Source organism: Coptis chinensis, chromosome 1 (genome assembly GCF_015680905.1).
Source record: "Coptis chinensis isolate HL-2020 chromosome 1, ASM1568090v1, whole genome shotgun sequence".
Taxonomy (NCBI): Eukaryota; Viridiplantae; Streptophyta; class Magnoliopsida; order Ranunculales; family Ranunculaceae; genus Coptis; species Coptis chinensis.
The window spans coordinates 42,694,971-42,767,059 of NC_141456.1; the positions used below are offsets into that span (position 1 = coordinate 42,694,971).

Below are 72,089 nucleotides of genomic sequence, written 5' to 3' on the forward strand. Positions count from 1 at the left end.
AGGGATTTGATGTTTGACCGCTTCTCGGGGAGTACAACAACAGCTCGAACTTGCGTGTACCGGCATTAAGCTTCGGGCGTAACGTAACCAATTAGCCGTCACTCGATGGTTGGCGCCTGGCGTCATTGGAACTTCAAAGGCGTCGGCGTGAACAAGACTTTCTTGCACCTGCTGTGGATCCTACGGAGAGGGAAGCACACTTTCTGTATGGTCCACTTCACGGGCCATATTCTTCGACCCGCGTCAAATAGATCAGCTCCTCTTCTTTGTACTTGTTACTCGGGCTTATGCTTAACTTAGGGTTCGATCTGCTACTCCTTTCATTGAAACAAAGGTCTTTCGAGAATTTTGGAATTTTTGAGACTTGTGTTTTAGACCATTAGGACCCGGTAGCTAGAGATGACATTGAGCATGATAATTACCTCCTCCTCCGCCTTCACCACGCGACTGTTTTTAATGAAGATACCATCGCGCCCGAATCAATACTCCTATGGATGCCTTGAGGAACATGAATTCTAGTATCGCGGGGATGTTTCTTCGCCCGGGGAAGAGATGATTACTTCCCGGAATGAATTCCAACAAGAAATGAAAATCGCCAAGGCCAATTCGAGAGAATGATGATGGCTAATCGGCCGGCAATTCAAGATCGGTTACTTTTCTGATATAGGCCACATTCCTGCCCGATCGGCTTCGGCTGAAGTTAAATTAAATGGCGAAGGCGTAGAAACCGGGTTCATCTTCTGCTAACCCGGAGGATTCCCAGTAGATGTTTATTTTCTTTGGTTTAAAAATGACTATGTCATTTATTTCCCTAATGCATTGCATTTTTATTTTTTAGTGCTAAATTATTATATATCGGTTGATTTCTCATAATTTTGTATCTCCAGACGGTTTAAATGAGAAATTATTTATGTTATCGCGAATATAGTACTTTCAAAAATATGAGTTTGCTCCTTGATTCATTGGGCCTACTCTCAAAGCCCAACGGTCGAACTCATGGTGATCAAGCGGTCACATGCCAACGGTCGAGAAACCAAGTTATAAATACAACTCTCCTTTCCTCTTTCACTCATTCCCTTCTCTCAATCTTCACAACTTCTTCTTCACAAATTTTCAATTTCTTGACAATAATGAATAAACTAGAAGCGATGGGAAAAGGACCTTTTGAATGGGGGCTATCACATTAATCGTGATAGCGGTGTTTATCATTATTCTCTTGTCACTCATGCATAACTTGATCGAGAACATCTAGATCTATGTAACCCTCCCTTTTTCTGTTTTTTCATTTTGTATATTAGTATGGTGTGTTAAATAATTCTCACACATTTATGCGGGTTCGTTATTAAATGGAAAGTTCAAAGTATTAATTAGTTGTGTATATTAGTTGTCTTTTCCTCTCTAATAAATATATATATATATATATATATATATATATATATATATATATATATATATAAAAAAAAAAATAAAAAAAAAAAAATAAATTAAAATTAAAAAATATTAAAATATATATATAAAATAAAAATTAAAAAAATAAAAAATAATAATAATAAGGAAATAAATAAACAAACCATAACAAAGAAAGGCCATCCAGAACTCACGAAATAATTAATGGATACACATAGTGTGTTGAGAAAAATCGAGCATGCTACAAGGTACACATAACACTTGTCACACATGCATTTCGATTATTCTATCCATATTCTATTCTTGAGTTATGATCATCATTTCTGAAATTACGTGTAAGTCTAACTACCACAATGAAACTTTCCTCCATTATTTTCTAAACATTAAACCATCTCATTAATTGTATTTGGATATCGACATGACAAAGACTTCTTGTGGATCCCCATGATCTTTGTTCATAATCACATGGGTCATTAAATACACTTGGACTCAGTTGGTATAGCCTCATAGATTGCCTATAAATCTCTTCTTTTTAAGCCATTCTTATTCATACAATTTTCACTATCCTTCCCTCAAAGAATGGCTCAACCAAGAAAAATACCGGCGAGAAAGACTACCTAAAACTTTTTTCGAAGAAGGCGGTTTTCTCCTTATTTTGACAATCGAAATCATCGTCGAGGATGGGCGCCTCTTCTATATCATTCATTGACTAGTTATTCCCGAAATTGGTTTTGATGTTCTACCAATTTAAGCGGTTATGAAGATGGAAAATTCTACTTCAATGCCTATGGACAACGATTGGAATTGAATAAGAAAATGATCTCCTACATACTTCAAATCCCAATAAAAACCGGGGAGTCCCTTGTTCAAGAGTCATCATTCGATTCATAAAAAACTTTCTTGCGAGCTACCATTATCTCATGGCGACGTCGAACATACACATCACATGGTTCTTCAACGGCTCTTTGAAACATAATCAGCGTGTTGTGCTCCACTTTGGTTGGGACATAATGTGGTAGGTACATCACACCAAACTGAAGTCCACAAGCCTCAACTTCACCTACTTTGGATTTTGCAAACTCAAAGAGATGATTTTTGTCGATCCAACACCTCTGGAGCGTAATCACCAAAGAAAACAAGAAGGTCGACAGTTCTACCCCACTTTGGTTATGCAGATTATGATGATCGTTGGGGTTATCCAATAATATCTCGAGAGACACCCCCTTCAAAGAGCATATATAAAGGTACTTCAAACAGATTACTCCGTTGGTTTTGGACCCACGATACTCGATAGATGAAGCGAGAACACCTCAAGCTCAAATTAACAATTTATTTGATGAAAATGCCATCTTTGAATATTATTAATCCCATGGAAGGCATTAAACTTCTTCATCGGGGGTTTGAGGGAACTACACGCTTCGTCGAGAATATCATCATCCACAACTCTTCAGGATTTCCAAGATCGTCAAGCAACGCATGATGTTGAACGGGAAGAGATCTTGGAAAATCATTCTCAATTCTTGCAAAATCATGCTCTCCTAATGGAAAATCAAACTGTACTCTCTGCCCGGTAAAGGGACATTCGGATCACATTTCGGCCAACAAATAGATGACCTAAAGATGCGGTGCAAAATATGCATCTCCTAGATCAATATCGAGAATCCATGATATTACTAAGTCAATAAGTATATAATCATATATGTTATTACGTTTTCCGTCGTACTATGTATTTTATCTTATCTTTTTGTTTTATTTTGTATGAAATGCTTAGTAGGATTGTCATCATTTCCATTGTGACTAATATAATTTTAACATGTGTCTTCTGGGGAGGGTCTATTTTCTTACATACTCATTTTTCCATTCAGCCGCCCGATATCGTTACCCATTTTTTTACTTCATCCACCATGGCATCTTCATCAAACATTGCATCTTCATCATCCATGGTACCTCCCAAACTCATTCCTGAGCAATCCTTTCAATCTATGATGGATTCCAATGCCTATGGCCATCTCTTCCATGATTACATCACAAACATTGGGTGGTCTTCCCTAATTCTTCAACTTGACCAAACTTATTCTCCTAGTTTGGCTGCATACTTTTATGCTAATATGGATGACACACCAGCATTCAACCATGCGCATGGTTTCTACTTAGACGGATTCACAATCCGAGTTGGTGACACACCTCATATCTTTTCTGAACAACAACTTGCTCTAACTTTGGACCTTCCATATCACGAACCTGCTGCATCTTGGCATTACATCTATCATAATTCTTACCGTTCTTTTCAGTGGCAAGCATTTCGCGACTCTTATGGTGATGGTCTTGAGATCAAACGAGAAGGAGATGGCCATGTACCATGGCGCAACATCACCATTCCATTAGCAAGCATGACCATGAACATGGGGACTGCAATGTTATTTGTACTCCTGAACATTATGGGAGATTGGCATTTCTCTACTGCCAATGAGGCTGCTTGCGTCGTATTCAGTGCACTAGCTCAGGGTCATGCTTTATTTAACATTTTAGGTTGTGTTGTCTCCAGCCTGAAACGAGCTCGCACTTTTCGGGATAAGTATATACTTTTACCGATCACCGCTTGCGAATCATGAAGACACATTTCCCACGGTTTGCGGCTACTTTTCATGGTAGGTCAAGGTGGATTCCATGTGCCCGACAAAACGAATCATTAAGCTCATTAAGGTTTAAATCAATGGAAGCGTCCCTTTCGATACGAGGCATGTTCGATGTTACCCAAAGGGCGAAAAGATGAAGACCAATTTGAGGGAATCGGGAGACAAAGAATGGGCAGAAATTTGGCGGACTATTATCTATTGGCGTGATGCTAAGGAAATGCATTTCCTTAAAGAGGGCCTTGAGGACCTTCACGTCTGCTGGATGGTAAACTTGAGTTTGCCATTGTACATATATCTAGCTAAACCTTTTGTTTGGTGTGCTATTGTTTTCATGTTTAAGATCTTTGTGGTTTATTATATCGTGTGCTATGTTTAGTGTGCTATTGAACATTTTCTTGTTCTTTCTGAATAATATATTATGATCTCCAACCTCTCGTTCCGGCAATCTAGCCCTAATTTTGCTCCGCGGTTCTCGGTACTTTATCTCTTTAATTATTGATCCTTGAGGGACTAAGCATCATTACGTTTGGGGGTGCTTTAAACCTATAGCAAAAATTAGGCATCTTGTAGCCTATATATAGTTTTTATTTTCATATTAATAATTGTACTTAGTGACAAAGTCTTGTTTCCTTTTCAATGATGAAAATTGTCTAGAAATCTCACATTAGTATCCAAATTAGGATTTGTTTTTAAGAAATTTTAGATAATCATTATGCAATAGTTTATACATCTTTTCATGAATATTCATCTATTGAAAGTATCATTGATTGTACATAGCGATAAGTTTACGGAACCAACGGTTAGTTACTTAAACTATAAATCTTGTGAGAATCTAACCAAAAGCCTTGATATGAGTGATTTGTGTGTGATGACACGGAGGAGTAGTTTTTCGATTAGAGGAAATTATGCATCTACTTACTTGATCACCACTTTCCCCCTAGGTGAGAATTTAGGCCTTCTTTGGATCGACATAACTAAAAATTCTTACATTTACAAATATTACCGCTAGTCACTCCACTTGAACCTTTCATCAAACCTTTCATTTTCACCACAAAAATTCCTTACCCATCTATTAAACCAAATAAAAGAACCTACCTAAGTGATGATGAGTATGAGAAATAGGATGAAATGTGGAAAGAATAAAGAGAAAGACTTGTCCCAAATATAAGTCAATTACTTGCTTCAAAAAAGGAAAATAGAATCATGTTCTTAAGCCTTAAAAAAAAAAAAAAAAAAAAATCCGGAGGCTTAATTAAGAACAAGGTTGGAAAAACTCAGTTAGAAGAAGGAAAGGAAAAAGGATCTCTCTAGTATAAATATATGAAGACCCTATTCTCTCATACTACGTAAATTTTGATTATCCATTTCCATTTTCTTGTACACTATCACCTAAGCCCCATACCTAATAAAGACCTCTAGCTCGATTAGGAGTAGGGTGGTGTGATAATAAGTAGTAGGCGTGATTGATCGACATCGGCTCCTCCTCGACTGTCATTGAGATGTAAGGAAACGTGTGCCCACTTGCAATCGGAGTTAACAAAACCCTCGAGTGGGAAAATTTTGAGTGAATATGTGTTTCAACACATACACTGTGAGAACCCATTTAGGTATGCTCTCCAAGGATCGAAAACAACCACTGCTAGTATATTTCAATGAAAAGTTCACTGCATGAATAATCATATGTAGATGTTTTAATTATTGAATACATATTAACTTGAGTTTCAAAGAAATAAATCCTCGTTCCTGCTAAGGAGATGTATGGATATCCGAGATTAATTTAGGAAACAAGTTTCTATCATGAGTGGTTGTAGTATAAATGAAGTTTGTGAGTATCTTTTTGGAAAACTCTCACGAGGCTATAACTTCGTCCACTAGGGAATTCCTTGTGGTTTAAAGCCTTGTTGCATATGGTCAATGCAATCGCATCTCTGCTAAACGAGGATTAGTTTAGGACTACACATTTTTGCCACTTATCTATTTTAGTGTCTCTTCTTTTGCTTGAGGACAAGCAAAGTGTTGTTTGGGGGTAGTGTGATAAGCACCCAAAAGTGTATTATGAAACCCCATTGAGGACATATAAATTTGGTTCATTATGTGTTTAATAATCATGAAATAAATATGTTTTCATACTTTTGCGGGTATTTTTGCGAAAACATGGAAATATTGGTTAAACTCAATAAAAGCACGAGGAGCGAGCGTATATATGAATTCTCCCAAATCCACGTAGAAGCATCAAACTTCCAAAGCTCCTACCTCTCGAACCCGGGGACTCGAATCGACAAAGAGAGCTGCTTTCGGACAATCAGGCGATGAACTCTACGATAGGCGGGAAGTTGTAAAACTGCCCAAAATACGGACTGCCATTGATCGCACATGGACCCACTATCTTGGGGGCCACAATATTGGATGAGTCATCAATCATGGAGCATGTCAAGACAAAGATAACAAATTATTGGTGCAAAGTTGACACCTTGCATGTAATAAATTAGATTAGGTGTTAATAGTGAAAAAAAGGCAAGGTGTCACTTTGTTTTAATGTGGTAGATAAAAATGAATCAATGTGGTTTGATAATTCACGTGGGAGGAAATGAGATTTCTCTCAAATGGAGAAGAAATTAGACAAATGTGGGGACACTCCAATTACTCCCTTGACTTATTTTCTTCACATGACATTATTTTAGTTCCTTAGTGAAAATGAGAAGTTAGTTTTTGTTTTTGAAAAAAAAAAGCTTGTAATAGTTTTAATGGAGGAACACTTGTTCTTCTAAGAAATAATAGAAGTGAGTTTGGTTGTGGATTTTCTTCTTTCTCTTTCTCTTTCTCTTTTGTGTTTTTATTAGTTCATAAGTCCTTGTCCCAAGGATCATGAGCTAACTTCCCTTTGGGGAGTTAGTCTAACTTCATGTGAGGTAAACCAATTGTTGGGTTGGTAGGTTTAGGAAGAACAACTAACTCTACATCCTACCCCAAAATGGTAGTTGGTGTAGAGTTTAGTTAGAAATCAAGCAATGAGCTTAGAGATAAGTCATTGTTTGGTTTCACTTGCTAGCATGTATGAGCTCTTTAGTGAGCCATGCATGCTAGGGATCAAATCTATTTTTCCATTAGGGACTTGTCTATGAGTTTAGGAAGAATCAAAACCTATTTCAAATCAACACTAATGGTAGTTCACATGAGGAGGATTAACTCTCCAATTTCTCTTTCAAATTTCCATTTCGGTATTAAGTGCATGTTTTCATTATTAATGTTTTTATTAATGTTTGTGTAGGAAGGAAAAATCTAGCATTAATAATTACTCCTTACTCTTTAGTTCCCTTATTTGTAAATTCCAATTTGTAGTTGTTCTAAGCTTTAGTTTAGTTCGAATCTTTATTCCAACTCTACGAAACGAAGATCGTGAGTAAGGAACCTTGATTGCTTTTGCACCAATTTAGAGAGTTCAAAACTCTAAGTAGTGTCCAAGCATATATCAATAACGTACAAACATATCAAGTACAATACTTGCATACGACCTACAAAATAACTACTTACCAGCCCACTTTGCAGAGTAGGTACTCAACTCACACCCAGGGGGGTGTAATTATCTACAACCAACAAAGGCCTACGCCCCCAGTCCTCCTTACTCACCCCCATAATTAAATATGACTTCCCCCTTACGACCTGCAAACTAAAATTCAGTGCTACCGATCTCTTCACAGAGAAATGCTCCAACACTAAGCGGATATTATAACCCCGCTCATTCAACAAATCCAACACATGGAAAACCATTCAACTATTTCCTATGAACTGACATGGGCCTTTGTCACAATAGTTCAAAACCTCAACAATAAATGGAAATTCGTTCTACTCCTAGCTCTTTAGAATTCACGTTAACTAAGATTATCAGTTCTATCAAGGTCGATGAGAGTAATGATGGAAATTATACTAATCAAGATGTGATAATTCAAAATACGGAAATACTAAATAGACAATATGATAATGAATTAGGAGAATTTAATTGCACCTTGATTCGACTTAATAAACTAACAAAAAAATATCGTAATCCGAATTGAAATGCTTCCGCATAACAATTGGGTGTTTCTAATCCCTAATTGTTCATGGTAATCTCTACCAACTAACAACTAGCATGTGAAGTAATCAAACTCATTCTCATGGTGAACTAATTACTTTTTAGAATAGAATAGATTTTTACAACCAATTTCCACACTAACAACAATCAAGTTTCATCAAGGCTTCTTCAGACCCCTCTAATGGAGGTTTTAGCCTTAAATCATTATACTATCATTTCTAAAACAAGAACAATCACAATAAGTCATTATTGAATAACTGATTAACTTTCTTAATCTAATTTAACAATAGTCTAAGATTCAAAATGGATTACAACTGATATTTAAACTAATCTAAAACTAAAATTATGAATACTAATTATTAATTTAAAACAACTAAATCTATGAATGCAAGATTAAATTCGAAATTAAAGATTGAAATATAAACTAAGTATTTTATTCTAAGATTCAAAACTTGTTCTAACAACTAATTAGATTAATCTATATAAACTAATTTAATAAATTAAAACTAAGTATTTTGGTCATTCACTAATTCAAACTAACTAGAAAAAAATCTAATTGACTAAGTAAAAAAAAACTAAGTTTAAAAACTATTTTCTAATCTAAATCTAGGTACTCTTAATAGCTAAGTCTTTGTTTCTTAAATGGAGACCAGATCCACAAAATCGTGTATGGGCTGAGGAGCCTATTTTGGGCCGAAAAATCGAGCCCAAAACCTCAGTACTTCAATCCATAAAGAGCTTTTTAGCTGGATTTGACTTCAATAGTCTTTTCGTCCACTTTTGCTCCTCTGATTGGGTCAAGGCTGGGACCATTGGAAATATCTTTCCAAGTTGGTCGTTTTGACATAAGGTAGGCCCAATTCCGAGGTCTGAGTCCAAAGATGCGGCCTCCGGAAGTTCTGCTAACTTTTGTGTGTTGTTTCTGCCCACGTTGACTTTGACTTTTTAGCTTTGACCGGGCTTTAAAAAGGCTTTTTCTATTTGAATCTTGGTCTTTTACCATAGAACTTCTTAGAAACCAAACCTTGCTCCTTTATCTCTCAAAAGGGGCGCATTTTTGCATATATTCGACTCCAATGCCTGAAATGTATAAGAACATGATAACAGTACTGACTCTTACTTATTAATCACATAATTGTTCAAAAGCGATATTGTTAAAAGGTTAAAACTACAGTTTTGGGCCCTTATCAAACCACCCCCAAACAGCATTTTGCTTGTCCTCAAGCAAATATGAGAAACTAGAATAAGTGACCAAAAATGGAGTTCTAACTAATCTCATTTCGCCGAGTGCGATTGCATTGACCATATGCAACAAGCCCTTAAACTACTAGGAATTCCCTAGTGGACGAGTTATAGCCTCGTGAGGGTTTTCTAGTGAAGATACTCACAAACTTCATCTATACTACAACGACTAAGAAATAAAACTAGTGTTTCCTTATTTATGTCTCAATTATCTATACATCTCACTAGCAATGAATTCAGAATAATCAAGTCGAAACCTAAGCTAATATATGCATAATAATCAATCATCTACAAATAAACATATATACAATGAGTAATACTATTAAATGCACTAATAGGTCCGTTTCTGAAACTTTGGAACAGCGTCCTTAAGTAGGTCCTCACATAAATGTCAAGACAAAAACACTCTGATTTTTCCACTCAAGTTTCGCTACTCCAGTTTGCAGTGGGCACACTTTACCTTACAATCTTAATGACGCACAAAAAAGCCGAAGTCGATCAAACACATCTGCCACTTACTATCACACTAACATATTCCTAATTGAGCTAGAGGTCTTTATTAGGTATTGCGGAGATTAGGTGATGGTTTAAGAATGAAGAAAATGGATATTCAAAAAGAACCATTCTGAGATAATAAATCTTCATATTCTGTAACTAGAGAAAACCTTGTTCTTTTGCTTCTACACTTTTGTTTCCATCCTTAACCTTTTTATTTTGGCTTTTTGACTCCTTTTATTCTATTTTTGGGTTTTTATTTTGTTTATATTTCTATTTTTCTTTTCTTTTCTTTTTCTTTTCGGAAGCAACTAACTAATTTTTGTTTACACAGGTCTTTCCCTTTTCTTTTCTTCACTCATCCTATTCTTAGACTCGTTCTAAAATGGGTAGGTTGATTTTTTATTTTGTTTTGTTTTTGTAAAAGGGTAAAGGAATTGCGGTTTATGAAAGACTAAAGAAAGGCTCAGAGGAGCGACTAGCGGAAAATAATTCATAGGTTTGAATTTTTTGCTATATCGATCCAAAGAGGGCCTAAATTCTCACTTAGGATATGGTATAGTGATCAAACAAGTGGACATGTGATTTCTCTATCCGGAATTTACTTCTCCCTTGTGTCATTTCTCAAATATTTCACTTATATAAGGCTTTAGGCTATATTCTCACAGGATTTGTAGAATAAGTACTCTAGCTTAGATTTCAGAAACTTACTGCCAAACAATCATAGATACTCATGTAATATATTTATAGAAAGATGCAAAGATTATCACCTACATATTAACCTAAGTTTCTAAAAACTATTCTAATGCAAAAGCTAATGTGAAACTTCTAGATTATTAAGAGCATAGAGAAAGAAAACAATACCAATATTCCTAAGTGTATAACATAACTTTTTATTTTTTATTTTTTATTTATTTTTGAATTTTTGAACTTTTTACTATAAAACAAATGCATATTGTACATATCTATATCCTAACAGGTGCCTTAATTTATGCTTGTTTCTATGCCACCCCAAAACAAAAATATGCTTTGTCCTCAAAGTAAAGAATTAAGGATGATAGGAGTTACCATTGAAACGTGTGAAAATTTAGAGCATCTGCAAAACAAAGTTAAAACATACTAATATAGAAAAATAAAAACAGACGCAACTCTTTATGAGTTCCACCCGTTATAGGGTTAACAAGAATCAAATTGCTTAGGACATAAGCAGACACTAACTAAAATAAAAACTTACCTTATCTCCATCATTTAAGCGTCATCCTCCTCCTCTTCTATAAAGAAATGAGGTTCCTTCGCATCCAGCCACACCATGATGATTTGCCAGGCTTTACGCCATTTATCATCTACAATCGCTAACCTGTTAAGCGCCACTTGGTCAGATGGGGTGTAAGGTGCAACCTGATGAGGTTGCATCCTCCACCCTTGCCAAGTCATTGTACGGAAAGATTGAATAATACAATTGGTGGGTCTTACAATGTCGACCCTAACCCAATCTGTGAAACGGGTATAAAAAACAGGGAAGAAACATAGCATAATACGACAAACTAAAATAGGCATAAGAAGGTACTTATGCCGTCATACTATGGGATCGCGCTAAACTAGAAACTAAGGTTCGGGGGGAAGGTCATAGAGCATACGTCCCATGGCTAAAGCAAGGAAGATGCTACAAGTGGCGTCATTCACAAAAGAAAAACATCATTCCCCTCATATGTTTAACATGATCCAAAACATAACAGTGCCCACGTTCATGGACAGGCTACCAAGGGCGACGTTATATTCCCCTTGGTCCTCAATATGGAAAATTCTTGCCCCATAAGCCTCATGAAAAAACTCATAGGTTTAGATATACATATTATCTACCTAATAGCCCCATGGGTCTTGTATTTCAGCGGGCATAGCAAGTCCAAGAACAAAGGCTAGCAAGAACCTAATAATTTCCATTGGTTCATCCTCAATGGTGATGGAGAACACTTGTTCTCCATCTGGTCTATCAAAGAACTTACAATTATCATAAAAATAAGATGTAAGTGCCGGAGAATAATGTTTATCAGGTCTTACTATTAGCAGTTCCCAGCCTACGTGTATGATCACCTCGTGAAACCAAGCACCATAGGTGTTGCTTCCCAACAAGTCTTCGAAAGATTGCTCAGGTATGACTATAGGAGATGTCATCACAATAACTACTCTCTAGAAGAGCTGCAAACGACACTAGAAAACTCTTAAAAAATCAGAAAATTATAGTGTTTGTGAAGGTTAGGGCGTGGAGTGCGCTCCGAAATGGCCTTTGAAGGGAACGGGTCGCGCTCCTTTCTAAATCGAGTTCTGCGCCGCTAGGTGCTTCGAAATGGTCTTGGTAGGTAGTGGCGTCTTGGGCCCCGTGTGTGTGAAGAGCATGATGAAGTGAAAAATAAAAGGAAAAATGTAGAGGTTCAGGATGAGAGATGAAAGTAAGATGTGTGGGTTTTGTGTATAGAATGAATCAAGTATATATAGGGTTTTAGTTTCTAAAACGAATCGACAAGTTGCTAAAAAATTTTAAGGCAATTGCCGAAAACAAAATATTTCCAAAACCTAAAACGAAAACAACCCATATTCCTTATTCCAAAACAAACCTAATATCTTTTAGATTGAATTTAGAATAGCAACTTCCTAACTCATTGAAATTTCATCCTACCACAATATCTAATCATAGCCACACCAATAATAGCAACATTCTCGACCAACTCATTGCAAAATTACTTCTAAAATGGTGGATCAGATAAAAGCAATGCTAACAATAAGAATACCACCCCTAAACAGTTCGGGAAGGTGGGATTTACGCAAAAATCATCGCATGCTTAGACAAAACCCAATTTAAATTTAAATAGAAATTCAAATAACAATTAACTACAGAATTCAAATTTAACTACTGAATTTAACAACTTAACATCCAATCTACTAAAAAAACAATAAAAACAACATAAAAACAACAAATTTATGGAACAGAGTTTAGGATGGAAAGACCAACACCACACCCCCCAAACAAATTTTATAGAACGGAGTTTAGAAAATTTGTTTTAAATGGGGTCTTTTAAAGTCAGATTCCCAAGACTTTATCTCTAACATATGTATATAATGAACATATAATGAACATGCAGTTTACCATATATCAACAACCAAAATAGTTGTGGATTTTTCCATAAATAAATAACATGGAATGCACCCCCAAACAGAATCAAGCACCAAGATTTTCTATGACGCAACTTAGTGACATGAAAGCAAAGTCTGATAGACCTAGAACGTAACCGAGCATGCACCTTCTTCTTCATCTTAGAATGAAAGGGTGTCCAAGTGAATGATCTTGAGAAAATGGATGTTTGTGGAAGATATGTTGGATACGGATAAATTTTAGAAGGAAAGAATGGAAAAACTGAGAATGTGGGTTTAGTACAAAACTCATTCATGGTGTAAGTAGGAACTGTCTCAATTTTGAAAATGAAGGTGTCAAGTGCCTTTCCCTTGGGAATTATTTCCATATTAGGAGGATTTAGAAAATCATTAAGCACAGAAGAAACAAGAGGGTCAAGTGCAAACTCAAGATTCCTTTGAAAAGATGGAAGGTGAGGAAAATTGGTGATGGAAGATGAATGAGTGACAGGATGATGTGAGGTGGATGAATGGGGCTCGGCTAGAGCTCTTAGGTCTAGATCATCAGAAGCCTTGAGATATGCAAGACATTTCTTAATAGGTGGGTCAAAAGAATCACTGGGATAGAGGGTGAAAAATTCATCTTCCGTCATAGCATCAAGGGATGAATGGATGTTGACAGGGAGGGACTCGCGAGGTGGCAAGGAAGAGTTGCAAAAAAGTCGAAGGAAATCTTCCTCGACTTCTAGGGAGTTCTCGTCGAAGTTGGAACTTCCAAAGGAAAGGAATTTGTGCATCTGATTATCAGGAAACGTGGGTTTGAAATAATCTTGAGCTAACCTCTCGATCATGTTAACCTCTCCATCCGAAGTCGTATCTGGGAACTATTTTGTCATTTTAAAAATATTTACCTCAACAGAAAGATGATCAAAAGACATGGACATCGAACCATCGCGGCAGTTTATGAGCGCGTTGGCAGTAGCCAAGAAAGGATGCCCTAAAATGATCGGAACAGAGTCGTTAGCGACTTCTGTATAGAGGATAACAAAATCAGCAGGATAGTAGAAATCCTGAACCTTAATAAGCACATTTTCAACCACACTCTTAGGATACTTAATAGACCGATCAACTAAATGCAACGTCATTTTAGTAGGTTGCATCTTCTATAGACCTATTTGTTTATATAAATAATACGGGAGTAAGTTAACACTCGCCCCCAAGTCTAATAGCGCGGTCGTCGTGTGGGAATCTCCTAAGGTGCATTATACAGTAGGACGACTAGGGTCCTTGTACTTAACAATTCCATTATGTTCGGTTAAAGTTGGAAACTGTTCAGTTAAAAAGGTGTCCTTAGAAATATTTGTCTGACGCCTAGTAGTGCACAACTCTTTAAGAAACTTAGCATGGTGAGGTAACTTTTTAATTGCTTCAAGAAAGGGTAAATTTTTGAAAACTTCCCTAATCTCATCGAAATTCGTATCCTTGTTTAACATTGCTAATCTCTGGGGAAAAGGTGGTTTCTCTCTATATTTAGCGTATGGATCAACAGGATATCTAACCTTGTCTTTCTGTTTCTTAGGTTGTGGTTTAACTAGTACCTCTACAGGGATAAGATCTTTAGTTTCTATTTCGGTATCTAGTTTAATATCTGGTGTAAGGACTACTGGTGGGGTAATTATAGGCATAGTTACGGCGTTATCAACCACTCTGCTAGAACGGAGAGTGGTGATGGCATTTAGCTCACCTACGTTTCCATTTTCATTACTAGTATTATCGTTTACCTCAAAGGCTATGTTTGTTGTTTTAGAATTAGGTATCGCTTGTCCTGGAAACACACCTTTGGGTTGTACTTTCTCTTGGGCTAACTGCTATAAGGAAAGTTGGATGGACTGTAAAATCTGTTGTTGGGTTTGCATAAAGGCGTCGAAACGATCGGGTTGTGGAGGAGTGTTTGTTACAGGTTGTGTGACAGGAATTATGTCACGTTGATTATTAATAGGTGGGTTGTGATAGTTATGAATCTTATGATTAACCGGAACGATACCTCTATTAGTATTATAATTATTATTGTTATAATTATTATAATTCCCTTGTCCTTGTCCTTGTCGTGGTGGAGCTTGGTTGTAATTGTTTGCTGGCCTAACATTTTGATTATTAAACCCTGGAGGTATAACTTGTTGATTATTTCGCCAACCATAGTTGGGGTTTTGTCGCCAAGTTGCGTTAGGTTCGCTATTAATGGAACAAACATTGTCCAGCTGTGCGGATTGTTGTTCATAGACTAGAGGACAATAGGAGTCGGGATGCGCATTACTCAAACATAAATTACATGGAATAGAGTTGATATTCATGACGGGGATAGGCTTTTGTTGAACAGAAATAGCGTCTACCTTTCTAGTGAGAGATTCGATTAAAGTTTTAAGCTCAGGATCGGGTTTAATCTCAAACATACTGATAGCCTTAACTGTTGAAGAAGAACTAGCGGAGCGAGGGATATCGTCACTACCCCCCCCCCCCCCAGTTATTATTATGCTTTGTTTGATCTTCTAAAAACTTATAAGCCTCGGAGGCTCCTTTACTAAGGAAACTACCCCCATTTATTATATCTAGGACCTCTTTATGGTTGTGTAAAAGTCCCTTGAAAAAGGCACGAACTAACGTGTCTTTCGCAAGGTTATGATGTGGACACTCTATAAGAAGGTCAGTGAAACGATTCCAAGCCTCTGAAAAGGATTCATGAGGATTCTGTCGAAAAAAATGAATCTTGGAAAATATTTCATCTGTCTTTAATGGTGGGTAAAAATGTTCCATAAATAGTTGAACAAGTTTGGCCCATGAATCCACAGAATTAGGCGTTTGGGTAGTTAACCAAGATGTCGTCTTGTCGGCTAGGGTGAAAGGAAACACCCTCAGTTTAATTTGTTCTGCACCAACCGTAGGATGATGGAATGTGGTAAGGACTTGTTCAATCCTACGCATATGTTGATAAGGTTTTTCATGGTCTAACCCATGAAAAACGGGTAACAAATTAAATATATTTGGGGAGATTCGGAAATCCCCCACTGGGTCTGCAAGAACGATGCAAGATTTTGGGCTATCGTTCAAGGCTTTGTAAAAGTCAGAGAGATGATACTCTCTTTCTTCAGCCATTATTTCAGGTGTGGTGTGTGGTATATTAGATAGGTGTGTGTGTTGACGTTCACGATAGATTACATAAGTCGTTTTTTCTCTACCTGACCTTAATCTCCTGCAAGGCTAAGTCCAATTATTAAATAAATACGACAACAGTCAAAACAACCCTGATATGCTAGTATAAATCCTCTAACAGGAGATGACGAGGAGTGGAAGAAAGAAGTACCTGAATGCCTCCTTGCTTCGCTTATGAATATGGTCTTGTTTACGTGAGCTCAATGTATTTAACAAGTTAGAAACACTGAATAACTTGAAGAAATGGAAGTTTGAACTGACCTGTGAAAATCGGGCTGCTCCAAAAGAGGGTGCGGGTCGCGCTCAGAAATAGCCTAGATAGGGCGCAGGTCGTGCTCAAGTCCAACTTGAGTTCCAGGCGCTTCAGTAGGGGGCACTCGAAATTTGCCTTGATAAGGCGCGGGTCACGCTCAGGTTCAACTAGAGTTCCAGGCGCTTCAGCGCAGGACGCGCTCAAACTTAACCTTGGATGGGCGTGGGGTGCGCTCAGGCTTTTCCTAGGAAATTTTTTAGTTTCTGAACCAGACAATCACGGTTAGAACCCAACAAGGGTGGGTGGGTTTAATGGGACTTTGGGAAGACTAACAATACTAATGTAAACAATTCTAAACATAACTAAGATGGCATCGGTGCCATTTGATAAAATGTAAAATGATAGTTTTACCTACACATAAGCTATGAAACTATACGCAAGTAAAACTAAAGCTCATTTTCACTTAATATTATCAAAGTTTTCTACACTCTTGCTGCTATTGTAATAAGTGGAGTAAATAATTCGTTCCACTCCTAATTCTTTAGAATTCACGTTAACTAAGATTATCAGTTCTATCAAGGTCGATGAGAGTAACGATGGAAATTATATTAATCAAGATGCGATAATTCAAAATATGGATATGATAATGAATTAAGGGAATTTGATTCCACCTTGATTCGACTTAATAAACTAACGAAGAAATGTCGTAATCCGAATTAAAATGCTTCCGCATAACAATTGGGTGTTTATAATCCCTAATTGTTCATGATAATCTCTACCAACTAACAACTAGCATGTGAAGCAATCAAACCCATTCTCATGGTGAACTAATTACTTTCTAGAATAGAATAGATTTTTACAACCAATTTCTACGCTAATAGCAATCAAGTTTCATCAAGGCTTCTTCAAACCCCTCTAATGGAGGTTTTAGCCTTGAATCATTATACTATCATTTCTAAAACAAGAACAATCAAAATAAGTCATTATTGAATAACTGATTAACTTTCTTAATCTAATTTAACAATAGTCTAAGATTCAAAATGGAGTACAACTGAAATTCAAACTAATCTAGAACTAAAATTATGAATACTAATTATCAATTTAAAATAACTAAATCTATGAATGCAAGATTGAATTTGAAATTAAAGATTGAAATATAAACTAAGTATTTTATTCTAAGATTCAAAACTTGTTCTAACAACTAATAGAATTGACAACTAATTAGATTAATCTATATAAACTAATTTAATAAATTAAAACTAAGTATTTGGATCATTCACTAATTCAAACTAACTAGAAAAAAATCTAATTAACTAAGTAAAAAAAAACTAAGTTTAAAAACTATTTTCTGATCTAGATCTAGGTACTCTTAAGAGCTAAGTCTTTGTTTGTTAAATGGAGGAGACCAGATCCACAAAATTGTGCATGGGCTGAGGAGCCTATTTTGGGCCAGAAAATCGAGCCCAAAACCTCAGTACTTCAGTCTACAAAGGGCTTTTTAGCTGGATTTGACTTTAATAGCCTTATCGTCCACTTCTGCTCCTTTGATTGGATCAAAGCTGGGACTATTGGAAAGCTCTTTCCAAGCCGGTCGTTTTTACATAAGGTAGGCCCAATTCCGAGGTCTGAGTCCAAAGATACGACCTTTGGAAGTTCTCATTGATTTTTTTGTGTCTTTTTTTACGCCCGTTTGACTTTGACTTTTCAGGCGTGTGACCAAACCGGATTTAAAAAGGCTTTTTCTCCTTGAATCTTGGCATTTTATCATAGAACTTCCTAGCAACCAACCCTTGCTCCTTTATTTCGCAAAAGGGGCGCATTTCTGCACATATTCGACTCCAATGCCTGAAATGCATAAGAACACGATAACAATATTAACTCTTAGTTATTAATCACATAATTGGTTAAAAGCGATATTATTAAAGTGGTTAAAACTACAGTTTTAGGCTCTTATCATCCATCCGGAGGGACATTGTCATCGTTATACAACCTCCCCTCTCCACCAAGGTCGTATATGGCCAGGTCAGCATTCACCCAACCGAACTCTTCCTTCAGATCAACATAAAGTGACCTAGGCCCCACTTCATCAGCCCTCAGCTCGTTTCCACTGAAGAAAACGATGAAGCCCCATCTCCACTACGAACCTTAACTTCAACATCATCTCCACTTAAAGTTCTCTCTCTACACTGATTAACTTCAACTTCCCTACTCAAACTATCACTGGTAGCAGACATTACGAGTTCAAAAAAAATAAACAAAAGATCAAATTTTGTAAGATCAAAAGACGCACCTGATACCAAAGATTGGAAAAGTTTTTTTTTTTTTTCTTTCTTTCTTTCTTTCACTCTACTCTTTCCTAGAATGATGAAATGAGGAAATGGAACACCTTAACACGTCAAAACCCCTCAGCTGCCAAAACCTCGAGAGAATACAAAATGTTTCGTGTTCCCACATAACACAATCATTACTTGCCCACAAATCGCTGTGATTTTGGGCCCATGAATCCAGCCCAACAGTTCCCACACATTTTTCAAAAACCAATTAAACCTACTAGCTGTCCGACACATGTTTTAAAAAGAAAACTTTATTTTACCCTTCTTTTTTACATCACAGCTGTCCAAAGAACGGATCAAATAAAGGGGGCAGTGTAAGTACCCTCTATTCTACACTACAGTACACGTGTCCACACACCAGATCGTACTCCATCATCTCATACCAATCCATCAAAGCGTACCAACGACCCAAACCCAGATCGTCTCCAGCGTCAGTTACAGCCTGTAACACCCTCATTTTATTAAATGTCTAAAATTAATTATTTTGCAAAATAATAATAATAATATAATATTGACTAAGTCTTAAGTTAAGTGGAGTGAATATATATGTTTGACTTTTTGAAAAAAAAATAGAAAATAGTTTGTTTGGTTTGAAAATGATTTAATAGGAAAGTTTTTAAGTTTTAAAATAAAGTGTAGAGATTTTTCTAATAAGGAAACATGGAGAGAATAATTTTGTAATTTATGGGAGAAAATATGGAAAGTTTCTTAAAGTAAAATATGGTAGAATTCTTTAGAATGGGATGGTTTATAAAAAATGGAGGATTTTTAAGAAAACTAATTTTTGCTTAGAACTAGAAAAGTTAAAACAAAGAAGAATGGAGCCCGGATTGTGCATCTTTTATCTAGCTGTGGATCGGATTTGTGGCGTTCTATTTTATATATTTTCTGCAGGAATACGAAGGTGAGTAGTTATAGTTTTAAATCTATTTTCACCGAACCTACGGGAATAAAAAGCTTTACTGTCAAGGTTTTGATTCCGCTCAGTTTATATTTTGTTCTGCTTACTACTGATATTTTCATCCTGTCGAATTGTTTTAAGGGTTAGCATATTGTTTGGCCGACTGTAAAACTCTGGAATTTTATTTGTTGAAGCTTATGGGTTGTCAATGGCGGCTAAAGCCCCTGAAATCGCCCAGTATAATTATTTTATTATATAATTTAAACTTTGGTGGTTGTGGTTTTTGATTGATTGTGGATTGTTGGTTTATGGGGGATGTCGGGTTTAGAATTGGTTGTTGGGTGCTGTCGGGATTGGAATTGGGTGTGGCTGTCGAAGCTTTGAATCAGGCATTAATGGCGTCGCCAAGCCTAAATAGAGAAAACGTCCTGATTGTTTGGTTTGAACTCTTTTTGTTGTGATTGGTTGTTGATGTTTGATTGGGTGTTGGAGAGTGTGAGGTTGAAGCTTGGGAATAGGCGTTAATAGAGGTCGAGACATCGATCCAATTTTGATGAAGGATTTTTGAAGTAATGAATTGAGGTTTTTGCTTTTGTTAAAGTGTTAAGGGTTTTCGCAGGAGTCCAACCGTGGGAATGAGGAAGTGAATAGTGGAGGGTCGGTGGTGGCTGGTGGTGGAGGAGAGTAGCTGGCGAGGTGAGGAAGATGACTCTGTTGGGCTTGGGCTTAGTCATGGGCCGTAGCTAAGTTTGATTGTTTCTTTGGGCCGAAATTGATTTTTTTTGTTGGTTGGGCCGAAATTGATTTTATGTTTTGCTTGGGCTTCGGCCCGAACAACTAAGTTGGTTTGTTTTGGGCCAGTTCAGTTTAAGTTCTATGGGCCATTTTCAGTTTAGTCTTTGGGGCCAATTTCTTTTATTTCTTTGGACCGAACCAATTAAAATTTTGAACCAGTTTCAATTTCATTTATTTTTAGTTGGCTTGGGCCGAAATCCATTAGCTTTCTTTGGGCCAGTTTTTATTCTGTTTGGGTTATGTCCATATGACTTAAAATGGGTCCAATTTGGGTCTTTAAATGTTTAGACTTTTGGGCTTTGGTTTTGGGCCTTGATTGTGGACTATTGACTATTTAATTGCGTTACTTTTTATGTTGTAAATTGTATGGACAAGTCCAATGATAGAATGTTGTGGAAGCCTGTATAATTTGGTTTGCCATTATCTAAGAAAGATTTAACGTTAACATTGTGTAGTTATTGACACGTGACGATAGTGAAATCTTAAGAGACATGATATTCCTAAAACGCTAAAAAGGTTATGCGATATGTTTGGAGCAATTGTGAAATTTTGTAGTATGTTGTAATTGTTGTCTGTTAAATGATATTATATGTTAGGATATCTATTAAATACAATATCTTTGATAAATTTATATAAACGCTTCATTATTATATCTGTGAGATGCTACTATGAGGTAGTATAATATTTGTTGATATTTCCCACGGGATTGTGACTTAGTGCAATAATTTATTTGGCACATGAAAGAATGAAAGTTGTTATGAGATATATATGTATGATACCTGAATAAATTATGTAACGAAAATCTTGGAACCTAGCTACGACAACTCATATGATTGGCTCATGTGAAGGGCGTATGTGATTGGATTGGCCCTTCTGGCGTTTCAGTGAATCTGAATGGCCCTTTTGGCATAGCCGAATAGTGGCTTGATTATTCCGTTCGCAAAATTAAAACTTGATGCGTGATATTTTATGCCGAATAGTGGCAATACCCACGTAATGACGGTCGTGTGGGGGTTACTTGGTATGCGATATCCCGCTTAGGGTAATTACGTACGGAGTTGTTCATTACATGAGAGGAGACATGTGGATGTACATGTTCGGCGTTGGGAAGCGATTGTGGTAGCTAGAGAAACTAAGTAAAACATAGAGACGACGTGATTCTAGAGACGTACACTTGAAGAAACTCCAAACAATAATTGTGATGATATAACAAAGTGTACGTTAAAGCTCTAATAAATGATTTATTGTAATTTATGTTACATTCACAATGGGTCTGCAAAAGGGTAGGTTGAATTGATTATTTATGCAGGTGTGACCCATTCTGTGATTTGGCTTACACCAGAATAAGTTTTAGTTTGGTTATTCTATTATTAGATACAGTTGATTCAGTACGGTTTGAAGCTAATGCGCCTCAATGGAGGAACTAAATGCCTTATTATTATTTAATTGGAAGCTAAGGCGCCTTAATAGAGGAACTACCTGCCTTAATTATTGTATTTAAGAATGTTGTATTATTCGTTGGAAGTTAAGGCACCTCGGTAGAGGAACTAACTGCCTTATAGATTGTATATATATATGTATAAGTATATTTTGTATTTTAGGGCTACTCATACCAGCATTGTTTATAATGCTGACCTGATTTGTATGTTTGCTTATCGAGTGTGTTCATAAAATGAACCTAGTTGATAAGTCTTGACAGGATTAGTATTGAAGACAGTTGGTCGCTTCTTGTGGTTTGTGTTAGCTTCGTATTACAGGATATATTTTGTTTTCCCTTGAGGTGCAATAGATTTTCAGTTGAGACAATGTTTTTGTATTTTCATTTGTAATTATAATTAAAGAGTTATTGAAAGGAGATTTGTAACTTAATCATATTTGTGAATTTTTGTAATGAAGAAGACTTTTGTTTATTTAAAATTTTTATTGGTTTCAAATTATTAGAATAATTAAATAGATGATGGGTGTTTAAAAGTTGAGAGTGCATCACACCTCGAAAATCGAAGAGTCGGGAACACATATTGTTTTTTTTCGTATCACACAAATCATCAGGTCGTTGTCCAGTAAACACCAAACCTCTACATACATGTTAGAAAAATTAATATAATATCATTGTAAAACATAACTTTATTTTTTATGTTGTTTTTCTCAAAAATAGATATATATTCATTGAAGAATAATTTCAAAACATATTTGTATAACAAATTTTCAATTTTCATAATCTATATTCGTTCTTTAATTATTCTTTTTTGTGATTTAAAAGTTACTATCATGAAATAAAATTGAATTCCTAAAAGCAAAACCAATTTTTTTACCCCAAATAAATAAAATTTAGTTTAACAAAAATAAAAAATAAAAATTCACATAACTTCTATAAAGAAATTTCAAATCCAAATAATTTGACAAAAATTCCATTTGCAATATTTAATTTTAAATACATAGGATAAAGTGGTCAAAATGATTTGTATTCAGCATTCAGACACAAATCATTCAGACAAAAAACAAACATGTTTTTCTGAGTTCAGCATTCAGAGGGTGGGCCAATTCAGCATTCAGAAAGTGGTCAATTCAGTATTCAAGATTTAGCGGTCAGAGGCTCAGAAAAACAAACGAAACCTTAATCTTTTTATCAGTTGGTGTTGCTGTATATTTCAATGGTCTAATCTAATATGTTAAACAAATTAATTCAGCCAATTCTACTGACACAACTGCTTATTTAGGCTATTATAATAAGTATACTGATTACTTCAAGAGAGTTAATTCCAAAATTATAACTAGTGCGTGCAGTAGTGTACGTTTTTCTTCAAAAATGTTCTTTTTCAACCAACTCAATTTCCATATACTTTCATGCTCATTTTGGTTTTGTCATCTTTTGTATTTGTATATATTTTTCTGTTCATTCCAGTAAGCATTCCTGTTCAAAAGTGGAGAGAAGTGTAGGAACAAAATTTGCATATGCAAGTGATACATACAACGTAGAACCACAACTAACATAAAACTTACTCATATATATATACTAGCAAGATGCACGTGCTATGCACGCGATGTCAAACAAAACTTAAGGAAGATTGTAAACATAATTTGCTTAACACCTTTCTTATTTGGTAACCAACTGGAGGGGAAATTGATGTACTGTTCATAATTGTGTTTATGATTGCTAAATTTTCTTGTTGAGAGAATGAACTTAACATTTAAAGAAGGATATAGGTAAGCGTCTTGCTCTTCAATATTGTATACCTGAATTTTGCAAGTTAACTAACACCATTTATTCAAATTGTAAGAAACATAAAGCTTCTCGTCCGAGTAAAAACCATAGTGTCATATACTCATATACGATAGAAATCATAATATTATTCTATTACGATTTTTGTATTTCATTATTCAGACTTTTTGTAACATAATCTCCTTACTGGTTATGTTTGGTTTGTTAATGCCTGGAGTACCGCACTATCGTCCACAAGAAATGCTTAAATTTGACGAAGCCACCTTCTTTAAGAATCTGTTGAATCGAAAAGAGGTCTTCTCGATTAAGGTGCAATTTTTGGGCATATTCACAACAAAGTTAGCTTCTTAATGGGACTGTTTTGGGAAGAGTTATATTTAGTTTGAGAAACTGTAAATTCTATTGAGCAACAAATATCGCGGAAGACAATACTTTATGAAAATTTTCATTGATTTTGTTAATGATAAAATGGAAATTTTCCATTGCTAAGCCGGGATCACCATATATCTGTAAACGGGTTTTCCAAGCTGTTTTGCTTATTTCACAAAAATAAAATAGAAAAATATGTACAAAAAGAAAGAGATGGGAGACCTCATACTACACGATCTTGAAGATGTGATGATCTTTGGTCCAATATGCATCTATAAATCTGCAGCTTGAGCCTTACAGTTGGGCACCGTTCTTCAGCCCGGACCACCGATTGATACTGAGACCAAATGATAATGATGATCGCACCGTGAAGTTGCCCATCTCATCTCCCTCGATACTCTTCCCTGCAAGCAACCAACATTAATAAATTTCAAGGATTGAAATTTCAGCACAATCTTGATTCCATTACGGATGGAATCAAAGCAGTTCTGATTCGGTCACCGCAATCTTGGTATACTATTGGAATTCAGTTACTACCTACACTAATAAGCACCTCAAAAGAACTCCCAAAAATCCCATACAAACACTACCAAAATCCACTTTATGATGATTGAGGTTTGAACTTGTTATTCGGGTTATGGTTAAGAAGTCTTGACGACAAACACTTTGCATTTGGCATCATCACCTCTGTCACGATCCCGAAGTTTGGAGGCAAGCATATAGAAGCTCCTTTTCGGGCGGTTTGAGAATTTTTCTTCCGTAAAGGCCTGTCTTTTCAATACTCATCTTCTCACCTAGTGCTAACAATTCCTGTTATAGCAATAAGCATATATAAGAAAATCACTACTCTGAAGTCTTAGATTAAATATTTTATACATAGAATTTAGATCATAAACAGGACGCATAATGCCTCATTTAAGGAAGCAAGATTTGACACTACAATTAAAAAATTCCTTCGTAGAAAGCTCCACGAAATATTATTGGAAAAAGAGAACTAATGAAAAATGAAAGGGAAAGAAAAAAGAAAAAAGTAAGGGAATATGATCCGCAAAAATCCACAGCTATTAAGAAAAATAACAAACCTCATACGACATGTTGTCAATGTCAAGTCTCATATCCCGATGCTGATCACGAAAACCAAGACCATTCAAGAACAAATTTGTCTCCAAAACCAATAATTGCTGCATTAGGTAAAAGAAGCTCAGAGAAAGATCTCAAGAAGAGGAGAAAAGCACAAAGACAAACAACCTCATATGTGAGCTCCTCATCTTGTTCGATCCTTTCCAATGGCAAAGAATACACGCAAAATGTAAAATATAGCTTGAGTTAAAATTCCAAGTCAAGTCACAAACAACAATTTCCTGCTCTACCAATTAGACCATTCCCCGAGTGTGGTTTAGATAGCAAGATGCATGAATGAAAGTCTAGGTGATCCCTTTGGAGGTTTGAATAAAGCTCACTACCACATGAAATTTACCCGGACAACAAAGTGAGAATCAACATCAATTAATATTCTCCCCATACTCTCATCTGAGACCACATCTTTTTTGAGTAAACGAAACAACGGTTTTATGCACGAAAATTTTTTGTTTTGAAAATTCTTCACTTGCAATGTTTTTCTCAATTGAAAAGCGAAATATAGGGACTTCAAACACATAATGATTCCATTTATGATGGCTTTGTTAAAAGTATTAAGTAAAAAGACTGTAGGAAAGGTGAAAAAACAACCTTGAAGAGACAACTCCGTTGTTCCTCACACTTTTTAAGGTTGGCCCAATGCTTATCTCACTTCAAAGAAGAAGCATAACACACCACCAAGGCCATTCCAGTCTACCGTACATCAATTGGAGGAAGAAGCACTCGAACTCGCCATAGAGAATATCATATGAAGTAGCAACTATCCAGATGTAAAACCTTGCTCTTGCAATCCCAACATTTATCACTGCCAAAACCCGCCACATACTTTCGATGCATTTATCTTTGCTTGCTATTACACAAGAAAAAAATTGCAATCTTCCTCCAGCCCTATTAAGAAAAGTAACTATTTAATAACACTACTATACTTTTAAAAAAAAACATGAGTGCCAATAATACAAACAATTGCTCCTCTATCTCTTCATGAATCTTTGGTCACCAAAGAACATCGTCCCACAAAAAACCCCAACTTCCAGTTCTTCCTATCATCTTGAATGTTAAAGTGATATCTTCTCTAAAAAGCCTTCCTTATTTTAATAGATGCTCGAACAAACAAAGAAAAGCACTTTATAAAAACAAACAAACAAAAAAAAACAGTTTTAAAATTTTGGGTGTTAGATAGAAAGGAAAATTTTTGAGTAAAGTACCACTTTGTAGTTGTAAAGAGTTTCGTAAGGTAGTAAGTTCCCTCTTAATTTTTCACTATACGTGTGAAATTTCTCCATGCCCCTCCCTTTACTAAGCATCCCACAAATTTGGTAGATGGTGGAGAATATATTTGCAAAATACTTACTACCAAATGAAATATCTCGAACACAAAAGTGAGACGTAGACGCTAGTAGTCCCCCATACTAACAATCACACCCTCCATTCTGGAACAAAAATAATTAACAATTTTTGAAAATTCTGTTTTAAAAAAACAATGTGCTGCCTTTCTTCCCCCTTTCCCCAAAAATCATCAAATACATGTTAGTATGTTAAAACAAAGAACTCTAGTTTTGAAACAAACAATTTTTTGGTAAAGTACTATTGAAGAATACTGAACTTGGGTAAGTTAGATTCTGAGGAGAACTTTTTGCGAACAATCCCCACTTTGTAGTAACCACATTCTTAGTGGTAGTACATTCCATCTTTATATTTCACATGCCACGTGAAATTCCTCCATGCCCTCCCTTTAATGAATTTTTTCTCCCACAAAAATTTCACGAGGATATATTGAATAAAATTCACTACCACATGAAATTTAGCGGACCACAAAATGAGAATCAGCCACTAATATTCTTTTTGAAGTTACAGGGCTGTTTGATTTTTTGTATTTTGAAACGGAGAATTTTGTGTTGAAAACCATGAGAAACCCTTCAACCAACAACAACAACAAAGTAAAAAAGTTTTAAAATCAATTATATAAAAAGAAGTGAACAATTTTTGCATTAAATGGAAACAAAAGTAGAAATTGTTTTTGCAAACCAAAAAACTGTACTAAACTATTGATTTTTTTTTCCTATTGTGTGAGTGTCTCTATTACTCTATTATATATTAGAACGAAAAAACTAATCCTAGAAAACTTCTAAATATTTCAATCAAAACAAATTATTATAAGTAATACTTCAAACCCTAAAAACTTTTTACACAAAAATTTGGCTACTTAGTTCGGAAAAAGAGATCCCCCTTAAAAAACCCCACCATATGGGCCTAATTAGTATCTATAAGAACTCGAGAAAAACAAACAGATGAGGATGGTACCTCAGAAAAGAGTTCTTCAGAGGGAAGGTTGCTTTGATTGACTTGCTTCTAGTTGGCCAATTTGCAGTGAGCCTCATCAAAAGCAGAGCAAAAACCAAAACACTGATCAGGAAGGATCGTCCAAGCACATTTAATTGGAAGAAAAACCCAAGTTAACAGATTGTTCTCCTATAACCTTGTAATTGGTAAATTAATCGGTATAGGCTTTTGCAAATGAATACATTATTGTCCCTAGAAATTCAACATTGAAAATAAATGAAAATGTCTTTTAAGGAAGCATCAAATGGTACAATAAGAATAACTGGCCAAGAAAATCAAGGTGTAAGAAGTTCATCGTTGCAATCCCCACGTTGATTGCTTCACAAACCCAAATCCAAGACTCTTTGTCAGATTGGATTTATTCCTGCTGCTTGTTGTTTGAGGTTTAACTAAAAGTCTTCCATTCAGAACACATGACTCCGAATTTCAATATATATCCACAACTTTGACATTACCATGCTTATTTTAAGTTCTATAAAATCGTTTAAAAGGTCCAAAGTACTCTATGTCAAAGGAGGAATAGCCTAAACGCTTAAAAGTAAGCATACCGTCCAAGAACCGGGATTGTCAACGGCCCGCACCGGTTTAGGCATATAACGTCCAACCAAAGATTGGCCAACCCGGTGTCTTTTTCCACTCCCTTCCTTCGTCACTTTCCTTGCATCATCATATTTCCGTCATATGCATACATGGTGGAGAGTAGTAATTAGTCACCACTATGACGTTCTAAGTTCTACGATCGAAGGAGCCTTCTCCGCAACAACACCTACCCAATCGTGTTTCTAGGTAATCGCCCGACAAAAAAAAGTCGAGTTCCTCTCCAAGCTTTTGGTTGTTGAGAAGTGCTACATTAATTTGGTGTTTATTGCACACCTTTTGCCTCTTCAAATACCCCAGCTCAGCTAAGAAAATTTATTGTACATTCACAATGTTCACATTTTGGTTGAACACCACGTAACTTCGAGAGGCATACACGAATCCACAAGCACTAAAACTAAAGCGAAAAGTGACATGATTAAGGCATAAAACCAAAATTAGTTCCATGCAGTTGAAAAGAGAAGGATAATTTGCAATTGAAAAAACCATATGCTTTAATACTTCTTCATGATATAATTAAGAATGAAAATGCTTGTGTTAGATCTATGTACTAAGGCATTTACTGCATCTAGAATCACCTAATCATTTCAAGACAAAGGTACTTGATTTTCCCACTTGATCTAGCTAAATAATTTTTTAGGAGAGGTACATCCAATGTAGACCTTGCATCGTGGCGTAAAGTATCGAGATATTGTGATAGCTCCAATGACACCTTCTCCTTCACGTCCAACATATACAACAGTTTTGAGTCATTTGATGATGATACCTTAAATGAGCTTTGGGCCTTAATGGCCCAAGCCAATGAGATAATAAAATATTGAAATGAGATAAGGAGATCCCCGTGAAACTGCTGTATGACAGATCCCTTTAAATGAGATATCAATAAATTAAGCTAATATGAATAACTACTCACTTATAAATATGGAAGAGATAAATGGATAAAGCCATAAATAATGTAAAGGGCCCAAAACTGGTAGTAATGGACTACCCGAAATGGCGACACACCGTAAAAAAGTCGACAATTAAGTTATGTAGTTTTACGACTATAAATACTTTTATCAGCACCCCCTATGTACCTAGTGATCCTAAATTTCGATAGTGAAACATCTACCTGTAAAGATTATTCAAAAGTTTCATATATATATGACATACTCCCAAATAAAGAGATCAACGCCATGAAAATAGAGTATAAAAGTGAATGAGAAAATGCAACTCAAAATGATACATAGTAGGGAAAATTAAATTGCCAAAGCTAGTGGCTGGAATGCATGTGCAAATGTTACTTGGCTGCAAGTTGCTATGTCCAATAGGCAAGACCTCAACAACATTTTTCATGCATGTGTCTAAGACATCCAACAATTTCAGTTGCAATTAATCTTTATTATATTTATAAAAGTCAATCCCACCTCATCTCCTCTTGATTCTAAATAAGTAACATAAGAAATAAAGAACATAAAAATAAGGATTGTCTCTAACCTACACATTATATATGAATGTTATTCGGTAAAACTTACAATGTTATATCACCCCATACACAAATTTTGGAAACCCTGATATAATTGGCGATATAGGTTACAATGCTTAAATAGCGTTCTTTTCCACGTCATATATTAGAATATTAACAGTCTTTCAAGTATGCATTCACTATTATTAACTATGCATGTAATTAACAGCTCAAAAGTATTAGCAACTATTGGCGGGAAAATTTATTGGATTGAAGGGGTTACATAGGCTCTCTGTTTATCACTCACAAACACGACACAAAGCAAGCGTTGGCTTCAAACAGTGTGTTATAGATTACAAATTGACTTATAATGAAAATGTAAAGCTAGAGCAAGAGAGCATACTTGTCACATTATAGAAGCGGCAATTACCACCCACCTGAACCAACAATTGCTCCCTGTTAAATGAAGTTTATACGAAAAATGAGGCAAATTTCTTGTACCAAAGAAGAGAAAAAGTTGGAAGAAATAAATCACATACCTTCCCATCGGATCGATAACAAAGAGTTGTGACTATTTCTTTAACATCACCCAATCAACAACACGACAACCGGGAACATCCCAAATGCGAACTTTTTCCATCTATGGAACCAGCGATGAAGTAATTATCGCCCACGATTAAATTGAATACATGTCACCGCATTACATGTTAAGAAACAAACATATCGATGAGTTAAGAATTAAGATAACTATGAAGAAGCAGACAAAATGGTATTGTCATGCCCCCGTTGATCGATCCTAGGAAACCGATACATTAGTAACCATATATGTGTCGATAGTAACACCGCAAGCCCGAAAACCTACCATAATTGTTGTGAGAAAAAAAAAAGAGGCACCGATCACATCCTACTTTTTCACAAGCCAACCGTTTTTATCGACAGAGGAAGACAACAGATGTTGCAAAAACGCATCGGTAATTATTAGAAATATCAAACCGGGTTTCTTCGATAATATACGTTTAAGAGTTGAAAACTATGAAGCAATAGCCCATCCAACAAAAACAAATTAACAAACCGCAAGTTAAGCTATAAAACAAACGAATCGATGGTCGCACAATCTCAAGTAATATAATCAAGTCAAATAAATAAAATCAAAAATCTAGCCAATTCGTTTTCAAAGTACTTTATTTATTTTTTTCTTACGCTAACCTTATTAACATTGTGCCAAACACCAAATAGTTGAACTGAATCAATGAATGCAATGGACACGTAAGCAATGAAGTTCTTATCAAATCTTGGAGAATCATACCTTCGCTTTTGTTGATTGGTAACTTGAAAGAATATATATTATCCGTTTTGCACCACTTGAATTGTGAAAAGATCGAAAAAATTGAGAAATCCCTAGTTTAAATATGATCAAAGACAATTTGAGGAAGAAGAAGAAGAAACTTAAGAAGCGTTAATACTGTTGGAAATTACCCCGTTGCTTTCCCTTGCAACATTTCAACATAAAAAGCAAAATCCCAAAACCAATCAAAGACGAAAAAGCCACCACAATTGCAGCCCGAAGAACTTTTTTTGTTTTCCAAAAATTTGTTGATTCTCAAGTACATGGTCTCTGCTCGATCTAACCGAATTGAAAGCATAAAAGCAAAACCGATCTTGGAAAGAGTTCATGAAGAAAGGAGGGAAGTTGAAAGAACTCAGTATTAATGGTAGCTAAGTGGGTATTAATGGTATTTAAGTGGGTATTAATGGTATTTAAGTGGGTATTAATGGCAAGGTAACACCGCGTACATGTCAATATAGGCGTGGATTTGGGTTTTTGCCCCGAATTTACATAAAACTCCTTTTCCATTATTATGTTGTAATTGAAGGGTATAAATAGAAATAAAAAATTAAATGACGAAATAGTCATTTTTTAAGACATTGAATAATATTTTTTTGTATTTAATTAGGAGTATTAGGTGGTAGAAAAAAGGCTGGTCTAATTTAAAAGGCCAGGTTAATTATGGTGTATTTTACTAATAGAGATATACCAGTGCATGCATTGTAATTTGTAACATAGAACTTAATTACTCATATGCTCATATACCAGTTCAAGCGTGATTTGTTTAGGGTGTTAAAAAAATTAATAAAAACTAAAAATAAAAATTGGAGATGTTATCCATTTGAGACAATGCAAGTTTTGGGCTACATCTTCGTTTAGTTTTACAATTTAATTGTATTTATAATTAAGTGCAATAATTCTCCCTTTTTTGTGATACGTGACGGTGTGATTGCCATGCAAACTAATGTTATCACATTATACAAAAGGGAACTTATCCACTTAAGAAACTACGCATGACTGCCACGTGTATTATTGGTATGATTTCCCTCCATTTCACAACCAACCAAGGAAAGCTAGTATAAGGAAGAAGAGCTAGTGAAGTAGAAAGCAGGGGAAAGTAAGTAAAGAAAATGGCAGTTACAACATTTTCATTTCTATCAACACTCCCTTCTTTACTTCCTTTGTCTTCTTCTCAGCCATCTCATCTCACCATTGCACACAGTTACTCCCCTGTAAGTATATATATATACATTTCTGCTACCATCATGTTTATTTATTTACTCTTTCTTGATATCAGATGTAAGAATAATGTATCATATAATTTTGTGATGAGTTAAGTAGATTCTTGCAATTCTTTGATATGATATGAGTTGATATATGAAAGTTCCCATTGATTGTGAATTATTAGAATACCGTGATTTGTACATTTTGATTCGCCTATAGTCAAATGTCGCAAGTATGATGTGAAATTGCAGGCTCATAGTAATTAGTACAATATATCTATGAGATAGTATTGTTCTGGACATTATTTCTTTTTGGTCAATAGCACTGCTTTCCTTCAAAACATGAGTTCCAATGAGGGGCTGGACGCCTGGACTCCTTGAGTCCTTGGGCTAAGTTCAGCTGTGGCTGAGCTGACTCCTAAATATATATACCAGCATCTTCCATTCAATCCCTAATCCATGAACTTTAGCAATTAGGGTAGTTTTGTCCTAGTTATATTTAATGTCATGGTAGGGTTTCATGTAAATTTGATTATTATACGAATTGGATTCTTTATTTCTGCATGTATTCCTGAAAGAAGGGCTCTTAAAATGTGTATTATATATATGAAACCCTTACGATCCAAGTGGGAAATGATTAATGACATTTGATGTGGAAAATCAGGGGAACATTTGTTGTAGAAAGACTGAGGCTTTGGTTTTCCAAGAAGCTGGGTTTACTCGAAGAGACATTCTGAAATGCGTTGGGGCTACATTTGGCATGGTAAGTTATGTCCAATTTATACCAATTTATTTTTAAATAGCTCTTTTGTGTGTGGCCTGTAGAATGATGTGATGATGAGTTTCTGCCAGTTATCCCTCATTAGGAAATAATAAGCTTAGGAGCATCCACTGAAATGGCTTGTGCTGCTGATCTTATTCAACGGCGACAGCGTTCTGTCTTCCAATGTAAGTTTCCACTTAATCATTAGCTTCTGTTGTTATACTCTCCTTTCATCTGCTAATATATTTTCCTTAACAATGCAGCGGATGTTAAGAATTCTTTATACAATGCTATAAAGGTAACCTTTCTGAGCCCCCAATAAATCTTGTCATAGACTTATTGAACTTCATATACAGATTTTAAATAACTTCTCATAGTTTCTTTTTCGTATGTTTGAATGATCTTTTTATGTAGGCGAAACCAGAGCTGATTCCATCCATACTTATGCTAGCAGTAAATGATATCATGACTTATGACAAGGTCAGACCCATACCTTACATTTAGTTGTCATGATAGCTACTTATTTTCCAGAAACTCTGGTTTTGATTGCTTCCGATTAAGTTTGTAGGCTACAAAATCTGGGGGACCTAATGGATCAATCTGCTTCAGGTACTTAATATTTTCACTGTAACATCATGTGAAGTTCTGCATTTGAGAATTTAGCTATATGATGAAGCTTCATATTCCTCCTTTGCAAAGTCATCTACAGGCCACTGGGTACTTCTGTATATCAGAAGTTCCTCCTTAATCCAAAAACAGCTTGATGAGATGTTTAGTCTATCATGTGATCATAATCACATGTTATGTTCCCAAATAGAATACCAGCCCCACGTGTTTGGCAAGTGTACTGTGTTTAATCAAATACTTGGACACTTCTGTACGAGTGTGTTAAAATGCAAATAATTGAAGAACACGATGAGAAGTATGAGAAAACATTATGTACATGATTGATAATGGAGTTTCTAACAAGGATTGTACTTAGACAATAAAAATCATGGATCATGGTTTTCATGTACTAGCCCTCTCTAGATCTTGTAATCTTTATATCCTTCTTCTTCCAAATGAAATCTTCTCAAAACTTCCCCGTGGATCTTCTCAAAACTTCCCCATGGATATAGGCAATATTTCCAAACCAAGTTTAATCTTGATCTCCTGTTGTGTTTTTGTTTTTGTTTTTGTTTACAATTGTATGTCTTGGTTGTTGTTGTGGTTGTTTATGTTACCCATCTTCATAGTAATTGATAACAAGATCCTGTTTTGCGAGGATTAAATAGTTAATTTGCTGGTAGTTGCTTACTTTAGGGATCATCCCTGACAATCACCAACATTGTCCACCACATTCTAAGATGTTTGCTAATTAAGTCTGATAGGGTGTTACTTGCTAAATTGTTGATTCCTTACCCTACCTGTTGATGGAAAGGCTATAATATTTTATGAATTATCAGAAACACAGTTGTTTTTAATATGTCATGCCTGAAATTTATTTTTAAGCAGGGCTGTTTGACAAGTATTTCATTTTTCTTGCATAAAGCTCAGAGATAAGCAGACCTGAAAACCAAGGGCTTTCTGCTGTTTTGAATTTTTTGGAGGAAGTGAAAAAAGAGATAGATTCTAATTCCAAGGGTGGACCTATTTCATTTGCTGACCTCATCCAATGCGCAGGTTAGACATTTGAAGCATTAGTGAATCTTCTTTTCATGAACCATGTTTGATATTTGAAGCTCACAAGCATACTCTTAAGTATTCATATAGCAATCCACCTCATGAGTGACCGCAACCACATTATACAGATCAGTTAGTTGTATCCATGCAGTCTAAAGCTCTATCTGGAAATCTTAGATCACTGTGTGCGTTTGAAAATTTTAGTCAATACGGTGCCAATTAAGTAGAAAGTCTTGGCTATTGATTTGTTTAATAACAAGTATTATATGCAGTGTAGGCATATATTTATGTGTCTTGTTAGAGATTGTTAGACATGATGACCGCCATGCACTCTCATATTTATAGTATCAGGTCCCTGTTTCTCTCATGTCTGGTGGCCAGCACTACATACTCCTCGAAATTGATTGTCCTAGTACGGTAGTATGTTAAATATCCCACCATCTGGATCGCTATGCCCTTTTCTAGTATTCCATGCTTTTTTATTCATTGTGAAGTCTAATAGCATATAATAGCAACATTATCTATTTCTTAATACAGCACAATCAGCACTAAAACGCACTTTCCTTGCTTCTGCCATTCGCAAATGTGGAGGAAACGAAGAAAAGGGAAACTTAGTGTATACAGCATATGGTTCAAATGGTCAGGTTTGTTGTTTTCCTATAGGTCTCATTTATACCATCTCACTTCAGTAGCTTAAGTAGGATATTTCATGCACTGAAAAAGGAAAAGAATGGAGATGATTTCATGAATAAATAGCGTGCTGCATTGGTGTCTTATATACTCAGATCCCACATGGTGTTGATTCTATTCTTGGTGTATTCTCAAAGACACTCATTCTTTCCCAAATAACTTGGCTGAGGTGGTTAGTATAGATATCAAAGACATCATTCATTGTTTCCTAATCAAGTTTAGGTTTCAAAGATGTACAAATGTGTAGAGATATCAACGACAATTTTTGTTTTGTAAGAGTAGTTTACCTAAGTTGGATCATCACCTATCTAGCTTGAGATATTCATTTTTAGCAGTGTTGTTTAAGTTCTCATGCAACTTTTGTACTTTGTCATAGAGTGTATGCATGTCTACCAAACCTGGGAAAGCATAAAGAAAAGAATAGATATATGTTTATAACGGCTTGTCTGCTACAGTATTTTTTCTCACTATAGAAGGCCATAACAAGTTTTCCGTTTAGATCCAACATCATGAGAATTACATTTAATGGCTATCAGTGATTCTATGACAACAGTGGGGTTTGTTTGATAGAGAATTTGGGAGGGCTGATTCACAAGAACCAGATCCAGAGGGAAGGGTTCCACAGTGGGAGAAAGCATCTGTTCAGGAAATGAAGGATAAGTTCTCAGCTGTTGGACTTGGTCCTCGCCAGGTAGTTTATTCTTTCTTTTCAATAATATTGTGATGTTTCCTGGGAAAACATCAACTATAAACGATTTATTTAATGTCGGCAGTTATTGAACATTTACGGTTTTACACTATAATGTGATATAAAAAATCAAATAATTAGAATACTAATTCTAACAAGTCCAATTTAAGGAACATGAGAAGCGCCACATACCTATGTACGTATAAACTATAAACATCAAAGTGGTAGTGAACCTGCAAACTTCATGATCTTCTATGTTCTGCAGAAATTTTCATATTATTTGGCAGCACTCAAAAACTTGGGTTGTACGATTATCATAAAATTCTCGCTATAATACATATCTGCGAGTAATATAATTTCTTGTCCATCCTTATAGATACCTAGGAAGTTGTCCATCCACATATTGTCATAAAAGGGTCATCAGAAGCATCTTGGTACCAATTGGTAGTAGTTAATTGGTTAATTTATCCGTGAGCAGAAGCAAACTCTTGCGTTGACTTGGAAAAGGGCCCAGAAATGTAAATGGTTGTATGTCCTACTGTCTCGCCCCCTCCCAATTGATATTTTCTCTCCTCTTCTTCCCCATTTTTTCTCCTGTCTTCCTCACAGCACTTCCACACTAACTGCAATAGAGATAGTAGATAGTGCGTCCTCACGTCCCTGTCATATCTATTCTTTTCTCTTTCACGCACACAACCAACCGCTCACGCCCACTGTATGCTGTGCGGTTTTTCTAGTTATATATTTGTCATTAAAAGGTGTAAGTAGTATTTATGGGCTCACCCTTTAATGTCAGTTAGCTGTGATGTCTGCATTCCTTGGCCCGGATCAAGTTGCGGTAGAGAGTTTGCTTGCGTCTGATCCAGAGGTCACGCCATGGGTTAAGAAATATCAACGTAGCCGAGAAACTGTATCTGAGACCGACTATCAGGTGAGTAGTTTGAATATTTCCGTTATTGTGTGTTTATTGATGTGAATATGTTTAGTGCTAAAATTTCTGTATTTCTTTTTAAATAGCATTTAAAAATATCATTAACCACTAGTGAAATTTTATTATTGCTAATGGAGAAGAAAGTTGAGAGAGAAGAGAGTTCGGCTTAGTTTTTATTCGGCCTTAAACCCCACGAACTGGGGGACATGACTTCGCCACCCTTCGGGTGGCTCCGTGTCCCCTGTCACGGCTTACAAGAACTCTAACACCACTTATTATTATTTCCTTGAAAATGATTGTTAATCTACACACTTGTTGCACTTCATAATATCATATTGTGTGAACAAAACCAGAAGATTTGCTGCACTATTGTTATACTTGGGCTCTTTAAGTGCAATTGGGTTCTCCAAAGCAGTTCATGATCTACAAAACATATACTAGTACTTCAAGTCCACTCCACTCCCAAAACTCAGTGGTTGGCTACCCTATCCTTCTCAAGACTTTTTTTCAAAACCACTGTTGTGTTGTTGTAAGTTCTTTCAGATCTGCACACAACACCAAAGTCCCTGTCTTTGTTATCACCTGCTCTTTCAGAACCTCAACTTGTACCTTATCAAGTATGGTCGGTACCAGTTAACAAAGTGTTGCACATTTCCAAACAACGGTTATCCATCTCCCTGTGACTTTATTTGTTTAAAAGATTTGTCTGACTAAGTATATCTCCTCATCACCGTTCTTTTCGTAAAATTTGCCGTTAACTTCAACCCGCATGCACATGACTCTGAATCAACTAATAACCTGTTTCTAACAGTTCTAATCTGGGATTTTGGCTTTTTCAGGTTGACTTGATAAATACCCTAACAAAACTAAGTTGCTTGGGACAACAAATAAATTATGAAGCCTACACGTATCCTGTCAAAAAAGTTGATTTTGGCAAACTCAAGTTATAAGGGGGAGGAAAGAGCAAGCACTTGCACCAGCTTGTTGGAGGAATTTTTCGCTGCGAATTTGAATCGAGAGTTAAAATGCAGAGTGCCATCTAGCCAGGACAGGTTTTATTATTATGATTTTTAATGCAAATGCCAACCTTGAGTTTGTCTGTTTTCTGTATCTTCAGAGCTATGAGTTTTAGTCCTTATAACGTTTGTAAACATTTTGTACATCTCGATTATTTAGAATGAGCAATATAAGGTAAAAATATATTTGACAATCCAGCAAGGGAATGTAAGAAGATTTCGCTTGCATAAGCTAAGATAAGATGGTAATTGGTTTTTCATTAAATTGAATTAAGGTCCTTCCATTGGAGCATGTTCCACAAACTGGGAATAGCAACAGAACTTCAGTAACCTAAGCATAGTCTCTGCTTTTAGCGAAAGAAGGAAAGATACTACACTACGTCCATGCCTGATGCCTCTATCGAATCTCCCCAGTCTTTTGAACTATTTTTAGGCAAGAATTAATCTTGGAAAAAGTATGGAATAGATATGCAAAATTTTCCAAACCATACTAAAACAACAGTGTTCCACACCATCTTTTATTACGTTATTATCGAGAGCAAACCATATTTTATACACTGGCAAAGGTACATCTTCCGGCTTGTTCAACTTCGTTTTTCTAGTAGAAGCATGTTACAGTTTTTCTATAAACATGTGGAACAGGGCTTGGAACTTGTCCATCTCCTCGGGGGTAAGGGTGACTAAAACGTTTACTCCGTTGCTGCTGGGGTTATTCTCTGGGAACACTACGATGATGTCGTTCCACTCACTTACAGGTAGAGGTCCTGCCCACTTGGGTTTTCCCCATGGATATTCCACATCGCCGAAAGCCATATTCAACCAAGATGTCACGACAACATCGCCATGTGGAAACCCTTTAAGCCATTGCCCTGACTCAATAATTCCCCTAATGTCATCTTCTTTGATATTTGATAATGCATTTGAGACCATTTCCACTAGTTCTGAGAATGGTTGCTCTTCAAGTTCCTGAAAAGTCGCTGTGCATGTGGCAACTATGAAAGCATTGCCAGTGTATGACGGTGGCAGTTGAGGATGTTGTAGTTTTGGTCTAATATTAACAGGGCAATGCAATGTTGAATTTCTCTCTGGATCATTTCCTGCATTTCTTGCTAGAGCCTTGCACCTCCAAATGAGGGCTGTGATAACCTTGTATCTGGTAATAGGTCCACCGGTGTAGTCTTTGCTATTTTCCTGCGGAATTGCCTTTTTTTTTAAGTTCAAAATGTCCTCTGGGCCAAGCCGAAAAATCTTACTCGCAGGCTTTGAGACTTGAAATGTTTTGTCCGACTCTAGTACTTTGAGGCCTCTTAGGTGCGGGAGATGTGAAGGAGGTGTAATGGACAGAGGTTGGCGGTCATTGTAAGGAGCGACTGATAGATGGTCGTTAGCAATTAGAGAAGTTAAATCATTGAGGAACATTCTAAGACCCCAAGCATCAAATATAAGATGTTTCATGCGTATAGCTATGGCGAAACCACCGCATTTGAAGGATGTCACCTGACACACAAAATCGTTAGTTTGTCAGAAGAAACGATCTTGCAAACCAGAATGTTGCTCTATGAAATCATTAATTGTTAACTAGGATTTCATTTAGCACTATACCTGTATTGCAAAGAGACATTTATCTGGGATCATAGTTTCAAGTTGTTGAAAAGCTGGACTTGAACTCACAAGATCTCCTACCTCGGCAAGTGTCAACTCACTTGAAATCACCACAAAACCAGCTCCAGCAGAGTTACAATCGATCTCTATTCTCCCTTCTTCGGAGTTTAACCTCAACCTTCCAGCCAAATAATCATAGTATACCAGTGCTTTTCTAAATGCAATCTCAAGTTCCCCCACAGCCCTTTCCGGGGGAAACTCAGAATTAGCAGAGAAGAAAGCAATGGCTCCAACATTCCAATTGAGATATTGTTCAAAGTCAGAAAGAAACATGATCCTTCGTGCGGTTTTTTTCCAAGGAACCACTGTGGAACAACGTTTAACGTCCATAGTAGTTGTCCCTGACTCCCTGGTAAGGGGTCGATAATGCAAACTACTGCTAAATTTCGAAGTATGTTGCAAGTTTGCCTCACAAGAGTGAGGTTAGGCTTGTTAAGAAGGGTCACATGATTTATACACATGCTAAGTCAATAAGTCATAAAAAAAAAAAAAAAAAAAAAAAAAAAAAAAAAATCGGAAACCACAAACTTGTTATCTTTATATTATGGCTAGTTTTTGTGCACTCTCCATGAACGTGTTACTTATGCATGAACGTGTTACTTATGCCTATTGATTTCATCACTTCTGGAAAGTGCCAAGTCTTTGTGAGTTTGTGCGAGTTCCATGAGCGTGTTAATTGTGCCTATATCGAATTATCGATTTCATATCACTTTTAGAAAGTGAGCTAAAAAGTGCTGCAAAAAGCAAAAAAAAATGTTTACTGTCCAAATATGTTTATATACTTTTACTACAAATAATTTGTTTGTCATTTGGAAGGTTTTACTTTTGTTGAATTTGTTTAGTGTTGGGTTTGTGGAACCATCGAGCTTTGCTCGATCCGGTGTCTGACCTTGTTATTTTTAGTTTTCAGTTTGGAGAAGAGGGCGCGACCCATGCTCAACCATGCTTTGGACAAGGCGCACCATGCGTTGACACTACTGGAAGTCGGCCCGCGCTCGCCCATGCCTTGGTCAGCATCCTGCGCTCATGCCTTCCAGAATTTTGACAGATTTCGAAATTTCGGTTCAAAGCCCATTTTTCTCACCTTTTTCTATATGTATCTATATAAAGGAAATATAATAGGATTTTGAGACAACTTTGAGAGATTCATTTCTTGGGTATTGTGGGAGCTCTATTGAGCTAGGGTTTGAGTGAAGCCTCTTGTTCTTGATTCTTGTTACCTCTTATAAACTCTCCAATCTTTACTATAAAGGAAACTCGGCTCTTGTGTGGATGTAGGTAACATTTACCGATGAACCACCTTAAATCTTTGTGTCTCTTTGCATTATTTACTTCCATATTTATTGTTGCTATGAATTGTGATGATATATTAGTGGTTTTGCTATGTTGAGTTTGTTGTAATAACTACTAAAGTCTTGGGTGGGTGATTTTCTTGGTGTTAGCTCCAAGTTGAAATCATGTGGGATAGAAAGTAACTAGATTGAGATGTGACTTTCTAGTTAAATCTCCCAACAAGTGGTATCGGAGCCACGGTTTGAATCATTGGAACAAAGTGTGTGAGGAAAGACTCCACCTTTAGTAGAGAGGCTAGGTGTTTGTAGAAATTCCTCTGAGAAATTCTCCACCGTTGTTTTGGTTCAGTGGGAGTCATGACGACCGACAAAGGAAGCTACAAAATAGAGAAGTTTGATGTACAAACTTCGGCTATTGGAGGATGCAAATTGAGGACATACTCTATCAAAAGGATTTGTATGAACCTTTGATGGAAGAGAAGCCAAACGAGTTACGAGCAAAGTGAATGGGATTTGCTAGATAAAAAAACATTGGCGACAATTCGATTGAGTCTCTCAAAGTCGGTGGCCTTCAATATTAAAAATGAGAAGACGGCAACGTCTCTCATGAAGGCATTCACGTGCATGTATGAGCAACCTTCGGCCGCGAACAAGGTCTATTTGATTACTAAGCTCTTCTCCATGAAAATGTCGGAGAATGATTTCTTCAAAGACCACTTAAATGAATTCAACCAAACGAAAGACCAATTAAAGTCGGTTGAGATTACATTTGATGATGAAGTGAGAGCGTTGGCGTTAATGGGACAAATGCCTCTAAGTTGGAAGGTTACGATTGCGACTATTAGTGGCTCGGCGGGAATGAATAAGTTGAAATCCGACGATGTTGTTAGTATGATACTAGCGGAGAAAATTCGAAAGAGTTCTGATGGGGCCTCGACATTGGGTTCGGCTTTGAGTACCGAGAGTGAAGGGATGCATGTGCACAAGAGTCGTGGTAGATCGAGAAATAGAAAGGGGATAATGAACTCGCATACCCCTAGTGATGAGCCTAGAGATGATAGTATCATTATATGTTATAATTGTGGTTTGCCTGGCCACTATAGTAACCGATGCCAAGCACCAAGGAATGACAACTACAAGAAGAATCAAGAAGCTAAAGTAGTTGAAGTGGAAGATGATGCTTTGATATGTTCGATGGAAAACAATAAGGAGTCTTGGGTTTTAGATTCCGGCGCATCATTCCATGTGATCTCAAATCGAGAGTTCTTTGTGAACTACACAAAAGGTGACCTTGGAAAGGTCTTTCTTGGTGATAACCAATCTTGTGCCATTGTTGGCAAAGGTGATGTCCGTGTCATGTTGAAAGATAGGACATGGTTATTAAGGGATGTTCGACACGTTCCGGATTTGAGGAAGAATTTGATTTCGGTGGGTCAATTGGCTAGTGAAGGATTTGTTACAATCTTCACGAGGGATACTTGGAAAGTCTTTAAGGGTTCTCTAATAGTCGCTAAAGGCGACAAGGATGGTATTCTCTACATGACCGTACACGGGTGTGGGTCGAATGTTGTGGCAAATGGCAAAGAGGATCCAAATGTTTGGCACTGCAGACTTAGTCACATGAGTGAGAAAGGAATGCAAGTCCTTCACTCCACTGGTAAACTCCCGTTAGAGTCGACGGACTTTGACTTCTACAAGAATTGCATGTTTGAAAAGCAGAGAAGGGTGAGTTTCCAGGAGATAGGTCGAACTCTGAAAGCTAGGAAGCTTGAGTTGATTCATATAGATGTCTGGGGCAGGGGCCAGCTAATGTCTCTTCACTTGGCGGAAAGTTATATTTTGTGACTTTCATTAATAACCATACTAGGAAGGTGTGAGTCTATTTCTTGAGACACAAGTCCAATACCGACGTGGAAGGCCATGGTTGAGAATGAGAAATGCTTCAAGGTGAAGAAGTTGAGATCCGATAATAGTGGAGAGTATGTTGATTCAGGTTTTGAGAAGTATTGTGCTAACAGTGGCATCAAGATAGAAAAGACTTTGCGAGGGACACTTCAGGAGAATGGGGTCGCAAAGCGGATGATTAGAACACTGACAGATAGGGCTAGGTGTATGCGTACACTAGCAGACTTGCCTGAGCAATTCTGGGCAGAGAGTGTTAGCACAGCAACTTACCTGATCAACCGAGGACCGTTACTACTTTTGGATTTCAGGATTCCAGAGGAAGTGTGGAGTAGGAAGGATGTGAACCTTTCCCATTTGAGAGTGTTTGGGTGTGAGTCATGTGTGCACACTAGTGAACAAGCTAGGAGTAAGTTTGATGTCAAGTGTACCTTCATTGGATATGGCGATGATGATCTTGGTTATCGTTTTTGGGATGACCAAAACCTGAAAATTATTCGAAGCAGAGATGCCTTGTTCAGTGAGATGGTTTTGTACAAGGACAGAAAAGAAGCACAGCTCGTGGAGCCGGTTACAGACAGTGACACTGAGTATGTTGAGTTGGAAGGCTATTATATGAGTCGTGGTGTTGTGGAAGTTCCACAGTCAGATGATGATAGTAGTGACTCGGGTGAAGAGACTACGCCACCAAGTCCATCTTCACCTCGTGCACTAAGGAGGTTATCCAGGCAAATTATATCGAGCATGAAGTATCCTCCCTCCACCTATTTATTTACTGATGATGGTGAACCTCATTGCTATGGTGCGGCATTGGAGGTTAGTGATGCTAGCAAGTGGGAGCTTGTTATGCATGATGAGACGAAGTCCCTCGTCTTTAGTGTCACTTGGGAGTTGGCCAAAGTACCCAAGGACATAACTCTACAGAGCAAATGGGTGTATCGAGCCAAGGAGGAACATGAATGTTCCAAGAAATATTTGGCAATGATATTCTCCCCAAATACTTTTCAGTCAGTGTTTAGTATTGTTGTAGCGGAAGGTTTAAATCTTAAGCAGTTAGATGTGAAAACTGCTCACCTCCATTGTGACCATGTTGAGTAGATTTACACGCGACAACTATTGGGTTTCCTACGAAAGGATAGAGAGAATATGGTGTGCAAGCTGAGAAAGAGCTTGCATGGTTTCCAACAAGCCCCTAGGCGATGGTACATGGTTTGCACGCACCCGGATATATCCCATACAATAGGAGTTGCTTGGAGGTTTATATCTAACCTTGGCAAACATCATTGGGAAGTAGTGAAATAGATATTGTGTTATTCATGGAGTACCACGGAGACATGTCTATGTTATGGTAGGGGTGTTGTGAAGATGAAGTTGAAGTGTTCAACTTCGTCGGGTCTTCTTGCTTAAAGACCATCTTGGATGAGCCGAGTGTTTCATTAGTAAATTGGATTTGGATTGAGTTGTTACAATTGAGATGTGATGTGCATGTACAATCTCAAAGGTTCCAAGTGTGAGATTGTTGGGTTTATGGAACCGTCGAGCTTTGCTTCGATGTCCGACCTTGTTACTTTTAGTTTTCAGTTTGGAGAAGAGGGCGCGACCCACGCTCAACCATGCTTTGGACAAGGCTCGTCATAATGGCGACACTATCGGAAGTCGGTAGCGACCGAGCTTCGCCATGCCTTGGTCGCAGCACCTCGCGGCTCATGCCTTAGAATTTTGACAGATTTCGAAATTTCTGCCCAAAGCCCATTTTTCTCACATTTTTCTATGTGTACCTATATAAAAGAAATATAATAGGATTTTGAGATAACTTTGAGATATTCATTTCTTGGGTATTGTGGGAGCTCTATTGAGCTAGGGTTTGAGTGAGACCTCTTGTTCTTGATTCTTGTTACCTCTTATAAATTCTCCAATCTTTACTATAAAGGAAATTCGGCTCTTGTGTGGATGTAGGTAACATTTACCGAACCACCTTAAATCTGTGTCTTATTGCATTATTTACTTCCATATTTATTGTTGCTATGAATTGTGATGATATATTAGTGGTTTTGCTATGTTGAGTTTGTTGTGATAACTATCAAAGTCTTGGGTGGGTGATTTTCTTGGTATGAGCTCAAAGTTAAAATCATTTGGAATAGAAAATAACTAGATTGAGGTGTGATTTTCTAGTGAAATCTCCCAACACTTAGTATAGTAAATGTTCTAGTGACAAATTTTATGATATATAAGGTTGATTACACGTCATTATTTGATATCTATCAGATGAGTTTCATTGTTTCCACATGGATTGTTTAAGCCAAATAAGTTTTGAATTTCTTTAGCACTAGTGACACTTGAAAGCTCACTCAAACATAATTAATACATCATCTGTTTCAGTTTGTATATATGGTAATTATACGTTTTATCTGTCCAGTTTGTTTAACTTCATTTTTCTTGTAGAGGCAGTACGTTATAATTTTTCATAAACCTGTGGAGCAGGGCTTGGAAGTTACATCTACTTGTGTGTCAGAGTAACGAAATGGAATAAATGTTTCCATTTTTTTTTTTATTTTTTTTGGTAATCAACATATATTAAGAAGCAGACCCATTCACAACATTAAGTCTATCGCCTTCCAAAGAGTTCATCAGCCATATTGGTGGTAGCTGAACCCATTCACAAGGAAGTTGAAAGTTATTTATATAACGACTGTCACAAGATGTTAAGATACTTTCAACTTTGTTGAAAGTTATTTATATAACGACTGTCACAAGATGCTAAGATATGTTCAACTTTGTTGAAAGTTATTTATATAACGACTGTCACAAGATGCTAAGATATGTGCAACTTTGTTTTCAGTACGTCCTACACAGTTTGTAGTGACGTGATCAAAACAACCAAAAAATGTTAGTGCATCATTGAGAATGAGCTGTGATGTCCATAATAGGTTCGTATTCTTCCGCTCCAAATTTTTTTTTTTTTTTGGCTGCCTAAAGACTTGTCTCTATCTCTATATTATTTGAAGTGAACTGCCTACACCAGCTGATTCCTTTGAGTAATGTTCGACATACTGCCTCTTTAGAGCATTTGTCACATCCCTGTTCTCTTCCTACAACAATATAGATTCCATTAGTCTCTTAATACATAACTATAAGTAGATTTGGCTCCCTGTTTTTTAAAACTTGCGTCAGTATTGAGTTTAAGGTAATTTCCTAAAGGGGTTTCCACTTTTGAAATTTTTCTGGGGGAGTGGATAGGTATGTGATTTGCACCACCTGCAGGGTGGCCCATTGACAATGAAACTTGAACTTCTAAAATTTTTCTGGGGGAGTGGATAGATATGTGATTTGCACCACCTGCAGAGCTATGTTATCAATATCGGATTAATCGTGTATCGTAAACCAATTAGTTTTTACCGATTTTTTTACTTTTTCTCATCGAACCGATTTAATCACTGAATTGACCGATTAATCGGCCGAGATGACTGATTTCTCACTAAACCGAGAAAAAAAAATATTGAAAATACTTAAAATTAACAAATTAGATTCTTAAACCGTATTAATAATAATAGAACCCAATCAATACACAAAGCTAAGAGTTTACTTATTTTTCCCTCCTTAACGAAAGTTAAATATACAAATTATTGTATTATCTTTATAATAAATATTATCGCTTCTCAATCCTCTTATTTCTTTAAATATTTAACGTAATTTTTGTGTTTTATATATCTGTAGTATTCTAAAATTGAGCTAGTTAGATGTGATTATGAGAATTTGATATTTTTTGTTGTATCTCGGATCACTGTTTAGAAATATTTGTTATGATTATACTAATATATATTTTAAAAACTATCAAATATATACATATGATATAACCGATTAAATCACAGATTAATCGCATATCGCTCCTTGACAGATTAGTTTCGAAAACCGATTTTAACTGGTTAGCTGCAGGGGCATTGACAATGAAACTTAGACAAAATTCTGCCTGGTGCTGTACCTGGAATGAAAATATGGCTAGAAAAATGTTCAGTCTTCCACAATAAATATCCACCAAATAAACGTTTCCATTTGCTACTGTGGTTATTTTGACCAGGGAACACTATAATGACAGTCACGTACGGCAGAGACAAGCCCACATGGGTGTTCCCCACGAAAATTCTACATCACTAAAACACATACTGCCAGGTGCAAACCCATTGAGCCATTGTACCGACTCGATGGTTCATCCAATGTCTTCTTCTTTGATGTTATTTGATAATGCATTTGGGACCATTTCGCCTAGCTGTGAGAATGGTTGTTCTTCAAGTTCTTGACAAGTGTGTGTGTGGCAGCTATGATAGTAATGTACTATAGTAGTTCTCTCTGCTAAGGAATTAAAGGAAAACTACTACTACTGGAGTTTGCTCTAGGCCTATCAAATTCCGAGGGTCTGAGGTTCGAAGCATGCGAAGTTTGAGCCTTCAAAGGGAGGTTAGGAGTGATAACAAGAATCACAATAAAGCATTTGGATGGTATGTAATTAACTATACATTTGAAATTTGATTTATTTTAAAATTAAGCAATGCTCCCTTTATTTTAAAATTAAACATACATTTTTGTGGAAGGCGTCTACGTCAGTTCAAGCTGAGTAGTACGTAGTCCATTTTTCAGAGATTCGAACTCATTACGTCTATGATATATTACATTAAAACATAACAGAATTTTGGAAGACTGTCTGTGTCAATTCAAGCTAAGTAGTAGTTCATTTTTCAGAAAATCGATTTGAAGAAACATATATCTAATGTTAAAGTATAGGAAATGACCTAATAAAAAATGACAACAAATATAACACCAAAATTTTACACTTTCGTTCTTCCCTAAATTTTTGGTGGGATCTAAACTCATCACCTCATCACACATTTTGTGGCTACACTCCAAAAACTGGAAATAGATGTGAGCCTAATATTCATTTACGTTTTGGGCTTATACGGTCAAGACCACCCATGAAAGGTCTCAATGGCTCCGGAATGACAACAGAACCATCTTCTTGTTGGAAATTCTCCAGCAAACACACTATCATCCTTGGGACTGCACAAGCAGTGGCATTAAGTGTATGCACAAACTGTGTTGGACCAAAATTAGCCTTTCCCTTCTTAGGATTGGAGGACTGTTCAGAAGAAGGGCGAAACCGGATACCCAAACGCCTGCTTTGATAGTCTGTACAGTTGGATGCACTTGATATCTGTTATGAAGGAGTTCTGGCAACAATCATTTATACATGCAAGAGTAGCCAATTTGACATTTTTTAAACACTTCTAACGTTTAAAATTAAATGTTGGGTTAGATGTTTAAAATTAACTGTGTTTATCAATCTGGTCATTAACATGGTTAACTCTAAGATATGCACATGAGCCACCTGGCCAAGTAGTACATGCTCAATTAAATATCTCATGAACATACCTCCCCATATCGTCCAAGGCCTGGCATCCACGCCTCAACATCATACTTCCTGTAAGCAGGTGCACCCAAATCTCCTGACGCCATATCTAAAGTCCTGCAAGTAAAGAAGAGTCTTTATACCAAGAAAACGATGATTAAAAGTGAAAAAAAAAAACTATAGGGAATGTGAAACTCCACACTTGAAATGTAGTCCAAGTGAAGAGAACAGATCTTCTTCAATCTGAATCAGTTCCTCATGGTAGGTGGTACTGTCCTCTGGTCGACACAATATAAACATTTCCACCTTGCTGAACTGGTGAACTCGATAAAGACCCCTGGTATAGTAAGAGTTCATCAGTTTAGTCATATGATCATATCCATAATTTATCTTCATATCAAACAAGAAAGAATTAAGATCCTCTATACTAGTCACTAGGGAATAGAAATCTGCTATTCTGCCCCTTGTGGGACACAGACAAAAAGATAACCCACTTCCCCAATGGACCTGGGTTTCTCAGTGCATTTATTGGCATCATCCGGATAGGGGGAACTACTGCTGTAGTTAAAGACTTGATAAGCAATTCAAAATGTTAGCTATAGGTGCATAGATAGATTAGAGAGCATAATATAACTTTTCAGAAAATATAGAATGCTGTCGCATACCAGCATGACTTCAGATGCCAAATCACATAGCCCGTGATTATTCATTGGTCTTATCCTAAAGCAAAAGGTACCTCAACTTACTAGTCTAGATACAGAAGTAGGTCTATCCGTAACTGATTGTGAGATTGTTGACCACTGTAAGTTTCAGATCTTGGTCCAATTAGAGCAGCTAGCAGTATATATTATCAGAATAATGGGGAGTGTCCTCACTAATACCACATAGTTAGGAAGGATATACATATTCCTTTTTTTTTTCGTAAGTAACAATTAATTATATTGATAACAGCAGAGCTATTACATCAATACCCAACCCAGGTAACCAACTTTACCTGTAGTTGGCCCATACCTGTAGGAAGGATATACGTATCTAGTACTTCAAATCATGTTGGATATTTCAATCTCAATAAATGTTCTATCTTGAGGTTCTATTTTTCCAGTTAAACTATTCCATAATGGAGGCCTAGAGGGGCCAGTTGGCTGCAACTTGTTCAGAGAGTTACCCTATGTAACAATGTTTTGTGGAAACTGCTTCTTTTTTCCTAGGTCTAACCTTACCAAGGACCCCATTTAAAAGAAGGGAAGAAGGAAAAGTGCACCAACAGAAACACCAAAATCAACATAAAATTATAATGATAACAACATAAAATAATAACCCTGGTGTGTATTACAAACGTTTGGAGCATCCAACTCAAAATCAATTGGCAATGAGTGGAGAGGCCCATAAACTTATATACTGCTACACAAGGCATTAAATGTCCCATGTGGGACTATACAAAACATCTCAACACGTCCCCTCACGTGTGACGTTACTTAAGCTAGCACGTAGATTAACATACTTTGGTGACATGGAGTAAAGGGGCCCTTTGGGCCAAATTCAATAGCCTGCCCTGACACCATATTACATTATGGAGCATCCAACTCAAAACCAATTGGCAAGGTCTGGGAAGTTGTATACTGTTATGCAGGGATTTAAATGTCCCATCTGAAACTATAATAAAAATCTCAACAAAGTCCATCGTAATGCACTTCTTCCTCATATTGCTACCTAAAAGCAGCTGATACTAAATATCTATATTTTGTTTGATCGATAAAACACTATTTACTATATATAAACAGATAACTGCAGCGTGAGTGGTGATTCACACTACATAACCAAGTATAAAGTTACAAGTGATTTAATGGTGGCAAGGCAATAGATTCCCATCGTGTCAATAAATCTTCAAGTTTAAGATCCCTAACAGTGTGGACACACCAAAGACCAAACCCAAGACCACATGATTGTCTAACAACATAACATTTACGGCAAACTCTTTTTCTTTGACAAGGGTATTTTCAGGTAGGCTTGCAGAACTCTCTTGTTGTGCACCATCATACTCCAGAGTTCCAACTAAATGTAGGTGTTGGATCAATAAGAAAATATACCATCTAATACCACAGAACAAATACTATTGAAGTACGACTGTTTGAACTATAGATTCACTCCCTCTGACAGAAAGAGAATAAAAATGCCACTCTTTCAGTAAATAAGAAGCACTGATGGTAGACAAAATTTCAAAAGAACAAACAGTTACGAGCATCCAGCTGACTGACTGTTCACTTGTTCAGCTACATGACAATACAGGTGGCGATCCAGAAAAGAAACAATTAAGATTCAAGCATTCAATGACTTGTGCAAGTATACATCAAGCGTGTTAGTGGTTTATAACAGTGTAACTCACTCTTTTTAAAGTCTTCACTTTATTTATTCCACCAAAAAATGTAAGATCATCAATAGAACACAGAATCTTACCAATTTAAAACTTGTAAGACTGTAATAACTAGTTCAGAAAACAAAAAAGGAAATGCACAGAAGTCATAAAGAAGAAACCTATGATTACCCTCACAAGGTTGCTTACTTTGTTGCCGTGCCTGCAGCACCGGCCTCCGTGCGGAAGCAGTGGGAATAGGCAACATATTTCAAGGGTAGTGCTGAATCAGGAAGAATAGAATCCATATGAATTCCACCCACAGGAATTTCTGCAGTTCCAATAAGGCATTGATCACTGCCGTCAATGGAGTACACCTGTCAGAAACGACTAGTAACTTTTATATTTGGAGAAACAAAATTACAAAAATTCATTTCCACAAGAAATTTAGTATACTAAACTAGAAAAAAAAAATAGCTGAGAGAGCATGGTTTTAAGAACTGAACTGGACACCACCTTAATCAGGGTTAATGATGTTGGACTCAAAAATGAATTTGTTGTGCTGATAACATACAGTATCTGCCTTGACTATTGTAGCACATTCTATGTGATTATATACTCAGAACCACATGTCCATACCAGAGTAATATAACAAAATTTCGGAAGCACATGTCCCTTTGGAAGGAAAAGGGGGCAGGAAAAAAAGGCATATTCTTCTCAGGAAACTCCCTTTAGTTCCATATTATCAACTATAGGTTGTCCATGGGGTAGGAAAACATTGGCATAAATCAGCATTTTCATATAATGCCAAAGTAAACATGGTCCAACATGAACATACAATGCAAAGAGACAAGATAATTACTGATAGGGAAGAGGTACAAAGTATGGATAAGCCTTTCATACACTTGAAAGAAATTGTGCACCTAAGTGATCTAGTCAGAAACTCATACTATACGGCAAAGCCCATGGAAAGTGTAATATAAATAATATTGAAATGTTGCAAACATCTAAGTTTTCAAGAAATTAGAAACAATAGGAGAAAATACACACCTGAGTATTTGTTCCACGAGGTTGAAACCCACATTTTTCGACAACAGATGATCGCACAATCTCTGGAGTTATTAGAGGTGTGAAACCTTTCTTCATAACTTCTGAAATGGCCCAGTTTGTAAGGCCCATCTCCAGTAAAACAGCTTCATTTTTTAGGTAGTAGAATTTTGAACCACTTACCTGATAAACAAGCGAAGCACAAGACTTAATATCAGCACTGTTGAAACCTACAATCGAAGCAACTCCATTGAAACAAACTGGGACTAATTTACAAATCAAACTTGGAGAAGGATGGCTAACTATTCAGTGTGGATTACAACAGAGTATAAAAGTAATTACTTTTTCTATATTTCATACTAACCCAGATGTACTTTTAGTTAAGTGATGTACATGATTAGCTTTATTGTATCATCATCATTTCAAAATAAATCATTGCTATAAAAAAATCCAGGTTGTCATTGCAATAGCAGATGCAAAAAATCACCCTCTCTCTCTCTAACCCTGACCAACTGAACTAGGAAGCACCAGTGTTCCACACCATAAGAAAAAAACTATGGAGATGTGGTTCTGTCATCATGTCTCTTTGAGCTGTATCTTTGAATAACTTTGCACATGGGATTACTCACCCGACCAAAATATTCGAGGCTTTCTGAACTTGAACAAACCTAAACTAACAGTACGAACGGATGATGCGCATAAAGGAACAAATACCGCAGAAGATAATGTCACTGCTATCAAGGTTCTCAAAAAGCTAATACATCCCTTTGGTTGTGACATTTCCACCTGATTTCCAATAGGGTGATCCGATGCATACATCTTCCTCTCTATTCATCTTCCGCCTTCATCATCTTTCTTACTTCTGACGTGTATGACCAACACCACGCTAAATTTTTTGAGGTCCAACATGATAAACCAATAGTGTGTTTCCTTTAATTGTTAGTATGGAGACCTCTCCAAGTCCTCAAAGTCCTAAATCTAGACATTATTCAAAGAGAAACCTTTTTTTTTTCCAACGAAAATAATGATCACAGCATCATTCTTCATATGAAAGGGAAATCCATTTAACAAGGTTCTAAGAAAGGGAATCATGAGATATGCCACAAAATGTAGACAAATGCCAATGGGCTACAAGATCCATGATCCACGCATCACAACTAAAACCAAATCCCCATAGATATAGTCACTATAACCATTTCCCCAAGACCCACACTCCTAATAAGATGATGATATCTGTCTATCGCACTCTGCAGAACACAGAATCCTATCATTCCTCTCCTTCCAGCATCTGAGAAGAAGCAACGAAAGAAGCCTCAAACACCCAACTCCCAGCTGAGTAGCTGTATAAGAACGCCTCATAAACACCATGTACTAAATTAGGCTTAACTACCTACTGAGAGACGAAACCCAACATTTTCCCCATAGCTCTACCTTTAACAAACATTCAAGAAACATATGGTTCATGTCCTCCCCTTCCCTCTTGCACAAGATCGATCCATTAGAACATGCATATCACTTGAAGTAATCTACAGGGTATATCTCTCTTGAAGTAATCCGTTGAACCACAGCCCAGGGGCAGTTCTCATAGGTAAAGAACTCTTCCAAAACTTCTTGTAAGGAACCATGAGAGGATCGAACTTAGAACCCAACACTCAGTTGTCCACCTCCACATAATCTTGAGGAGACTACAGTGTGTTCAAACCCGTATCTCAAACCTCGTGTCACACGGAAAGATCCAGAGGGACGATATCCCCACATAACTCTTATGTGTTTTCATTTCTGTTCATGTAGAAGCTAAATTCCAGTCGGAGGGACAATTTTGATGTTTCGAGCCGCTTAAAATTGGTGTAATTTCCTAGCATTGGCATAAAGCGACTCTCAAAACTGAACAACCACGCAAAACAATTGCTACAGACAGTTCCCAAAACCCGCAAGGAAATCGCAGGAAGAAAGTTTCAGTTCCATGATGCCATTGAGAACAAAAAGATGAACAATGCTAGCCCGGGAGGCATACAGCTTAACTGTGTGAACCTTATCCTTCTTGGCAGGTAACTGGGCGTTTTCACACTGCTTAATGACTAGATGCGACAAAAGTGCCAAACAGCCAACTCTCTAGAGGTAACAAGCATGCCAAGACGCAAACATACAAGGTGAATTGTACAAAAATTATGTGATTGATTGTTCTACTGATACATTACCAGTCAACTTCTAGTTACCAAATCCCTTACTCGAAGTAACAGACTGCCTAGAAATGAGCCAATCTGAACTTCAATAAGTATTAATACCTTTTTCTTTTCATCGATTCAAGAAGAGCTGATACTGAAATACTATAAAATGATTGAAAAAATGTTTGAGTTGGCTTAAATAATCCTGCTTCGATTTAATGCCCCACGTACTGTTTTCTAGTATAAACTTACTGAAGCGCATCAGTCAAGAGTTGCCTTATCAAGTGCTTAACTTCCCACAGCATAGTCCACATCATATATATTCAAGAACTCTAAAGATTTAAAAGCTGCAAAAATGAAATTGAAATTAACTGATAACATGAAAAGGAGAAAAAAGAATACCTCAGAAGCTGCATCGAAATCAAAGAGGTCTAGTTCTTTCCCAAGTTGGAGATGATCCTTGAGAGGAAAGCTAAACTCACGTGGGCTACCGACCTACACAGTCGAGAGGAGGTTTTAAAAGGTATACAATCAGGGCTAATCACATCAAGAGCAGAGGCAGATAACATAAAATACTCATGACCATTTTTCTGAGTGCTGAACAATCCTCTCCTCCTATTGGAACATCTGGATGAGTCAAATTTGGTATACACTGCGCTTCCTGCTGAAGCTTGTCAGTAAGTTGAACAAGGTCTTCTTCCAAAGTTGCTAGTACTTCTTTCAAGTTTTTACCTGCATAAAGAATAATTTCAAGCACATTCATCTTTAACAGTAGAAAGAAAATATTACCAAAAAGAATTAAAAACACTACCTTGTTCAATATATTTCTGGCATTCAGATGGTCCCAATTTTCCTTTCATCTTATTCGCAACCACATTTCTTTCTCCACGAAGCCGTTCAACTTCCTACTGAAAAAACTTCCTCCGAGGAATCCTCAATTATTTTACACAGCTAATAACATTGTAGTAAGTCGAAATCATTTACGAACAAAAAAGAAAGAGCCCCTAACCTTCTGAAGACACAACAACTTATCACAAAGCTCCAAAACAAGTTCCAAATCAACATCAGCATTCCTATTCTTTATATTAGTAAAAACCTCCTCTTTATTCTCCCTTATCCACTTAAAATCAATAGTAGCTTTCCATTGCTTCTTTTTCTCTTCTTGGGCATGTGCTACTGATGATGAAGAGGATACTGAAACTGCTCTAACTACAAAACCAAGTGAAGTGGAATGTAAACAAGTATGGCTTTTTGGTAAATTTACAAATGAAGGGGTTGCTAGTTTTTTTATAGTTTGAAGTGTTGTTGTTGTTAAGGAATGTGAGTAAGAAGCCATTTTTTTTGTTTAAGGTTTTTTTAGCTTCACTGTTTTTAAGGTTGGATGACAAGATCAAAATATCGGTAAGGAATATCGATGCCTGAAATCTCGGTGCGATATTAATATATATCGGTAATGTCGCCTTTCTGACAACTTTCTAGAAGTGTCGGGTTTTTTTTTTCATCTTTATATAATGAAGCCTGCATGTATGTTTCTTTGTATACAATGGCGATGGAGTTATAATATTATATACAACCTGTTAAAGGGTATGGAGTGTTCAAGTATTACGTACAAAAGCGGCCAAGTATGCTGTCCAAGATCACAATCGAAAAAACAACACGAACCTAAAGTTTGTTCGAGTTGTCAAGGCAGAACATGAGCTGCCATTGGTTTACTATCTCATTATCGAAGCGAATGATAATGAGAGTCATAAGATTTTCGCAACTGCAGTAACGGACTTGCCGTACCTGCACTGGCCCCAAGTGAAAGAAAAAGTCCTGAAGTTCAAAAAATTGCGGAGTTTGCTGTGGAACATCACAATCTTAAAAGGCAGACAAAGTTGGAGTTGGAGTATGTTGTACGTCAACCAATTCAAGAAATCTATACGAGGTGATAATTATCATACGTATGGTCTCACTCTCGTGGTGCGCGATGAAGTGAAGCATATGATATTCAAAACGAAGGTAACGAACACCAATGCGATGACTTCATGGAATCGACTGGACTTATTTTCCTCACTGAGGTTCAAGAGCCAATAAGTAAGGAGATAGCTCCACTACCTAAGCCTAGGCTGGTCGATCGTGATGAGAAAATTATGGCTGAGTTTGCTGTGGCAGCCCACAATAGCAAAATGGGCACAAGGTTGGAGTTTGTTGATATTGTGAAATTTGCTGGAACATGGAGGGGTGATGATGATTATGACTACATTATCACTCTCGAAGCAGTGGATGATCAAGGGGAGCATATGATCTTGAAAACAGAGGTGAAAAAAAGAGAAACAGATGAGTTCATGAACTCAACTGAACTTGAGTACATCTCTGACGCACAGCCACTGCCAAAGGCACAAGAACAACCACCCTATAAGGTTCCAGATTGGATTATTTCGTCACAATTACAGCGCAAGGTGGGGGAGACGTGTAGATTAGCAAAGATCCAAGAGCATAAGATTGACTCAATTCACCGGCTTTCAGCACTTGTTGGTGACCATGGTGAGGTGAGAATTAGGGAAGAGTTGATTCCACTACTAGAATTAGAAAAGAGAATTAAGGAGAACAACGAGAGAGTCGACGATGAAGAGATTCTTCAAATGGTGGAATTGTTGGAGACTTTTGTTCCAATTGTTGAGGGATTGGACTATGCACATGTTTTGCTTCCACCTTTAGAGACTCTATGCAAACTAGAGGAGCCTTCTATTAGGGAGAAAGCTGTGGAGTCGTTATGTAGAATCGGTGCACAGATGAAGGACTCTGACATGCTTGATTGGTTTCTTCCTCTTGTAAAGAGATTGGCTACTGGGGAATGGTTTACAGATCTAGTTTCTGCATGTGGCCTGTTTCACATTGCTTATCCAGGCGCCCCTGAGGATTTTAAGACAGAATTGAGGCTGTTATACAGGCAGTTGTGTCAAGATGATATGCCTGTTGTGAGGAGATCTGCTGCTTCAAACTTAGGAAAGTTTGCCGCTACCGTCGAACCTTTTAATCTGAAGATTGAAATGACGCCAACATTTAACGATATAGCAGTATAGCACGGGACGATATGTAAATTTTTTGTTTTGGGTCAGTCAATTTTTTCCTTTTGTTTTGGTCAGTCAATTTTTGTTTCTGTTATTTTTCGGTGTCGTTGTCTATTACTTGTAACTAGATTTTTGGACCCGGGGGACCTTTTTATATAATTTTTTTCATTTTAGTATTATGTATAAAAAATTTTACTTCCAAACTTAATTAATTGATCAAAGTTCCAGCGCCAATTATTTGCCAGATTTCATTCTAGACTTCAAACAATAAGAAAAATGATAAGCAATAAAGAATTATGGAAAACATTTAGGAAACTCTTGAGTCCACACTACAATAGTTGCTAATGATAAGCAATACAGCAGTAACTACTAAATAATTAAGCTCAGTGTAAGCTGATAATGGCATTTGCATTGGTGCAGGATACGACAGGACTTCAACTAGAGATCCAGAAGAGGTAGATGCTTCTTCAAAGGAATAGAGCCAGCTAGGAAAATGAAGGTCAAGAAACTGATGATCTTGACGGATTGTATGAACTTGTTGTTGTAGGAAAAGCGATCAAGACTGCTATCATGGGGAGCGACCTCAGTTGCTCAGGATATTTATTTTATTTCTTCAAAGTTGGATGATTGTAAAACTTTATATATCAGTAGATCCTTAAATATTGTAGCTCATAATCTAGCATTTAAGGGGGTCGAACACCTCCATTCTTTTGTTGGGATCGAGCTTCAGCAAAATCCCTGATTGACATTTGTAAGTGTTAGTCCCATTGAGGGAATCCCTCCATTTTTGTGGGGGTGATTCCCTTTTTGCTTTAAAAAAAAAACTCAATATAAACCAAAAAAGTGTTCTCACTGATTTACCCATATTCTCCTCATCTAGAACTTAGCCAAATGCTAGGGTGTAACAAAACTCCATATCAATAGAAGAAAATGCTGGAGAAGAAGTAAGAAAAGAAAATTCAAACCCGGGGTTTATTATTTCGAAAGTATACTGAACCAAATATATGTATGTCTACAACTGCAAGTTATGCAACAAATTTAAGCAGTCAAGTTCTAATTAAATCTAAGTCTCAAATTAAATACTAACTACAATGAAATGGAAATTGCACCCACACTATAGGGGAGAAATCTATAAGTAAAAAATAATAATAATAAATACAATGATGGTACACTCTACACAACTACTTGAAATGGAAAAAAAAAAAAAATCCTTATTTATGTTAAATTTATTAATGAGTAATAATAATAATAAATTAAATTGATTTACTGAACAACTTATAAGTCGGTAATGAAAATATTTCATCTTCCCAATAACATTTGGTTTCAGCTGGGTCTGAGGAATATATATTTCTTTGTAGATGTATACAAACTTTGGGTCATAAAAATCGCTCAAGGAAACTCAAGGAAGACAGTTTAAGTTATCATATCACATGGTGCTTGTATTTGGGAATGCATACCCGTGTCATTTCAAATACAATCACTTAAACTTACTACTCTTATAGTATGCAATTTGTTAAAGATGTTTTTATGTTGCTATTATTCTAGGATTTTTTCCCCCCATTATATTGGTTTTCTCTATAAGTACAATTATGCTAGTAGACGTTCTTCATCTCACATAAATGTTGTACATTGAATAGTTAATGATTTAATTGATTAAATACCTAACCATTTATAAAAGAAAAAGCTCATTCTGTTATTAATTTGTATCGGGCTATAAAATTTGTTTGGGTTGGACCTTATAATTTAAATTTGATAACGAATCGGAGACCATAGTTTTTTAGTTGCATACTTGCATGTAGAAAGAATAGCACATGTTTCCATTTATACCACTTGTTGGAAGCTTTAGAAACTTACATTATTAATAACCCTGACTCTTTGTTGCCTTTACTTTGTACGACTTCTCTAACAAAGCTTGTTGTGGCATGAATTCAACTATTTCTTTACACTCCCGTTAAGTTGTACGTATGTCATATAGTCGCTACTTCCTTGTCAATTTGTTTGAAGTACTCTAAAATAAAATGAGATCTATAATTCTAAAAATATAGTTTGAGTAGCTATAGAGAAACAAACGTACATATGAACAGTCTGTTCAATTAAAAAACAGAATAAAAAAGGAAGTATCATATCTACCTAATTGAACTAATGATGGGTCCGAAATTGTGTCACAATTATATATGTCATGAGTCTATGTATGAAACAATTATATATGTCATGAGTCTATGTATGAAACAATCAACATGACAATCTTCACAAAGACATTTCATAAGATCATCCTATTTCACTAAACGGGTGCCGATTATGTAATTTAGAGATTTTAAAAATAAATTTGTTTTAAAGATTTTAAGAAGTTTAAAACTGAATAATTTTTGGTCTATATACAAAGCCACTAATTTTCTAGTCTTAGTGGACATCCCCTCAAGATCATACTCTTAAGGAATGTTTGTAAAAATTGTCTCTGGGTAGTACACGTATCTAACAAACATTTCACAAAAAGAAAAAAGAAAAAAATACAATGAATATAAGTAGTAGATTTCATATGAAATTTTGCAAAGACAACATGAAATTTAACCAAATATATTGAATTTAGTAAGCCCACAACCCAACAGGCTCAATTGGATGTGGATTCGAATTTTTATTTTTGGTCTTACGAAACGAGAAAGTTAAGCTAATATCCAAGTCATGCCCTAAGTTTCTTCTCCTTTAACCTCAACCTCAACCAAAGTTTTGTGGGTGCACACATTTTTCCTCCCATGCAACAAGTCGTTAACAATCTAAATTTAAGTGCACATAGTTGCTATCTATTTGTGTAAGGTGGTTGACTTCTTGTGTGTAAACAATTAAAATTAAGATATCGGAATTTTAGAAATCAGAACACAAATATTATTGCCAAATTTTGAAAACTATTGCATCGGTTTTTAGATAAATTGGAATTCAGGGAAAAAATGGCACCCCTAGTTAACAACAACTATCTAATTATTTGTATTAACAGTATTTTGGAATTTCGTAAAATACCAATAACAAAGTCACCAACATTTCTAACAATATATATCGATCAGCTACTTTCTCCAGCATCACTTCCTTCTTGGGTGCCATAAATTCCTACACACATTTGCTTCTCTCTGAAGTTCTGGCAATTTATCCAACAAATATTTAGCATCGTCGGTGTCAGTGTCAGTGTCAGATGGAAATGAAGACCATAAGAGTAGACGTTGAATGGTCATTCCACATGATATTTGGAGGATTGAGAACGGAGAACCCTAATTCTTCCAATTTCAATAGGACCGTATTTCCTATAAAAAGTGAGTACAATTCGCTTGAAGTGCTTTTGTTATACGGGCTCCAACCCAACCACATCACATTTATCTCACCAACTCTGAAATTCACAATGCAGCCACCTACTTCATCTCTAGATTTACCATTAACAACTTTGTGGCTGACATCAGTGATGACGCCAATTGTAGTTGTAATAGATCTTGGAGTTTATGACTATTTAGTACCATGTACTTTCATTTTTTTTTCCTAAATGGTACCTGTACTTTGTTTCTCGCCTATTAGTACCACGAACTCTTAATTTGGTGCAATTTAGTACCTCCGTCTATTTTCCATCTCATTCCGTCCAATTTGTCTAACGGGGACCTCACGTGTTTAACCACGTGACCTGGGTTTCTCTAATTAGCGCCTAAATTAACTCAATTATCGAAAAAAACTCAATTAGCGAAAAACAGACTTAAAAAAAAACCAGAGTACCCAAAAAATTCGAAAAACACAGAGAGTGGACTGCAAAAGATCTCCATTGCAAAAGAAGGAAGGACGAAGCTAATCACGAGTTCTTTTTACCAAAAACGAAGGTAATTTAGATTAAGTTTATCACTTTTGTTGAATATATGAAGGTAATTGTTGGGGCGTCCATTGAATCACTCACGAGTTTTGTTTTTCTCTCTTGGGGGGTCCTGATTTCTTCATTATATGAAAGTAATTGTTGGGGCGTCCATTGAATCACTCACAATTTCAGCTTTTAAAACATTCAAAAATGGTTTTAATGTAGTTTTGTCTTAGTGATGATGATATGTGAGATGAAGATACTCTAATGCAAGATTCTATTGTTGAGTATGGTTGTTTGTACTACATGTGCTTCTTGATGAATTTTTATGTGTTAATTCTCTTATGTTATTTTTTATTGGGTGGAGGATTGTTGATAAAATGAAGAAATTCATCTTTGGAGGCATGAGATACTATTTCTGGGAACTTGATGAATACACAAAATTACAGCTTGTTTAGTTTTCTTTTGGGATTTTTTTTCCTCTTTTTTGACAATTTTTAATTTGTAGGCATACATATGCTATTGGACTATGGCTAAATTGTTTTTGCATATGTAATAGGCCATATCTTCATGAGTTTCAACAATACTATAAAAAGATCTCTTTGACATCTCTGTCTCACACACACAATCTCAAATGGGGAAGAACAAAGGTAAAGGTATAGGGAGCAAGTGAACAAGGGTGAGAATTCTAGAAGGGGTGAGGAATATCCATATCATCTAATGTCTTGTGTGAGATTTGGATATAACAATATGGCTCAGGAAGAAGTGATGGTTGCTAGAGCCTATGTTGATGAGCATGGTGATGAAGTTTCACATGATGAAGTAATTACTCATGTGATAAAGGGGAGAGATGCAAGAGATGCTTCTTTGGTGGCTAGGGGACTTCCTATTGCATATCCAGAAGAAATTGAGGAGGAGCAGCTTATGTAGGAGTGTTGGGAATTTGAACAAGCTAGGTTAGCTAGGGAGAGAAGCCAATGTTCAACTCACCCTAGACTGGTGGTGCAAGCTCTAATGTGTCCTCAGAGCTATGAAGATTTCAATAATTCAATGAAGAAGAAAAATTAAAAAAAATTGATGTTGGTATTTATTTCTTGTGTTTCCTTTGGTCCTGATGTTGGGATATGTGAGATGAAGATACCCTAATGCAAGATTCTATTGTTGAGTATGGTTGTTTGTACTACTTGTGCTTCTTGATGAATTTTTATGTGTTGAGTATGGTTTTTATGTTTGTACATATGCTATTGGACTATGGCTAAATTGTTTCTGCATATGTAATAGGCCATATCTTCATGAGTTTCAAATTTTGATGTTAGTACATGTTTTGTTCATAGGTTGAATGTCAGATTTGTGATGAAATTGGACACTCAGCTACTGAGTGCCAATTTTTATACTCTCCATGTAAAGAAGTTACATGTGATAGTATCCGATTGTTGGGCATATCGCAAACAACTCGCAATCCAGGAAGAAAATACTTGAAGTGTCAGCATGCTACATGTCGAAGTTATTTGCAATGGTTGGATGAAGCTGTTTATGAAAAACTTTCTGGGATTGGATCAAGCACGGCAACAAACGAATGCTTTAATTGTGGTCAGGCAGGCCATTGGATGCCCGATTGCCCTTGGGTAGACTGCGAATGCAATAGAAATGATTGTAGGGGAAGGAGGACTGTTAAGATTATGAAGTATGGATTAAATGTTGGAAAAAAAATACTTGAAATGCAAAAGTTGTGGGGGATTTGAATGGCTTCATGATGCAATATTGGCGGAGGCAAGAAAGAAGACAGCCACTTTGGTCATGAACCCATTGTTACCACTAAAATGACCACCCTCGAATTTTCTAAACTAAATATCAATGGATGAACATGTAATTTGGAATGCAAAACTCATCAAACTTAATCAGAATCTTCACGAGTTTTAGCTTTGTAATGGACATGTAATCTGTTAGAGTTTTGTTGTTTGTTAGGCATGTAATATGACAGAACTTTGTGGTTTGTAAGGCATGTAATCTGTAGGGGAATTTTGTTGTTTCTAAGGTGTGAATTCTTATAGTGTGATTTGAGAGTTAAGTTTGTTGTTTCTAAGGTGTGAATTCAAGTCTTTTAGTACTGCGAGTCTTAGTTTTAGCTACAAGTCTTTTAGTGCTGCGACACAATGAATTGAATTCAAGTATTTGGCTGTCAGAGTTTTAGCTTCCAGTTTTAGTATTTGGTTATGTCAGAGTTCATAGTTTTAGTATTGCGAGTATTTGGCTTCCCGTTCTGACTATTTGGCTTCCAGTTTTAGCTGTCAGAGTATTAGCTTCCAGTATTTGGTGAGTATTATATTGGCTGTTAAGTTTTAGCTTCCAGTTTTAGTTCAAGTATTTGGTTATGGTAAGTTTTAGCTTCCAATTTTAGTTAAAGTATTTAGTTCAAGTTGTGAATGGCTGTCAGAGTTCAAGTTGGTGAGTATTTGGTTATGGTTGTCAGAGTTCAAGTATTTGGCTGTCAGAGTATTTGGTTATGGTGAGCATTTAGCTATCAAAGTTCATAGCTGTGAATGGCTGTTAGAGAACATAAATACTGCAAGTTCATAGCTTTAACATTCATAGAGAGTTTAACAGCAGAGTTCATAGCTTTTACATTTGGTTGTCAGAGTTTTTTGGTGCGTATTGGCTGTCAGAGTTTAACTTGCAGAGAGTTTTTTGGTGCGTACATTCATAGAGCCAAAACCAAAAACTAAATCCAAAACCAAAAACTGAATCCAAAACCAAAAATTGGAAAAAAAAAAAAAAAAAACTCGACTCAGACAGTGAACTTGTTTCACCACAAACTTGATCAGACAGAACTTGACTCTAACAGAACCAAAACCAAAAAGTAAATCTAAAAACTATTAAACTGAATCCAAAAAACTATTAAACTAATTTGGAGAAGAGGAGTGGCTTTGATGATAGTAATAGCCATGCTAGTAGAAGTGGCTTCTTGCAGACTGGTGGTGGAATGATGCCTCAGAGTGTGTTTTTTTTTTTTTGGGCTGTCAAAGTGTTTTTATTTTGGGGCTGTCAGAGCTTTAGCTTCTGACAGGCCAAAGTTCTCACCAAAACTTGTTATGACAACCCTTGTTCTCACCGAAACTTCAAGAGACTGAATCCCTTTTTTTCAGTTTATGCTTATGATAGCCCAAACACATCACCAAAACTGAACCCCTTTTTTTCACAGAACTAATGCCCTACTCTTGAACTCACTCTGTGAACCTCCGAATTTCACTTACAACATAAAAACTCACTCTGACTAAAAAACTCACTCTGCTAAATCCAACATAAAAACTCTGACATAAAAACTCACTTTGACATAAAAACTTACTCTGCTAAAGAACTCACAACCCTTGTTTCACAGCATAATCCAACATAAAAACTCTTACATAAAAACTCACTTTGACATAAAAACTTACTCTGCTAAAGAACTCACAACCCTTGTTTCACAGCATAATCCAACATAAAAACTCTTACATAAAAACTCACTTTGACATAAAAACTCACTCTGCTAAAGAACTCACAGCCCTTGTTTCACAGCATAATCCAACATAAAAACTATTAAACAAAACTAAAAATAGTCCATACACAAAAAATAGTCGAGTTGCTGAACATAAAACATAGAGTTGCAATGACTCGATCTACTGAAGTACTCAAAACACAGTCGAGTACTCAACTAAATACGCCATCTTTTGGCATTCCCTTTTGCCATTGACCTTGTCTGAGTTGCAGGTCCTCTAGCCATTGACCTTGTTTGAGTTGCAGGTCCACCAGCCATCTTCTTTGGAGTTGTGGTATTTCTGGTTTGTCTAGTATTTATGGTATGAGTTGCAGGTTGAGCCATTTCTGGTTTGACAGAACTTGTTGATGATGCATTGGTTCGGGTATCCATTGGATCAACTACTGCTGGTATGGATGCTGCTGCTAGCATTGGATCAACTGTTGCTGGTGTGGATGCTGCTGGCATGTTTGATGCTCGATGCTGTTGTTGTTGGTATGGATGTTGATGCTAGCATTGGATCAACTTCAGGTATTAGATCAACTGCGGATGCAGTGTTACTAGGAGCTGAGTGCTCAACATCTGTTAAAGTAGTTGGATCAAGTGGAGCACTCCATCTACCTTTTTTCTAACCAGGAAGCTATGAACATAAATAAAGAAGAAGTTAACTTAGCTATGAATATAAATGGACACAAAAGAACATACACAAACAATTACCTTTGTGAATATGGCACCATTTGGACCAACTAAGTTTAAAACACCTCTTGGTACAATTGGATTCTTGTACTTTCTCACTTGTTAAAATGAAGAAGTTAAATAGACCTTCAAACAACATAAAATAAATTTTTAAAAGGAATACTTACATGTTCTAGGGGTATTTCTTTAACAACATTATCTTTGGCTTTGGCTTTGGCTTTCCTTTGGGGAATACTTACAGTCTCATGTATGACATCATTCATTTCCACATTCATGTAATTACCAGTCATTTCTTCATTCATAGGAGTGTCATCATTTACTTGGTTTTCCTGTAATGAAAGTTAGTGAGTACTTAAAGTAATTAAATAACTAAAATTTAATGCAAGTAAGAGACTTACAGGTGCATTAGGTATCTCTTTACATCCTTTCCTGTTGTGGCCAACCTTCTTACATCTTTGACAAGTCATTTGTCTACCTTTTCTACTAACAACATCTGCTTTCTTACTTGGTGATTCATGGAAGTACGTCCTTCCTCTGCAGCTTCTTTGGCCTGCCTGACATTCTCCTATTCTTGGGTGGCAAAAACTTTGGAACATTGGTCTTTATCCAGAGATTCTCACCATTCATGGGTCTGAGAAAGTGTGAGTATGCCTTCTTATTGCTTTCAACAAAATACCAGTGTGCAACATATTTCTCTGGTTCATCTCCACTGTTAAACATTGCAGCAATGGAATGACAACAAGGAATTCCACTGAGTTCCCACAGTCTACAAGTACATGTCTTCTGTTTCATGTCCACTATATAAGTTATCGTATCCCTTTTGATTTCAAACTGTTGGTTCCCAAAATAAAATATCCTCCAGTGCCTATATTCCAGCTTGTTTGCCTCTAACTTTTCTCTAGCTCTAGGGCATATCATATCTTTTTTTAGGTAGGCAAGCGAGGTTTTTAGAGAGGTCCCCTACCCCTTTTCATAAAGTAAAAATAAAATTCCAGCTTGTTACAATCTCACATATTCTCGCATCATATCTAGTCTCTTGACCATTCTTTCCATCAACTTCATTCTAATCTCCTCAAACATAAAGATTATTGGTTTACTCCTAGCTTCAACAATTGTCCCATTAAACACTTCACACATGTTGTTCTCAACAGCTTCACAACTAGAGTGAGTTCCAAAAAAGGCCATTGATCATTACTACACCATAACAGGATATTACTAACAGCAAAAAACCGTTGCTAATAATTTTCGCAACTCTTTCTAAGCGTTGCAAATATGGCGGGGGTAAAGTGTTGGAAATGTTTGCAACGGTTAAAAAGCGTTGCGAACAGAACTTTCCAATGGTTATTAACCGTTACAAACAGAAATTTCCAACACATATTAATGGTTGCAAGAAAAAATTTCCAACGATTTTTAAGCGTTGCAAATATTATTTGTAATGCTTGTTTATGCCTTACAAAACTTTAGCAACGCTTTTAAATTTGTAACAGTTATGAACCGTTGCTGATGGGTTGCAAATAAAAAAAAAAATAATTTCTCATATTTTGTAGCAACCAGCTAAACCTGCCTCATTTTATTAGGACACACTTAACTTGCAAAAATAACACTACTTGTTCTATATTGAAACAAACATCTCATTTCCATATTAAAACAAACATCTTAATTCCATGATAAAGTCCCCATTGCCTTTTCATACCATTTGACAAGTAAATAATAGCAAACACAAGCAAAAGACTGAAAAAAAATAGGATATTCGTTAAACCATATATGTAATATAACTTCAAAATATTTTCTAAGAGTTACAAATTCATATTTACAAATAAGGGTAACATATTCAATACGATTTTCCAAGAAATCTTGAATCATTGCAATACCAAGTATTGGTGATGGCTTTACTCACTATAAATCCTAGTGCGACTCCACAAAGTCTATCTAATTCCTAAAAATTCACAAAACAAATAATGAACTTAGAAATACAATAGTACTAATTAAACTCATGCAATTAATTAAATATTTGAAAATCCACCTAAAGGAAGTAAGAAATTGAACAAATGAGAAAGTGGATGATGGAATTTTAAGTTTTAACCTTGATGAGGAGCTTGAGGTGAGCATGATCATTTGATTGGGGAGCAATTATTTTGGTTTGCTTCTTGCTTTTCCCTCCATCAAATTGATACCCTACACAACACACTAAACGACAACAAAATGATCTATCTAGCTATTCTAAAAGGCTTTGAAACACTTTATATGTCACACCTCAAATTTCGACAGAATTCGGAAAAACAATATTTGTTCCCGACTCTTCGATTTTCGAGGTGTGACGCACTCTCAACTTCTAAAAACCCATAACAGTTTAAATATGCAGAAAATTAAAAACCAATAAGAATTTAACATTAAACAAAAGTCTTCTTCATTACAAAACTTCACAAATAAGATTAGGTTACAACTCTCCTTTCAATAACTATTTAATTAAAATTACAAATGAAAATACAAAAAACATTGTCTAGACTGAAAATCTATATCACCTCAAGGGAAAACAAAACATATCCTGAAATGCAACGCTAACGCAAACCACAAGCAGCAACCAACCTTCTTCAACACTAAACCTGTCAAGACTTATCAACTATGTTCATTTAATGAACACACCCGATAAGCAAACATGCAAATCGGGTCAGCATTATAAAAATGCTGGTGTGAGTAGCTCTAGAATACAACATATACTTATACATATACATGCACAATCCATAAGGCAGTTAGTTCCTCCACCGAGGCGCCTTAACTCCCAACAACTAATACGACATTCTTCACTACAATAAGTAAGGCAGGTAGTTCCTCCACTGAGGCGCCTTAACTTCATACTAACCACACAACAAACCATACGCATAATAAAAAGGCATTTAGTTCCTCCACGAGGCGCCTTATTCTAACTAAACTAATAACCAGCCAAGCATATTCTATACTTACCGCATTTCATGCTCAATTATAGAGTGGGTCGTCTCTGCACAAGTAATTAGTTTGACCCACCCTTCTGCAAAACCATATACGATCATCTATCTAAAGATATATCATTAAACAACATATTACCATAATTATATTAATTAAGGCTTTCTTTACGTGTCCCTAAAATCACGTCGTAACTATGTCTTACCTAGTTTCCCTGGCTACCACAATTGCTTCCCAACGCCGAACATGTACATCCACATGCCTCCCCTTACATAATGAACCACTCCGTGCGTAACTACCCTGAGCGGGATGCCGCACACTAGGTAACCCTCACACGAAAGCCATTATGTAAGTACTGCCACTATTTGGCATAAAATATCGCGCGTCTAGTTCTAATTTTGCGAATGGAATAATCAAGCCACTATTCGACTACGCCTGAAGGGCCATTCAGATTCACTAAAATGCTAGAAGGGCCAATCAAATTACTTACGCCAGAAGGGCCATTCAGATTCACTGGAACGCCAGAAGGGCCAATCACATTACTTACACCAGAAGGGCCATTCAGATTCACTAAAACGCCCGGAGGGCCAATCATATCACATACGCCCATCACAAAGGCAAAACACATGAGTTGTGGTAGCTAGGTTCTAGGATTTTCGTTACGTAATTTATTCAGGTGTCATACCTTTATATCTTAGAATAATTCTTATTCTATCTCATGCCAATATACTTAATTGTACTAAAGCTCAACGTTTCTCGTTATAATACAATCCACATTATCACATGCCAATACTATTCATTGCACGATATCCAAATATTTCTATATCAAATCTCGAAACTTACTATTTCACGTGCCAATTATATATTGCACTACACCATATGGAATATCTCAGCCTTCATACATACTACAATTCATTTAAGTAGCAACTCATAATAATAATCAATCATGAAATCTATTCGTTCAATATATTTATGTGAACTCAAGTCACCCTCAAAGCCCAATACTAAAGTCCATGAATATAAGTCCGTATATAATTCAATTCTCATAAAAAAAATGTATATATCTAAGTCTTATAAGAATTCCCCTCTTGTTACGTGCCAATCTTATATGTTTTACACACTACTCACGTTCAATCTTAATTAAATAATGACAAACAAAAATTATACTCTTTTCGATAATATTTTATTACTACCTTTGTCCATATTCTTAAATATGTGAAAATCTGGAAAAAGTCAACATTCCACAGTCAATGGTCAACAGTCAATGATCAACGGTCAAAGTCAAAGTCAACATGTCATTGTCAAAGTCAAACTGTCGTTTCCATGTTCAACAGTTCATGGTCATAGCCATGGTTCATGGCTAAGGTCAAAGGTGCATGACTCATGGGCTCATGACTAAGGAAACGGTTCAGACTCAACTAGCCGAGCCCAAACCCCAAACCTTAGAACCAAAAAGTCTAAATGTTGAAAGACCCATTTGGATCTCTATTCAGTCCTATGGACTGGCCCCAAACAATATTAGAAACTGGCCCAAAAACTTTAAACTGAACTGGCCCAAAACTAAATAATAGAATCTGGCCCAACCACTAACTCATGTTTAGGCCCAAAACAATAGAAATGAATCCGGCCCAACTAACAAAACCAAAAGACTTTGGCCCAAAGCCCAAGCCCAAACCGACCAATAGTGTCATCTTCTCCATCAGCAGCTCTCTTCCTCCACTGCCAGCCACCACTAATCAACCCCCCTCAAAATTCCAAACCTAACCGAAAATGATTAGGGGAAAAACCCCCAACCACTTTAACAAAAGTGAAATCCCCAACTCATTAAATCAATACCCTTCCTCAAATCTAGATCTGGATTCGCACCGCCATTAACGCTCCTCCGGAGCTTCAGCAGCACCACCTCACTACACGACCCAATTACCAACAACCCTTCCCAACTAAAAGAGTTCAAACAAGTCAATAGGATTTCTTTCCTTTTTCTGGGCAACGACATTAGCGCCTGTTCAAAGCTTGAACAGAGCTTCAACAGCCCCACCCAAATCCGGCATTCAAACCTCCCAATACAACTAATCCAACCACATTTACCTTCACACACACACACACAGTCCATCCAACACTACAATCTTCTCATACAATCCGATAGTAAACCATCGATTTCAAACCCGGCAGTTTAACCACCGATCTCCCAACCCGACAACACCAACTCACCATCAAACCAAAACGCGAAAACGCATCTTGAATATCTAGATCTACAAAGTTAATTACATAAATCCATAATTGATTAATTTCTCAATCTTTATCGTTGGATTTGGACAAGTTCTCCGGAGACAGCTTGGTTCTTAAAACAATAATCAATATGGTAAAGGCAGTTAACCTGAAATAATATACGGTACTAAAACAGAACCATAACACACCAAAACAGAATCACAATATAGTATGTCAACAGAAAAGAAATCGACAGTAACGAGAACCATAAAAATATACTGAGCGGAAACAAAACTCTGACAGTAAAGCTTTTTCAGTAGATTCGGTGAAATATATTTAAAATATAACTACTTACCTTAATTAACAGCTCGACGAATCCCTCCTAGCCCAAATCGTCGCGCTCCAACGCTCTAGCCAACGAGCTTTTATCTCCGCCTCCATTTTTATTTTAGTTTTATCAAAAAAACCCTATTCTCTAGAAAAATATACATATATATTTGGGTTTGAAACCTAAGCCCAACACAGACTCGGGCCCAGAAATCAGGCCCACATATCCCAAATCCAATCCAGCGAATTTTAAATAAATTAATAAATAAATAAATACGTATTTTAAATACGGGCGTTACATTATATATAAACAAAAGCACCACTTCTATAAACCTAGAACTGTCCAAAAATATTGTCATGCATCAACATGTACTAGCAAGCCATGAACCCAACATAACTCTAAAAAGGAGGGGTCGGAACATAACAATGTATAGAGTAGGTCAACCTACTTTGTACCAAGTGAAATTCAAATTTTCAAGCAGACACTTGTGTCCAATGATAATATATAGAGCAAATACTGTGGATTCTCTAACCATGACACCCAACTAGGATAGAAGCATCTAGTCATCAAGACATTAGTTTCAAACACGGAGATAAATGGGGCAGAGAAATTGTAGATAAAAAAAATTGTAAGAAAGAGTTGTACGAAAGATTTGTCTAACCTAGGGGTGTAATACGGGGCGGGTCGGGTCAACTACGGGTCAAATAGTAATGGGTCAGGTCGGGGCGGGTCTAGGGGATTCAAACCCAATAGTCACCAATGGGCCGAGGCTGGGCGGGTTGAAGTGTCATGTCTTAGTACCATCACCCGACTCGTTAGGTCAGCTTACGGGGCGGGTTTTGGGAGGGTCATCCAGGTTGGGTGGAAATTATCATTTTAACCCAATTTCACCCAGAAAAAACTTTCTAATTCTGCAAGTAATATATTTCCAATTCACAACATAGAGAAAAAAAATATAATCAATCAATTAAAAATAAACAAAAATAAAAAAACTTGAACTAAAACCCAAAACCATATCTGTAAATTTGAAACTTTTTTCTCGTGATTTATCATTTGTAAATTGATTATTTTTCATAGTATGATAAAATGAAGATGGGAGCAATGATCTATGGTACAAAACAATAAAATATAAATAAAAGAATACGAAATTAATACAAAGATGAATGATTAATATTCTCCAAAATTCAAAAGTTGAATTTAAACTTTTAATATTTGCCCGATGTTCAAACTTGAATATTTGAAATTGATGTTGAACTCATAAGTTTGTATTCATATCTCCCAAATTTCTACAAAAGTTAACAGAAAATATAAACAAAATACAAAAATATTAGAGTTAGAGTCTTGAAATAGTGCGGGTCAACGGGATTGGGTCAACGACTTTTGACACGGTCCGGGTCGGGTGGCTTGACGGGTCGAGTTTGAGCATAGAACCTACACCCATAACCCGACCGCATAAAAATGGTGGCAGGGTGGGGTGGGTCTGTTTTTGGGTAGGTGCGGGTTTGGGTGGCGGGTGAAGACCGGATACCCTACCGGATGATGGGTGAACGGTTTTTTTTTACACCCCTAGTCTAACCTGTTTTATATTCCTTAAGCACAATGCAAACTCAGATACCGAGCAGTCCACCAATAGGGAAAACCAAACCTAAAAAGTCAACAAATAATGATAAATTGTGAAGACATTGACACGTGGTCGAGCCACGCATCCTTGTAGAGTTAGTATAGCGGGTAATAAAGAACAATGAGGGTCATGTGCTCCATTGCTCCATAATATATATAAAGTATTCATTCCATAACTAGCTATGTATGTACTAGATCAACTGTGCAAATTATGAATGAAACAAAA

General features: G+C 36.5%; 4 protein-coding genes and 1 long non-coding RNA gene across 8 annotated transcripts; 1 reads left to right on the plus strand and 4 right to left on the minus strand.

Moving 5' to 3' along the window:
* Positions 1-24,815: 24,815 nt before the first annotated feature.
* On the minus strand, positions 24,816-25,345 carry LOC147524103 (uncharacterized). The gene is made up of 3 exons (XR_015196871.1): positions 25,302-25,345; positions 25,136-25,234; positions 24,816-24,863 (listed from the first exon to the last, which is right to left on the minus strand). It is a non-coding gene; the product is annotated as an uncharacterized LOC147524103 (long non-coding RNA).
* A 6,567-nt stretch (positions 25,346-31,912) lies between these two features.
* Positions 31,913-38,069, plus strand: TL29 (ascorbate peroxidase 4). The gene is made up of 11 exons (XM_086601927.1): positions 31,913-32,130; positions 32,786-32,884; positions 32,988-33,069; positions 33,148-33,182; positions 33,299-33,364; positions 33,453-33,493; positions 34,416-34,546; positions 35,084-35,190; positions 35,790-35,927; positions 36,721-36,855; positions 37,695-38,069. Exons 1-11 carry the CDS (start codon positions 32,029-32,031, stop codon positions 37,803-37,805), a joined length of 1,047 nt encoding a protein of 348 aa, XP_086458053.1. The 5' UTR covers positions 31,913-32,028; the 3' UTR covers positions 37,806-38,069.
* A 293-nt stretch (positions 38,070-38,362) lies between these two features.
* LOC147524105 (acyltransferase GLAUCE-like) lies at positions 38,363-39,968 on the minus strand. Its single transcript, XM_086601919.1, has 2 exons — positions 39,474-39,968; positions 38,363-39,368 (listed from the first exon to the last, which is right to left on the minus strand). The coding sequence occupies exons 1-2, from the start codon at positions 39,861-39,863 to the stop codon at positions 38,484-38,486; spliced, it is 1,275 nt and encodes a 424-aa protein (XP_086458045.1). The 5' UTR covers positions 39,864-39,968; the 3' UTR covers positions 38,363-38,483.
* A 7,458-nt stretch (positions 39,969-47,426) lies between these two features.
* SRS (Seryl-tRNA synthetase) lies at positions 47,427-55,049 on the minus strand. 4 transcript variants are annotated; one of them, XM_086601933.1, is made up of 9 exons: positions 54,697-55,048; positions 54,499-54,592; positions 54,271-54,419; positions 54,090-54,182; positions 51,526-51,705; positions 50,686-50,852; positions 48,328-48,462; positions 48,149-48,242; positions 47,427-47,930 (listed from the first exon to the last, which is right to left on the minus strand). In XM_086601933.1, exons 1-9 carry the CDS (start codon positions 55,021-55,023, stop codon positions 47,655-47,657), a joined length of 1,515 nt encoding a protein of 504 aa, XP_086458059.1. In that variant the 5' UTR covers positions 55,024-55,048; the 3' UTR covers positions 47,427-47,654. The 4 variants fall into 4 exon arrangements, with proteins under 4 accessions (XP_086458059.1, XP_086458080.1, XP_086458073.1 ...); XM_086601954.1 differs by having other exon boundaries at positions 54,499-54,595; positions 54,697-54,836; XM_086601947.1 differs by having other exon boundaries at positions 54,499-54,604; positions 54,697-54,836.
* Positions 55,050-65,280: 10,231 nt separating this feature from the next.
* On the minus strand, positions 65,281-65,685 carry LOC147524107 (uncharacterized). The gene has a single exon (XM_086573614.1). It carries the CDS (start codon positions 65,683-65,685, stop codon positions 65,281-65,283), a length of 405 nt encoding a protein of 134 aa, XP_086429740.1.
* Between the last annotated feature and the right edge of the window lie 6,404 nt (positions 65,686-72,089).

Excerpts from the sequence above, each read along its gene's own strand:
- SRS (XM_086601933.1), bottom strand. The coding sequence starts at position 55,023 with ATGGCTTCTTACTCACATTCCTTAACAACAACAACACTTCAAACTATA. Across the intron at positions 54,593-54,696 it reads AGTTGTTGTGTCTTCAGAAG|GAAGTTGAACGGCTTCGTGG; the intron begins GTTAGGGGCTCT and ends TTTTTTCAGTAG. Across the intron at positions 54,420-54,498 it reads CCAGAAATATATTGAACAAG|GTAAAAACTTGAAAGAAGTA; the intron begins GTAGTGTTTTTA and ends TTCTTTATGCAG.
- LOC147524105 (XM_086601919.1), bottom strand. The coding sequence starts at position 39,863 with ATGGACGTTAAACGTTGTTCCACAGTGGTTCCTTGGAAAAAAACCGCA. Across the intron at positions 39,369-39,473 it reads AATGTCTCTTTGCAATACAG|GTGACATCCTTCAAATGCGG; the intron begins GTATAGTGCTAA and ends TTTGTGTGTCAG.
- TL29 (XM_086601927.1), top strand. The coding sequence starts at position 32,029 with ATGGCAGTTACAACATTTTCATTTCTATCAACACTCCCTTCTTTACTT. Across the intron at positions 33,365-33,452 it reads ATATCATGACTTATGACAAG|GCTACAAAATCTGGGGGACC; the intron begins GTCAGACCCATA and ends TTAAGTTTGTAG. Across the intron at positions 34,547-35,083 it reads TGACCTCATCCAATGCGCAG|CACAATCAGCACTAAAACGC; the intron begins GTTAGACATTTG and ends TTCTTAATACAG.
- LOC147524107 (XM_086573614.1), bottom strand. The coding sequence starts at position 65,685 with ATGATATGCCCTAGAGCTAGAGAAAAGTTAGAGGCAAACAAGCTGGAA.